At 34.2% G+C, this 59,311-nt stretch overlaps 4 protein-coding genes, 1 long non-coding RNA gene and 3 pseudogenes across 6 annotated transcripts; 4 read left to right on the top strand and 4 right to left on the bottom strand.

Moving 5' to 3' along the window:
• Positions 1 to 17,557: 17,557 nt before the first annotated feature.
• LOC120138184 (desiccation-related protein PCC13-62-like) lies at positions 17,558 to 18,924 on the top strand. The gene is made up of 4 exons (XM_039153756.1): positions 17,558 to 17,904; positions 18,017 to 18,104; positions 18,146 to 18,244; positions 18,403 to 18,924. The coding sequence occupies exons 1-4, from the start codon at positions 17,585 to 17,587 to the stop codon at positions 18,685 to 18,687; spliced, it is 792 nt and encodes a 263-aa protein (XP_039009687.1). The 5' UTR covers positions 17,558 to 17,584; the 3' UTR covers positions 18,688 to 18,924.
• Positions 18,925 to 21,727: 2,803 nt separating this feature from the next.
• LOC120138101 (heat shock factor-binding protein-like) lies at positions 21,728 to 23,411 on the bottom strand. The gene is made up of 5 exons (XM_039153694.1): positions 23,335 to 23,411; positions 22,758 to 22,811; positions 22,516 to 22,539; positions 22,407 to 22,449; positions 21,728 to 22,046 (listed from the first exon to the last, which is right to left on the bottom strand). The coding sequence occupies exons 1-5, from the start codon at positions 23,335 to 23,337 to the stop codon at positions 21,901 to 21,903; spliced, it is 270 nt and encodes an 89-aa protein (XP_039009625.1). The 5' UTR covers positions 23,338 to 23,411; the 3' UTR covers positions 21,728 to 21,900.
• A 217-nt stretch (positions 23,412 to 23,628) lies between these two features.
• LOC120138185 lies at positions 23,629 to 24,454 on the top strand (annotated as a pseudogene).
• A 1,082-nt stretch (positions 24,455 to 25,536) lies between these two features.
• LOC120138124 lies at positions 25,537 to 26,236 on the bottom strand. Its single transcript, XR_005517494.1, has 3 exons — positions 26,114 to 26,236; positions 25,915 to 26,039; positions 25,537 to 25,644 (listed from the first exon to the last, which is right to left on the bottom strand). It is a non-coding gene; the product is annotated as an uncharacterized LOC120138124 (long non-coding RNA).
• Positions 26,237 to 35,895: 9,659 nt separating this feature from the next.
• LOC120138186 lies at positions 35,896 to 39,626 on the bottom strand (annotated as a pseudogene).
• A 3,303-nt stretch (positions 39,627 to 42,929) lies between these two features.
• LOC120138062 (phosphopantetheine adenylyltransferase-like) lies at positions 42,930 to 44,421 on the top strand. Its single transcript, XM_039153670.1, has 6 exons — positions 42,930 to 43,132; positions 43,244 to 43,315; positions 43,455 to 43,514; positions 43,595 to 43,689; positions 43,981 to 44,050; positions 44,147 to 44,421. The coding sequence occupies exons 1-6, from the start codon at positions 42,998 to 43,000 to the stop codon at positions 44,276 to 44,278; spliced, it is 564 nt and encodes a 187-aa protein (XP_039009601.1). The 5' UTR covers positions 42,930 to 42,997; the 3' UTR covers positions 44,279 to 44,421.
• Positions 44,422 to 44,750: 329 nt separating this feature from the next.
• On the top strand, positions 44,751 to 46,602 carry LOC120138110 (annotated as a pseudogene).
• Positions 46,603 to 48,649: 2,047 nt separating this feature from the next.
• Positions 48,650 to 52,019, bottom strand: LOC120138053 (transcription factor HBI1-like). Of its 2 annotated transcripts, XM_039153662.1 has the most exons (7): positions 51,490 to 52,019; positions 51,148 to 51,345; positions 50,917 to 51,051; positions 50,751 to 50,822; positions 50,455 to 50,655; positions 50,246 to 50,356; positions 48,650 to 48,677 (listed from the first exon to the last, which is right to left on the bottom strand). In XM_039153662.1, the coding sequence occupies exons 1-6, from the start codon at positions 51,961 to 51,963 to the stop codon at positions 50,282 to 50,284; spliced, it is 1,155 nt and encodes a 384-aa protein (XP_039009593.1). In that variant the 5' UTR covers positions 51,964 to 52,019; the 3' UTR covers positions 48,650 to 48,677; positions 50,246 to 50,281. The 2 variants fall into 2 exon arrangements, with proteins under 2 accessions (XP_039009593.1, XP_039009594.1); XM_039153663.1 differs by lacking the exons at positions 48,650 to 48,677; positions 50,246 to 50,356 and having other exon boundaries at positions 50,495 to 50,627.
• Positions 52,020 to 59,311: the final 7,292 nt, after the last annotated feature.

Genomic DNA, 59,311 nt, shown 5'->3' on the forward strand with positions numbered 1-59,311 from the left:
TTGTTTGAACTTTATTTTTAATGGTGTATTTAAGTTTATTTTGGTTCTTTATTTGCTTTGCTTATGAATGCTTTACCATCTAGGCTTGTAAGAGGCATGGAAATGTCCATTTCTTAGATAAAGGTTAGGTATTCGGAAGAATCCTAGACTAAAAATACTTGTAAGTATTCGTAAGAAACGCAAGATAAGATCCTCATAAGCAATGGGTTATAGTATTTTCAAGGGGCTTTGAACTGGCCTAGGAATATTATAACTTAATCCCTTAGATCTAGGAAGAGACTAGGATAGGATTTCAACGACTAAAAAGGGTATCTTTATCAATAGGGTAGGCTGGCCAATATCGTTGAGTGAGAGCAGATGCCTTGGAATCCTATTCTGTTAGGTTCTTTTGAACACTTTAGGAAAGCTCTGTCGAGTAAGTAAAGATCAGGTAGCTTAAATATACTTGAGAAATAAGTTTAAAACCTTATATCAATCCCTACCATTCATTCTCTTGGAAGCTTGTCACTTGAGGATTATTTTCTTTACATTCTATTCTCTTTTTATTTACTGTTTTTACCATTTTTCATTGCCTTGACATTTCACCATACTCAACATTAAACATCCATCATTGCCATTGTATTTCCATTTACTACACCATCAGACCATCACTCCATATCTACCGGCATACACATTTACATTGTCGTGACATTTGTATATATCAAGACTAACTATACTTAGATAGAATAGTACATTGCTTTGGTTAGACTTTTGTAATTTCACCCAATCCCTGTGGAGACGATACTCACTCATCATTATATTACTTGAGCGATTGTGTATACTTGCACATTATTTGCGTATAATTTATAGTACTCACAACACGCGAACATTCATACCAAAGCACAACATAATTTCTCAATTAAATAATATCTAGTTTCACATTCAGTGAACTTCTTACTAAGATAATAAATAGCCTTTTCTTTCTTCTCAGTTTGATCATGTTGTCCTAATACACATCCCATTGAATTATCTCAGACCGATAAATACAGAATTAAAGGTTTATCTAGGATAGGTGGTACCAATATTGGAGTACTCGACAGATATTTCTTAACTGTCTCAAAGGCTTCTTGACATTCTTCATTACATGTCCTAGAATCATTCTTTCTAAGGAGGCGAAAAATAGGATCGTATTTCTCAGTTAGTTGCGAAGTAAATCGAGCTATATAATTAAGCATTCCTAAAAATCCTCAAACTTCTTTTTTTGTTTGTAGGGGTGGCAAATCTTGAATAGCTTTGACTTTATCTGGGTCTATTTCAATTCCTGTTTCGCTTACAACAAATCCCAAATTTTACCAGAAGTCACCCCAAATGTACATTTATTTAGGTTGAGCTTTAACTAACATTCCCTTAATCTTTGGAAAAAGCTTCTTCAAATTCCCAACATGCTCTTCTTCGGATTTGGCTTTGACAATCATATCATCGACATAAACTTCTATTTCTTTATGCATCATGTCGTGAAATAATGTTACCATATCCCTTTGATAAGTTACCCCTGCATTCTTAAGTCCAAATGGCATCACTTTATAACAAAATGTTCCCCATACAGTGAAAACATTATTTTTCCATATCATCAGGGTACATTCTGATTTGATTATAGCCAGAGAAAACATTCATAAATGAGAATAAAGAATTCTAAGCAGTATTGTCCACTAATGTGTCTATGTGTGGCAAAAGAAAATAATCCTTTGGACTGGCTCTATTAAGATCTCAGTAATCAACACACATACGAACTTTACCATCCTTCTTTGTTACAGGGACAATATTTGCTATCCATTTAGGGTACTTAGCTACTTTAAGAAATCCAGCATCAAATTGTTTTTTACTTCTTCCTTAATCTTGAGTAGAATTTCAGGTTTCATTCTTCTCAGCTTTTGTTGCACAGGTTTACATTATGATCTTATTGGTAACTTGTGTACTACCAATTATGTATCCAATCCTGGTAAGTCCTCGTATGACCAAGTAAATATATCCTTGTATTCTTGTAGTAATTCAAAAAAACATGTCGCCCTTTATCAGATAAAGTGGTACCAATTTTCACCTCTTTCTTTTCCATATTAGATCCTAAATTTAAGATCTCAATAGGTTCCTTATGAGGTAGAATTTTCTTATCCTCTTTTTTCACCATTTTTAATAGTTCAGAGGGTAAATCACATCCTTCACCATAACTTTCAACTTCCTTAGGACACATAGGCTACTCAAAATCAATTTTCGGGCCAGCATCATTAACATCTATGTCATGGATATTTGAGTTCCTGAAAGAAAAATAAATAAGAGTATATACATATAATCATGAAAATGTATTTTAAAAAATTGCCATTTAGAACTAATGCATCTTTTATTGAAAAAGAAAAACATATAGTTTAATCCTTTACACAAAATCAAACTATTGCCCCAAGGTATAAGCAATAATGAAAGTTTTGGTGTATTACTCTGAAAAAGATTTGAAAACTACATGTAATTCTTCCGTAGTCCAATTATTTAACTCAAAATCTGATGATGCGAGGTAAATGCCCACAGCTTCTTTTTCTGCAGGTTCATCATCTGATATGACATTGATACTCATTTCTTTCAAAGCATCTTCAACAACCAGCTTTTTACTTTGTTGATATTCTTGGAAAACATGCCCTCCCGATACAAAAGTATCATTTAATGGTGGAAAGGTCATTGGTTCCCATGCGAGATCTTCTCCAGCTAACTTCGCATTTCTCAATTCTTGATTCCTTCTAACGCCCCTCTGTTTCTCTTTTATTGTTGGCTGATATCCCAAACCAAATCGATCTTTCTTGGAAATAGGAAAAACTGGATTCATTGGTCCTTGCAAATAGCTTCCTAATTCTTTTCCTGTTTTTGCCCCTTTTCCTCGGGTCAATCTGAGTCTCATTTTCATGCAATTGAAAATTTTGGGTTTAGGCATCCTTTTACCCTCAGCCACAAATGTTGCGTTGAAAATTTTTCAAGGATCTGAAAGAGAATTCAATAGCTTCTTCATCCAATTCGATATATGGAGCAGTGGTAGAGACTGAAGCGATGATGTCTTCTTTAGCATTAAGACATATCAACCTACCATTTATTACAAATTTTATCTTTTGGTGTAGTGTAGATGGAACTGCCCCTGTCTGATGAATCCAGTGTCTTCCCAACAAACAATTGTAAGTGGGTATAATATCTATTACAAGGAACTCTATCTCATACATAGTCGGACAGATAGTTAAAGGAATATCGATTTTTCCTAATATCTCCTTCTGGGTTCCATCAAAAGCTCGAACAATACTCTAACTACTTCTCATGAGTGTTCTGTCAATTGGTAATTTCTTCAAAGTCACTAATGGCATTACATTCAAAGCCGAGCCATTATCTACTAACACTCGAGATAAAATATGTCATTTTCACTTAACTGTAATATGGAGAGCTTTAGGACTACCATTCATCAAAGAAGGAATTTTATCTTCGGAAAAAGAAAGGAAATTATCAACCTGTATATTTCCATCAACCTATCCAATTTATTTACAGGCAATTCATTTGGTACAAAAGTTTGTTTTAACACTTTTAACAAAACATTACGATGTGCTTCAGATCTTAATAAAAGTGCTAAAACTGATATACGAGCTAGCAATTTGTGTAACTGTTCAACAATATTATATTCGTTGTGCTTGAGAAACTTCAAGAATTCTATAGCTTCATTTTCAATTACAGGTTCATTGATGACAGATTCATTCTCTTTTAACTGTGGCTCTACCTTTTTCCCTTTATCTACTAGACCTTGTTTATCAGAATCCTTAGAATAACACCTTCCACTTCTGGTAAAATATACAACTTCATCTACTTCTTTATTTCCTCCCATTGTTTCCTTCATTTGGTATTCATAATTCCATGGAACCTGCTTATCATCCTTATAAGGAAACGGAGATGGTGAAGTGATAACCACCTTTGGAGCTTTCTTATCTGGCATCTGAGTCATTGGTGTGATAATTAGAGGATGATTAGATTTATAAAACTCTTTAGATGATCCCTCAGATGCACAAATGTCTATTTCTTCTTCTGATATTTCCTTGAAAAATTTCATCTCCTTTTCATCCATCATTTTTTGTACCAAAGCCCAAAAATCTGAGCATTTTTGTATAACATGTCCTTCATAGCCATGATAATGACATATATTTCCACAGCTTAATTGTTCTGTTGACAAATCAGATTTCAACAAACCCACTTTGATCATTTTAGTTCATACCCATAACCACTACTCGAAAAAACCCCTTTAATGACGCGCATTATGCGTCATCTATGGGTGCGGATGACACACAAATGCCTGTCATTGAAGCCACCAACATGAATCTCAGATGACACACAATTATACGTCATGAATTTATGACGCGCATTTATGACGCTCATTGCGCGTCATTGAAGCCCCCGTCATAAATGAAGATGACACACATTTGTGTGTGTCATAAATTTATGACATGCATTTATGACTTACATTGCGTGTCATTGAAGCACACGCCATTAGAAAAGATGACACACATTCGTGTGTCTTAATTGTATGTCGTAAATTATATATATATATATATATATATATATATTGTAGATTGACAAATAATCAAACTAAATCACATTTAATGCCTCATAGTACTAAATATATATATCATATTATATATATAAGCAATCCATTTGCATATAATATATTAACATTAAGTTATCAAAAATATTGTAATCATATGTCGATACAAAATATCACGGCATAATAAAGTTTTCCACATAAGATACTCATTCTTTGTGAATATCAAACATGTCGACGTTGCGGGAGATGCAACTCATCTAGCTTCTTCTGTAATTTTGAAGTTGAAACAGGCTGCGAATGAGCATTGGCTTCAACTGAACTAGTAGGAACATTAGATGCACTAGCTGTTCCCGAACCCTTCCCAAAATTAGAGCTGATCACCTTTGGTTTCCACTCCTTATTTGAACCAACTGCTGATTACATATAGGAATTAATACTTTGCATATATTAATCAAGCATCAACTATCTTCAGGTGAGAACATAAAGTAGTCCAAACATTTGTAAAGAGCAAACATTTTCATTTATGGTTATCAAGTCATCACTCATCACTAAGTAATATGAAAAGAATGAAAAATCAGGTAAATTTGTGGTAAAGGTATCTTAAGCTTTAAAAGCTATATGCATGAAAAATATAATACACAAATGATATCATAAAGGCAAAAACAAGAAATTCATAGATCAGTTAAAAGCATAGCAGCAGAGCCTCAAACAAAGGGAACTAATTAACAACACAGAAAATATTAGGAACAAAATGCATATTGACAATGAAACTTACATTTTATTAAAGAACGTTTCCAATAATACTGAGAATTAAGCTTATTGATTACAAATAATAATGCATTAATGCTTACCTTTGGGACAAGTTAAGACCTTATTAGTTTGAGCAGTCTGGACTTCAGTAATCACCCCTTACTCTTTATTGGCACAAGTTTTGTCTTCTCTTGAGGTCATTTTGCATGTGCCATCAACATTTACACAAGCTTCCAAGCAAGAGGCAACACAAGTAGAGTTTTGATTAGATAAACAAATTTCTTCATAACAAACCTTCTATGTTTCTGCAAATTGTTCTGGATGGCACTGTTCGGATATAATCATAACTGATGAAACATTATCCTTAGTTCCTTCATTTCTAGGAGAAACATTAGCAGATATAGAGCACCATCAAATCCAATATTATTGAGTACGATAATAATCCATTGCATTTTTAGCTAGTTGGTATCAATATTTCAAAACATTGTCTGACACCAACAGTAACTTGTAAGATTCGCTACTACTTAACATTTGAATCATATATTTCATAATCACTTTCAACTCGGAACTAAAAAACCAGGAAATATATAGGGAATGCATTTGTGACCTTGGCTTGACACATTTTAATCAAACATAATCGGGAAACAGGAGACCAAATCTAGGAAATACACATTTTCCAGCATTCCACTTTTAAATCACTCCCGAAAAAGCACATGAGTGTAAAAGCACAGTGATTTTCTATTTTAGCCATCTCCTTGCCTATCTTTACATTCTTCCAATATTCAACACTCTTGACCAAGAAAGTTTCTAAAGTTCAATACAAAATGCAAAGAATTTGGCACTTTTATTTGTTTGGACCAATAAATAGATGTCGTTCTTCCATCTTTCAATAGACATTAGACTACATTGATAACTGATAAGGAAGAAAAAATGCTAGTTAAGAAATGTGTTGTCAATGATGCAAGGCACTGACACTAGACCTTAACATGGAAATGCAAGGCCCAAAAATATATGTTCTCAAGCAGACACTTGTTTGCAACAAGTCCCTCTCAAAGCACATCAAACTGTATGAAATAAGCGCATTAAACAAAACCCAGTAAGTATAATCCATTGCACAAAAACTTCTATATTTTAGTAAGATGAAAACATCTAAAATAATACAACAGAAAAATCTCGCTTCTAAACTCCATACAGACCTAACATAGAGTAGCCATACAATGTAGCGCAACTAAACACAACAAGAAATAAACACAATAAATGTATTAGTAAACCCTTAGCTTCACTATTTGTGAAATCGTTTATGGATAAAAATAGTAAAGATCATCAAAACATATTGTCAACGTTCATCAAAACAGTCCAAGAAACGAAGAAAGATATCCTCAATCCTATAGAGCGCATGATAATTTTTTTATCACAAGATGCATTTAGAACTCGAAAACACAAGAATATGGAAAGAAGAACGTAAATAACATTATTATCTATTAGAGACTCTTTATCATCTTCCCTTGCTAGCAAAACTAGTAAATTGACCTATAGGAGAAAACATCATAAGTCCAACATTGGTATCACTTTACATAGATAAGTCAGCAGCCCTCCTGAGAATAATATCCCTGTGTTTTATATAAGTCATATGACGAGACCAAGAATTGCCATTTTTCTTCTTCTTGTGAACTATGATCAAAGGAAATTGGATACGAAAATGAAGAAAAAAGAAAATTGATGTAGACTACAAAGTGAAATGGAGTTTATATAAGAAGAGAAGAATATGAATTAAATTTTTGGGGCTATGCAAGAGGGTAAAATACGCATGGTAATATGACAACTGTAGAAAAAGTCCCTTTATCATAATCACTAAGGGATTTTCTTTGGCCAGATAAAGCTTCCAGAATAAATTGTATATATCCTTGAAGTTAATTATGCCGAATAAAAATTTTAAATGATGCAAACCTAAAATTAGAGTCTGATTAAAGAAAAAATAAAAGAATACCCTTAGAATGGTTTAAGGCATTGATGGGAGTTATCCAAGAAGGTCGCAACAATGTTTGCCAACCAAAACTGATGGATTAACATGCTCCGCGTGGCATTTCCATAACGAAGTCGTACAAATTTAAAAGAAGATTCGTTCTTAACAAAATAAGTACCATTTGGCCAACAGAGGGAATCCATGTTCGGTATGAAAGATTAGAGGCAAGACATAACTTTAGAAGGCCATAAAGTCATTTCCTTATACGAATTTTAAAGATTGCATGCAGGTAATATACAAGCGAGATAGGATAAGATTTGGAATATAAGAGATAATTATCAAAACATTAATATAACTGAGAGTAGTAGCTCTCTTGTTAAGGATTTAGATTCGGATATTTTATAATTCCTTTATTCCGCTTCAATCACTCATCTAAGTAAACCATAGAATTCAAAGAACCAGTATTCCATAAATAAATAGTATGCACTTAGAAAGAGAGAACAAGAAAATTAGAGCAGATTCAGTCTTCCAATGACTATGATATTCGAATACTTGACTCTACTATGACCGTCTACATTAAACACAATCATCCATCTTTTCCATAGAATTGGACAGTTCTTAAACCCCACAAGATCTCATTGCACATATAAATTACCATAAATCATGGAAATTAAAAGGAAATTATTGAAGCAAACAAACAATAAACGTAAATTATAATAAAAACAGTAAAAAGATACAGAAGATAAACATCAAGAATCAGAAAAGGAGATCTTTTCAAATTCCGAAAATGACCCAACCACCTAATTTAGTTAATTAAATAAACATTTTACTTGTCATTTTGTAAAGAGGGGATGCATGCAATCTCAACATGCCATGTAAAAAGGGTGAAGCGTTACTTTAAACTCACCATATGAAGAACCGAGCGGGAAAAGAATTGATGGGACCCAAAACTCAAGAAAACTCTGAAATAATTGAACATGGTTTTTTCTATTTCAAATTGAACAATTGCGAACAAAAAAAACCCAAACAAGAATCTAACACAACAACGGGATAATAACATGCTTTCTAAAGAAAATAATGAAAACCCAGGAAAGATTGGGGGAGGAGATGAGGCAAACCAAGCTTTATGAATTCGCCGGAAGCCAGAGCATCGGCGTAGTACTTTTCATTGTAACGAACGGGGAAGATAGCAGTGTTGAGCTTCTTTAACAGCATCACGCTCTTGTCCCTCACACCATCGAGTGATATTGCTACTTCTCGACCAACCGCCATTATTATTAACTCTCCAAGAAAAAATAAAAGATTTAGGAAGGGGATATAACAATGGCGTGGTGAGTGGATTGTGTGTGAAGACAAAGGAAAGGTAAGCTTTGAAATTTTGGGGGGAAACCATGCATACGTGATGAAAATAATGGGGGGAAATTAAAATACGACTTTTACAGATGACACACAATTAAAAATGTACTCCATTTTTTTGCAAATTTTTTGGATTATGACTATTAAATATGACACACATTATTGTAAGTCATAAATCGTTCAGATTTTAAGAAACATGACAATTTTTTTATGACACACATTTTTTGCAAGTCATAAATTAGCATGTGTCATCGTTCGTGTGTCATTAAAGGTATATTTTCTTGTAGTGAATATAGGTGATTTCACTTCACTGGTTTGCCTTATCTCCTGCTTTCTTTTTTCCTCAATAACTGCATTGATCCCTTTTCCTGTATGATTAGGCAATGGATTTTGAGCAACATTTGGTTGTTCTTTATCACCAAAATTTATGATGTTCTTTGTTCTCAGGCTTTGAACAATTCTTTTGAATGCGATGCAGTTTTCAATGGAATACCCACGAGCTCCTGCATGATATTCGCACTGCAAGTTATCATTGTACCACTTAGGATATGGAGGTTATATAGGTGATACATGATAAGGTGATATTATATGCTTGTCATATAATATATGGTATAACTCTTTGTAGGTCATCGGAATTGGGTCAAACTAAAATTTCTCTCTTTACACCATTGGTTCCTTTGTCCCTTGTTTGTCGAAGTTTTGTGTAGAATATCCAATATCCTGAGGTCGAGACACTGTGATATTATTGGAACCATAATTTCTTACATCATTTATCTCACTTTCTTTCTTTTTTATAAATGGCTTCTTACTAGATTCACCACTTTCAAGTTTCCCGCTTTTAACCAACATTTCAATCATCTCACCCGATGTAAATATATCAGTAAAGCTTTTGAAAATATTCCCTATGAGATGAGTAAAGAAATGAGCTTTCAAAGTATTCACAAAGAGCATATTTGTTTCTTCTTCTTCCATGGGTGGATGTACCTGTATAGCTATGTCCCTCCATCTCTGGGCATATTGCCTGAAACTTTCATTGAATTTCTTTTCCATGTTCTGCAGTACCATTCGATTAGGCCTTATATCCTTCACATGTTTATATTATTCCAAAAAGGATTTAGCCAAATATTTCCAAGATTTAATATGAGCTCTACTTAGTTGGTTATACCATTGGATGGACAAACCAACTAAGCTTTCTTGGACACAATGGATCAAGAGCTGATTATTCCCTATATAACCCGTCATTTTCCTGCAAAATATCGTGATATGGGTAGAAGGACATTTCATACCATCAAAATTTTCAAAATCTGGGATTTTGAACTTAGGTTGCAATACCAAATTAGTTACCAAACTTAATTCATTGGCTTCAATTCCATACACATTAGAGCCTTCTTTTATTTCCCTAACTTCTTCCATTAGTTGTTCCAGTTGTTTGTTTGACTTTTTCTTTGCTTCCTGATCAAAATCTGGAACATTCTCAACTTGTTGTTGGTTTATGGAAGTACTAGGTAAATTTATGTTTACCCTCCATGTTTGAGTAAATGCCCCGGACTGGGCTTTAACATGAGAAGTTGTATTATCCGAAGGGTATAAAGGTTCCTCAGTTACTTTAGTTTTTAGACGATCTGCCCTTGGTGTAAAGCCTAGAGGATATAAAGGCTCTTCCGTGAAACTACCAACAGCTGCGGCATTTATTTGATTCGTACTTCTCCTTTGTAACATACTCGCAAATTTTTCCATCATCTCATTCTGGGATTTCATTAACTGATCATGCATTTCTTCCTGAATTTTCTTGAAATTTTGTTGCATTTCAAGCTGATTCCTTTCAATTTGAGCGACCTTATCGTCCATTGCCCTTATCGTCCACTACTTTCTTTCGATCTCAAAATCTTGTTTCGCCAGCTCCAATGGAGATGGTATAATTCTCAAATGTTCTTTGATGGGTTGAACATTCTCGAAATTAACCACTGGAATGTTGTCATTGACGCAGTTGATTCTCCATTGTTCGTATTTGGGTGAGAGCTTTTGACTGAAAGTAAATAAATTTACTCGATAAATCTATTTCCAGACCTCAGTAACTTTTCTGATCTTTTTCTTGTACTGACCATTTCTAAATACAAATTTTGGTTCAAATAAACCAGATGTTGCAGGAATAAACTGCCTGGATTCGTATTGTCTGGAGACCATCAAAGGTACATATCCTACGAAACCCCATATGCCAGGCAAGAGAACCCAATCTTGCTCTCCACACTTATACATTATGTTTGAAGAAGTATTCCATGAAGCTCACCATAATACGTCTTTATCTTTGAGATTTCAAAAGATGTTCATCCATTTTTTTCATCATAACCTCCAGGTCATTTACGAGAAAGGAAATCTTGTAGAGGTGAGAAGCCTTCTAGAAATACTCGTCCAGAAGCTCTTTCTTCATATTTAAAATGATTTAGAATCCATACCAATAATAGGGGTGCACATCCTATAAAACGTCCCTCTCCCTCACATCTGCAGGAATTCAAGGAACAAAATGTTTCAGCTAATATGGCAGGAACTGGATCTGTATTCTTGTTCAATCTTTCAAACAGGTCTATAGTTGATATATCCACATGCCCCAGAATTTTCGAAAAAATGATTAATCCATAAATTCCTAAAGTCATCATATCAATCTGCTTTCTTTTGTCTTGATGGCGGTAGATTACTTCTTTCAAGGCAGTCAAAGTAATGCATTCACTATCACCCTTTTCCTTGATATTTCTTGTAGCCCATTCTTTACTCATCTCGGTCAATAAAAACACTTTCTTTTTGAAATGAGCAGTATTAGGTGACTTGATATATATCCTATCTTCATAGATTCTTTGACAGCGAATAAGAGCTCCATACTCTTCTATAGTGGGTGTCAAATATACCTTGCCAAAGGTGAAGCAATTGTAAGCAGTGTTCCAAAACTACGATAGGGCTCTGAACAGATGTCGGTCAATAGGGATGTCCAAAAGATAAACAATGTCACCATATAACTGATGAAATAACTGTTTGTATGATGCTTCCCACTTTTCCCAGATTTCTTTCAACTCACCCAGGTTATTTTGGTGAACGTTGATTTGTGTATATCTGACCAAATCTGACATGTATCCAGGTGATAAACTATTTCCCTTGATAAATTGAGACTGCTGAGACCATCTTAAGATAACTGAATTGTCTTCTACTTTATATTGAACTCTTAGTTCCATATTTCCAGCTCTATATATGAAATAAGTCGTGAATCAACACCATGATATGAAAATGCAGAATGTAGAAATAAAAATGAAGTATAAAATTAATCAAAATAATTAAACCCTAATTCATGCAATCTAGTTTCATGCTTTATTTAAAACAAACCTAACCGCATGATTTCTAGTTTGCATGCATTTATTTAGAAAATAAATAAAAATAAAAGACTCAACATGCTTTTCCTTGTGTGATCATCTTAAAAGACTTAATTGGGCTAGGCTCCACCTAAACTCCAGTTCTAGGTTTTACTATATATTGGGTTTTGGATCTAGAGTAAAAGGGTCAATGAATTGTCCTTTATTGGTGTCCCCTTGGACTGCCAATACCTCAACCTGGTCCATTATAAACTTTTGGATTAAGTTCAATTCGAAGGAACACACTTCCTTAAGTCCATACGGAGGTGAAAACAACACGAGGAACATAAGGTGTGAGCTCAAAGAATGGTCCCCTATCCCATACGGAGGTGAAAACCACACGAGGGAATAGTTTCTCATTCACTTAAACAGGAAAAGAGCGGGGTTTTAACTCATATCATGAATGCAGTGCTCAGTGGGTGAGGAAAAGCATAAAAAGAAATAAAGTAATATATACATCATATTATTCTATTATAATGACTCAAATTAAATATGTACACAAAAAACAAAAATTAGTAAACTAATAAAAATAATTATAACAAAATTATTACAAATTTATAATTTATTGCAAAGACAAATAATTAATAAATTGGTATAAATTGGTGGTTGGACTCTCATTTTTTTAAAAATATCCCCAACAGAGTCGCCAAGCTGCGAGACATTTCTCTGCCCTGGCGACGGAGAGTGCAAATAGTACACCCCAAACGGTGTAACTAGTCTTGAAAAAGTAAGTGTTTATCCTCCGTGAATCAGATAAAACACCAAATTGTAGAGTCACCACCAATCTTTTAATTCGGTGAGATTGGTCACCAAAATGTCGTATTATTTTAATAAAAATTTCTAAGAATAATATTAACATAATACAACTCGGGTTTGCTTACCAGAAAAATGAGTTCGAGAATCAGTTACGTATGGGAAAGAAATAACATTCCCACAACGCCCAAAATTGGTATCGGTATTTATTAATTAAATGTCTTTGCAATAAATTACAAATTTACTCTTTAATCTTAATATAAATAATTACTAAATATTTAACATAAATATTATTAATCCTATTTTAATATTAAAAATATATTATAAAGTTATAAAACATACTAATATTATAACTAGCATTATTAAAATATAAAATGGAAAATATTAAAATTAAGTAACATGATCTAAATTATTATTAAAGTTATATACTACCAAATTAATTTACCCTAAATTATTAGAAAGGTCGAAATGTAAATTATTAAAATATTAAGGACTATACCTGATATTTATCCTAAAATATATATATGCAGTAGTGATCGAAACATAAATAAATAAAATTAAAAGACAAAATAAAAATATATGAAACATGCTTTTGATGACTAAATTGCAAGGTTACAAAATTATAGGGACATCATACTCAATTTCCTTATACCCCAAATTACACGCAGGTCCCTTCCCAAAACGGTGGTCGAAAAACACCAAACTACCTAAAATACAGATCATGACCCCCTCTACTCGAATCTAGGTTTACTTTTTCATAAAAACCTTCGAATAACCTAGATCTAAATTTTTACCTTCGGCGTTTCGAATCTCAACACTTGCGTGGAAGCTCTGGTGACTGAGTAAGTTTCTTCTTCTCTATTTTCATTTGCTGGTTTGGATGGTTGCCTTCCTGCTTGCCCTCATAAATAAATAAAATTAAAAGACAAAATTAAAATATATGAAACATGCTTTTGATGACTAAATTGCAAGGTTACAAAATTACAAGGACATCAGACTCAATTTCCCATACCCCAAATTACACGCAGGTCTCTTAACAAAACGGTGGCCGAAAAACACCAAACTACCTAAAATACAGATCACGACCCCCTCTACTCGAATCTAGGTTTACTTTTTCATAAAATCCTTCACATCAACCTAGATCTAAATTTTTACCTTCGGCGTTTCGAATCTCAGCACTTGCGTGGAAGCTCTGGTGACTGGGTAAGTTTCTTCTTCTCTATTTTCATTTGCTAGTTTGGATGGTTGCCTTCTTGCTTGCTCGATGTTTGGTGAATGAATGGATGTTTGCTCTGTGTTGTTCTCTTACTCTCGTTGTTTGGTTCTCTTGTAGGTTTGCCCTATTTATAGGGTTCTTTGGTGCACCCTTTTGTCTTGTTAAACAAACGAACCCTAGTGAGTCACCGGAGCTACGGTGGTGACTCATCCTAGGGCCAGTGAGATGTACGGTGAAGAGACTGGGTGCATTAAATGCACCCAAATCTTGCGAATCCGGCGATGATATGGCACCGTTGTGGCATGCACTGGTTGGAGAGTTCATCGGCGGAGGCATCATTATCTCTACAGCGGCACCGGAATAGCCCTAGGGTTACAATGAGTACCCTAGGGTTTGGCTGGTTCACTTCTGGCCATCGATTTACTTCTTATATCGGATGGCTAGGATCCGTACGGCACTAGAACCTTGTGTGAAAACCCTAGCAGCGTTTGAGGTTTACTCTTTGGGTCTGCCAAGATTGTTGGGCCTTGACGGTTCTGGGCTTTTCGGGTCCATATCTATTGGGACTTGGTTGTAACTGGGCTTAGGGGTTTTGCTTGTAATTGGCCTTCGAGTTGTAGTTATTTTTCATGTGGGCCTATAATAAAATTATTATAATTTAATAGAAATAAAACTAATAATATGATAATGTTATAATAATAATATATAAATAAATAAATAAATAAAGACTCGGACGAAAATGACTGTCAACAAACTTCAATAATCTTCGTAACATATTCAACTTGCCCTCTATTCGAACATAAATGAGCTAACATAAATGAACGAACATAAACGAACATATAATCGAACGTTCACGAACGAGCCCTTTGTTCGTGTTCGTTCATTTAATTAAACAAACGCAAAATCTTGTTCATGTTCGTTCATTTAATAAATAAACTAACATAAACTAACTTCCCGCTGCACGGTTCATGAATAATTCACTGAACGTTCAGTTCATTTACATGCCTACTCTAAACACTAATTTAGGGTTTATAATTTAGGGTTTTAAGTTAGGAGAATAATATAGAATGATGTAATTAAACTACTTTAAGGGCTAAATTGATGCGGAAATACGATAGGTGACCCTTAATTTTATCTACTACAGGAGCAAATGTGACCCTTTAGTCATAATTAAAATATATAAATTTGGACAAAGTTTACATATAATTAGACTTAAAATTTGAACAACTCATATTAGACTTGATCATATGACTTTTTATATCACGTCTAATGTGTTTAAATTTCTTTTAAAACTCTTCGATCGAAAGATAATATATTTTTGGGTAAATTATGCATAAAATATCAATTTTGACATGTTTTAGTGTTTAAACTTTTAATTTTTAAAAAAATTGTACCTAAAATTTAAATTTTATTTCATTTTAGTACCTGTGTTCAAAATTTAACGTGAAGTTTTGAAAAAATCGAAAGTTTAGGTATTAAAATGGACCAAAACTGATATAATAGGTACTAAAAGCGTTGAGTTTTTAACAGTGGGATACTAAAATGAAATAAAAACTAAACATTAGTTATGATTTTAAAAAAATTGAAAGTTCATGTACTAAAACGGCCAAACCAAATAATTTAGATACCAAATGTGTATTTTATCTATAAACATATTTCAATTTACGTTCTTCTAAATATTAAAACAAAAATTATAATAATTTAAACTTAAATTTATACATATTGTGCTATAGCCTAAAATCCCGAAGACTTAACAAGTATAAATTTAAATGCTCATTTCAAGTGCGACACCAAAAAAAGTACCAAAAGATTAAGAAATTTATATTTACGGGTAGGAATAAACATAAAATTTTTTGTTATATGAGATGAAATTTTAAAATTATAGAAGAGGATAAAAATAAATTATTAATAAAAATAAAAAAAATAAAATATATGATAATTTAAATTTTTTAAGAGAATGAATCTACCCAATTTTTTGATCTATCCGTAAATTTTGTTTTCCATTATAGTATGCCTTTAGCTTATGATTTGGTTACATCGAACTTCATGGACCTAATTCTCTTCAAGTTTAATAATGGAGTTGACAAATCAACTTTTTATCAAAACAATTTCAAATAAAAATATAAAAATTTATTTCAAATAATAATATAAAATTATTTTAGATAGATTATCAAGTGACTTGTAACATTTTATAGTAAATTGACTATTTTGTAACATTTTATAGTAAATTGACTATTTTGTAACTTTTTATAGTCAAAGGATTATTTTGTAATTTTTTATAGTAGAGGGACTTAATAAAGTAGTATCTTATAGTCAGGAGACCATTCGTGTACTTTACCAATAATTTTATATGATTTTTATATATTAAACAACATTATAAATCTTACTAATCTTACTTCTACATGTGAAAAATAATATCAATAACATTACAAATCTTACTTAAACATGTACAAAAATAACATTATGAATAAAAATGTATGATAAACTTTATTTGATTAATAAAACCTTGGGAAATGAATATTAACGTATATTTATAAGGATTTTTATATGATACACTGCAACTGAAATAAAAATAATTTCATAGATAGTGTTCAAATCAGAGACAGATGCAATTTTTAATGTTAGGGAGATGAATTTCTAAAATTTTAAGGAGTAAAAATATATAATCAATAAAAAAATCTAAAAGATATAGAAATTTGAAAATTTTAGGGGACGATTGCGAGAGCCACTCTCCCTCGGTCTATCCTTAGTCCATATGATGTTAAGTGTCTTCTTTTCTTTCTTTCTTTTGATAAATCTGAGGTGAATACAAAGTAACATTTGTTCAAAGACTTTCAACCATTTAACAATGAACGTTTATACCCCTGCATATGCGTCGCTTAAACTCAATACATCTTATTTAGTTTAAAATTACTTAAAAAGATATTTGACATGATCCAACTACTATTTATAAAATTATTTTTTCTACTAATATTATATTAAATGATAATCTTATTTATATATATTAAGAAAAAGAGATAGATAGTCATTAAAGATTAGTGATAGATATGAGTCACATTTTTTACTCTGATCCCGACTCAACCCGAAATAATATAAAATTATTAATTTTATTAAATAAAACATGAATTTAATTGGAAAAATAAAATAAATAGGGATATTATTGTAATTATCCCTAAATATAAAAAGTATAATTATATTATTTTCAGGTCGAATCGGATTTTTCATCCTAAAGCTGAATCCGACCTAGGCCGAATTTATATTCTAATAAACTTGACTTGACTCGACCCAAATCTAATTTTTTTTAAAAATATGACCCAATCAGATCAGATCGAGTAGGAATTTAGGTATGGTGCCTAATGCATATCCCTACTAAAGATTAAAGATGTAGTATACATGGGATTCGTTAAGCAACTAATGTTGGCCCAACTTGCGATATTACGTAGCATGCAATGCAGGAAGGGCCTGATGCCCAAGATTTTGCGTCTATAAAAGGAGACTCTGTCATGGTGCATCAAATTAAAACCCATCCTAAATCCCGTAAGTGATTGATTCAAACAAAAATGGCTACTCGGTCATGCCTGTGTGCTTTTCTACTCCTTTTCGCATTTCAATCCCCCATTGTTAGGGCCAACACTGTTCCGCTTCCTCCACCTCAGTGCCGGCCATTGGTGGCTTCCAACCTTGCCCGCATTGAGTTCTTTGTTCAGTTGCTCAAAGTCAAAACTGAATTCTTCCTGCGCTCAATCGGTCTTCAGATCAAAAATATATCACCGGGGCTGGTCCAAGGCCCTGACCCCATCGGAGCCACCAACGCCACGGTCAATATCCTCACAAGAAGGATTATCGAGCAGTTTGATTTGAGTAACGTCCGACGTATCAGGTTTATATAATAGAATGCAATTATTTAACTGTTGTTTTGATCCGACTTTGTTCCATAAAATGTAATTAAATTACAGGTCAGAAAAAAGTTTGATTTTTTTTTTTTTTTGCAGGGCTATCGTTAACAGGACACTTCTAAATGCTCCGCTACAAAGGCCACTGATTACTGTGACCCCAGCAGCTTTTGCCATGGCTTTGAATGTCTCTAACTTGACTCCCCCATTAAATATCTACAGCAACAGGCTCGCATATTTCTGCTCGCCGTCCGATTTATTCTGTCTGTGATTACTCAATACGAGGGTACAATGACTCCTCTGATTGTCGGCACCAACAAGCGACAGGTAAGTACTTCTCTTTCCGATCCGATTCTCGAATAACCAACTTCGTCTTCTTCATTTAGCTGCTGGATGGAATCAAACGCACCAACGCGGCGGAAGACGAAGCCATCGACGCCCTACTCTTCCAAAGCGTCAATGCAACGGTACCGCCTACTACATGAACGGTGGGGAATCTCACCAACATTACCGCCGAAGGGGTTAACGTTCGCGGGAGGTGCGGTGCAAAAGACGAAGGTATGATCGTCCCACTGCAACTCGGAGCCGAGAATCGAACGACAGTCAACGTCGTGCCGGGGGATGTCAATTCCCTCGCGGTTGCTCGCACCACGAGGGAGGTCCTGAGGATCCTTTATGGAACTGGCAACGCCACCATGCCCGGTGCACTTATACCGGCTGGCTTCACATGTTCGTTAATTTCTCGAATTCTACTCCAAAATTTGGGCTAACGGCTTCAAAGCATTGGCGAACGCAGCATCCCATGAAAGCTAGCTTTTATCATATATAATCGTATTAGTAGACTAAAAGTAATCAAATGAATAAAGACTTACTGGTAAGTCGCTTTCTAGTTTGGAAATGATGAAGACTATACATGTTAGAAAGAAACACATATGTTTATTTATATGGATAGTTATATGTAAGTTCGAATTTCGAACAGTCAATAATAGAGCTTTGGGATTATGCGATTCAGCAATATTACATGCTACTTTTATTTTTTTTTAACTCTCCCACTTTAGAAGTTAATAATACAAAAAAATAAATTGAAAACCTTTGCATACAATTTTACATCAAACGATTTTTAAAATATAGTGACTTAGATCGGAACTAAATATTACTTCATTTGTTCCACTAAATATATCCATTATTAATTTTTTTAAAAGTAAAAAATTTTAAACTTTAACTATGATTATTCTAAATATTTTAAACAATTAAATTTTATAAATATATATTCAAAAACTACTTGACTTTAAAATATATTTTTTTCATATTTTTACTAATAATAAACTTTAAATAATAGTAATTCGAAATTTGAAAAAAAAAATTGACCTAAATAAGATAAACAATAGACAGACTACACAGAGAGAGTAGTAAAAAATGAGTAAACTACTCCAATGGTCACTAATGTTTGGGTAAATTTCCATTTTCATCATTGATGTTTCAAAAGTTATAAATTGGTCACTAATATTATCGTTTGTTATAAATTGGTCACTCGCCATTAACAGGCGTGACGGAAAACACACGTGGACTGTTAACAGTCGTTAACAGGCTTACCTGAATGGTATAATTACACAAATAGTCCATGTTATTTACATGTTCTTTAAATTTGATCCTAGTTTTAGTAAATTAAATAAATTTACCTACGAATCAGGAGGTGACATGTGTCATTGGTTACACACCTGTCATGACACATGTTATCATTTGATTAAAATACTAAATTTATTTTAATTTATTTTTAATTTAATATATTTATTTATACCAATCAGAAGGTGACACGTGTCACCCTCTAATTGGAATAAAATAAAGTAACAAATAAAGCGTATGGAGATTCGAACATAGGACACTTTAGTAAAATAATGTAAGCAAAACCATTAAACCAAGAAAATCATTTAACATATTTTGGACAACAAATGATATATATCTTGTATCTTAGTATGTAAATGTTTTACTCAAAATTAATAATATGTTATATATCTTAAATTTTAAAGTTATCTCTTTATTTTTGTTTTAACTTATTAAATATTTTTTATTTTTTTAATTTATTAAATATATTTTTTATCTTAATGTAAAAATATATATTTTATCTTTATCATCACTTAAAAATATATTTTTTATATATCTTAACTTAAAATATATAAAAATATTTAACTATTAATTTAATATAAAAATATATATTTACTCTTATTTTTATTTAAAAATATATAATATTTTAATATATTTTTAAAAGTTAAGATAATAATAAAATATATTTTTAATTTAAAATAAGTATAAAATATATTTTTAAGTAAAGATAAGAATAAAATATTATATATATTTTAATTTAAAATAAGAGTAAAATATATATTTTTTATTAAATTAATAATAAAATATTTATATATATTTCAAGTTAAGATATTTAAAAAATATATATTTTTAACTGATGATAAAGATAAAATATATATTTTTACATTAAATAAAAAAACAAAATATATTTAATAAATTAAGACAAAAATAAAAATATTTAATAAGTTAAAACAAAAATAAAGAGATAATTTTAAAATTTAAGATATATAACATATTATTAATATTGAGTAAATCATTTACATACTACGACACAAGATACATATCATTTGTTGTCCAAAACATATCAAATGGTTCCCTTTGTTCAATGGTTTGGTTTGCATTATTTTCACTCAAGTGTCCTATGTTTGAATCCCCCACTTGTTTCTTTTTTGCTTTATTTTATTCCAACTAGAGGGTGACACGTGTCACCCTCTGATTGGTAGAAATAAATATATTAAACTAAAAATAAATTAAAATAAAACTAATCTTCCAATCAAATGATAACATGTGTCATGAAAGGTGTGTAACCAATGACACATGGCACCTCCTGATTCATAGGTAAATTTATTTTAATTTATTAAAACTAGGATCAAATTGAAATAATATAAAAAAATTAACATGGACTATTTGTGTAATTATACCATCCAGGTAAGCTTATTAACGGTAGTTAATAGTCCACGTATGTTTTCCGTTACGTCTGTTAACGGCGAGTAACCAATTTGTAACAAACGATAACGTTAGTGACCGATTTGTGACCTTTGAAACATCAGTGATAAAAACAAAAACTTACTCAAACATTAGTGACCATTGGAGTAGTTTACCCTAAAAAATTCTACTCCTATTCATGCCCATTATAATATTATGCTACGGTAACATATCATGACGTGGTAGTTAGGGGAAATCTAATTAAAATTTTAATTTTAATTTTTTTTAGATTTAATAAAAATTTAAAAATCTTGACGGATTTGATGAGTATTTTTTTAAATAATATCAGGATCTAATTAAATTTCAAAAAATTTGAAAGATTTAATGCAATTCTGAAGGGGGTTAATTAAACATTAGAAAAACAAAACTTCACGAAAATTTTTTGTGAATTTAAAGAGGCCTAATTAAAATATTTTAAAGTTCTGAGAAGTGTAATTCAAATTTCCCTAAACATTAAGAGAGCCAAGACTCTCTAGCTCTTGTTACCATCAACCTGCCTTCGACTACGTGTCATCCGAATTCAGATTTAATTCAAATATTTATATATAAATATAATTTACTAGAGAACACATGCACGAAGGGATGACATCGTACTTTCAACTTCCTTTCCCTATATAAAAGGAAACTAATAATAATAATAACGGGAATCAAAGTTCATAATAAACCTAAATAGAATTTTGGCATTGCACGGAGGTAAAGCATGAATGTTAACCACCACACCATATTTTCATCTACTGGTGTTTAAGGCAGATAATTTGTGCTCAAAGTTCATAGAATAAAAATACTTAATACAAGTAAAAAAGGGAGATGGGAACTCCTAGTATTGTCCCTCTCTTGACAAAAGTTGTCTCAAACAAAACCAAATGTTGCCGACTTACCATCACAATCAACTGCAAGTTATAGTCTTTGGCCAAGTTTCATGCCGAGCCTTCATCTTGTTTCGCTTCATCCGACTTTTGCTTTGCCGGGTCTAACGGGGTTAAGGAGCCCTCCACTCCCATCTCTGCTTTTAGGTCATTGATGCTTTGCTCCAACTCATTTATACGGTTTCCCATATCATCGAGTGCTTAGGAGTTAAGTCAGCAATAGTTGTCCCACACTCAACAGTGATAAATAGCAACTCTTTCCATTTAGAGAAATGCTAAACAATGGAAACATGACAAGTTTCAACCTTGCTCAAATCTGGCCAACATAGCAATTATTAGATACAGGTTCACAATCACTAACTCAGAAAGAATCTTGGTCTTATAGTCCAGGATTTCCTCATAAGTTGGTGAATGTATAACTAAACTTAAGACTATTTGACACCATTCAACCTGGTTATTTAAGTTAATAGCTCAACAAGAAAAAGAGAATTTTTTTTTGGGTAAGCAACAGTTGAGACAAAAGTTGCTATCGTATGAAAGAACATTTGAAAGGATATTCTTGGTGATAATGGAATCAGACATCATTTGAAACCTCGATTGCTGCAAACGAACTCTTCGTCAATACAAAAATAAAATCCAACAAAAGAGGGTCCAATAATAACTCACCATTTGTTGAAGAAGGTTTTGCACCTGAAACCAAAGAACTTGTTAACCAAAGACGTACGAGAAAGGCAATAAAGAAACCAAAGGAAAAGGTTGTTGATTTACACCCATTAGATAGCATTACCTAACTAGGCAATCTAAACAGTTCAACATTAATCAAATTAGGCAGTGGTTATGCCGTGCTAGCAAATTAGCATACATTTTAAGCAGTTCTTTCATGTTGTAAAGAAAGGTTAGGAACTCACAAAAACTGTCATATCAGCGGTGTTTTGCTTTGACTCGTCCGAATTATGCCCATCCTGCAGAAAGCATAACAGTCAATCCCCTACTTCAGATCGTTTTAACGCCAAGGCTATAGTTGATCAGATCCTCAAATTACTACTCTGAAACTGTACTCCTCTAAAGAACTTCACACAAATAAATTTTCTTTAGGAACTTCAGCGGAAAATTCATAGGAATTATTTAAAATCTCAAGGAGAACAATGAATCGCATGCCACTAATTAAGGTTTCGTTGCAGAATACACTACGACTGATAATACAGCCCATAAATCAAAACCCGAACGCCAGCATTTCAAGCACAAGCAATTCTAATCCAAAAAAATTACAAAATCAATAACAAAATGATAAGATCCACGAGTTTAAGAGAACGGATCTAAAACAAGTTGCTTTTTATTTCAATTTCTTTATGAAAAAACGATATGATTTTGGATCATAGCTTTCTGAGCAATCAAAAAGGATCCGAGTAAAGTGATATCGAGGAAGATTATCAATTCGAACGATGCTAAAATGGAGAAAGAAAAACGAAAGGAAATAACGTTAACCATTGTTTCGCAGTGGATCTTTGGATGTGCTCCTCGGTTGCCAACCCAACCCGCAAGCTTCAATTTCAAAATCTTGGAAACCTTCAACAAAATTGAAATTGATTGCTTCGCTGCTACTTTTATAGGCGGATGATTCTGTTCCTTTTTCATCCCAGTTTACACCTTTTATTTACCAATTTGCTACCCTCTTCAAATTTTTTAAGGGTAAATCATGCATTTAGTACCTAAGTTATCATTTTTAGTCTGTTTTAGTATCTAAATTTTTATTGTTTTTAAAATCATATTTAATATTTGTATCTGGATTTCGTTCAAGTAGCGTCGATTTATGAAGTTGTTTTTGTATCAAGCGTCTACGAGTACGCCAAACAGAACTCCGGTCCACTTAAACCGGGCGTACAAACTGTCGAAGAAACCGTCAAGACCGTCGCCGGCCCCGTTTTCGACAAATTCCACTATGTACCGTTCAAGCTCCTCGAGTTCGTCGATCGCAAGGTAAGCATTCAAATCAACGCCTCGAAACGCCATTTTTGTTACGGAACCGTTATTTTTTAAACACGTAGCAGTCTGCAGGTGGACCAGTCCTTGAACGAGTTGAAACGTCACGTGCCGTCTCTGGTAAAGCAGGCTTCATGCCAAGCTCGAACCGTGGCTTCGGAGGTCCAACGAGTCGATGTTCTACACGCGGCTAAGATGATCACGAGGGACGTTACACGAAGTGTGAACCGACGGCTAAGGAAATGTACGACAAGTACGAACCGGTAGCGGAACGGTACGCCGCGGTCGCTTAACCGTCTCCCGCTTTTCCCTCTGGTGGCTCATGTAGTAGTCCCCACGGCTGCTTACTGGTCGGAGAAGTACAATCAGGTGGTACGTTACTCCGCAGAGAGAGGGTACGCCGTGGCGTAGTATCTGCAGTTGGTCCCGACTGATAGAATCGCAATGGCTTTCGGAGAGGGTGACGTGGTTTTGCGTAACAGGGAAACGGTTCGCTGGCAATGAAATAGGTAGGGTTTATAGTAGGGTTTTGGGGATTAGGTGGTTAGCTTCCTTAACTGGAAAATGGAGTCACTGACTCCATTGTTGGCCTTCTTTGTTTTTAGCTTAATATTTTGGGTGCTCAAGATTAGTGCTGAATGGTTTTTCTTTTTCTTTTTAATATGATAAATATTTTTTATAAGTGGTTTTTCAATAAAAACTAAGAATATAAATAATATGAGTTAACATTTAACAGTGCAATAAGAACATACAAAATTAAAACGAATAAAAACACAATATAAAACGTTATTTTAAAATTATTACGTTGAACTATATAAATTATGGTACATCATAAAGAAAGATATGAACATTGTACTCAGATGAACGAGTTATATTGTATAGAATAAATTGTTAACACCTAAAATTTTAGAAAATTATGAGAATATAAATTAATGTGAATATAAATATTTAAAAAAAAATGTAAATTCAATACAAAAATAGAAACGCAATGAAATCGATATAAATAAGATAGAAACGCAATGAAATCGATATAAATAAGTTATTAACTTATAAAACCTAATGAAAGGTGTACAGTAAAAATGTTCAATAGTGGCATTTTTTAGTCCTATAGCAACGTTTATAAGTATAAAAAAAAGCTTTTTGGCAAAAAATAAAAAAGCCCGAAAAAATACCAGTAAAACGCTAGTCGCAAACAGTAACATCATTTGTAAATAAAAAATACCGCTTTATAGACGTTTTAAAGAAAATGACGTTAGATACTATGATATTTAGTGATGTTTTTTTTATATAAATGCCATAAAATGTTAGATCATTTAGAGGCGTTTTAAGAACAAACACTAAAAATGTCACAAAAGGTAGGTAATTTAGTGGCATTTTTAACTGACATTTTTAATTGAAAACACAACAGTTGCGTGGTCCAATAGTGGTTTTTTAGTCTTAAAACGCCGCAAAATCAACCTGATTTGTAAATATTATTTTTTGTTATTTATTACTCAAATTTAATATCATGTAGTAATATCTAATAATAACAACTTTAAAATTTAATTACGACTCGAATTAAGAAAAAACAGTTAACATTAATAAATCAAAATTTACAAACATTCAAGTGAAATATAATGGACTTCAACCTCATTAACTAAAATAAATAATAGCAATAACACTTTGAGAAATTCAAATTCTAGCCACTGTCTTAATGAAAGTATATTCTCTCACATGTTCAACTTATACACTTTTGAGCAGCTGGGTCCTTTGGGATGCAAGCTTGCACACTATACACATGAACTGTGCAATTGCAATCATATTCTTGCTTGGCTTCTGCAATAAATAAAGGAAGAAAGAATTGTCATTAATCACTTTTATCTAATTTTTATAGCCAAACTGCATAAAAATTATTATGGAGATCCATAATTGAATGAAATGCTATCTACTATGCCTATGATTTCCTTATTATACTCATAGGTCATCTACTCCAAGAACGGTCATGTAGCTTGTACAAGCAAATTAAAGATATAAACCCATAAGCACCCTTAACTGCATACATACTATAATAAGTGGAACAAGATGGAATTGTCATGAAAGTCTAACCTGGAAGTTTAGGCCCTGTCACAAGCTGAATATGATAGTTTGATGGAGAGTTCTTCAACCAGCCAGACAAACTATATACAACTTCTAACCCACTTCCATGTTTCTCAACAAACTCTGCAAGCAACCTAAGTATGAGCATAACTATTTATTAGTCAGCAAACATAATCATTATAACTGCATTCTTTGTGGGGGAAATTACCTCTTTGCGACATTAGATGAGACCAGAAAGTTACGACTTAACCACTTGTAGGACACCTGAAAGGATATTTCATTTTGAACCAAATGAGAAAAGGGAAATTATATAAACTCCCAGAATATAATGAAATTTCTAGCCTACTAGCAAAAGGAAAGTAATTTCACAGGCCCAAATTAAGAAAGAGAAAATAACTTCAGTGACCGAAAATGCCTTATAATATACGATTTTAACCAAATTTTTTTTGGATTTGCGAAAATGACCAATAAATTCGCAACGCGAACTCCTATTTCGCAACCCAGTTTCCAAATTCGCAACGCGAATTTATAAATCGCAACACAGAAGTCAAATTTGCAACACAAAAGTCAAATTTGCAACACAGAAGTCAAATTCGCAAAGCACATTTATTTTCGCAACGCGAATTTTATTTTCAAATTCGAAACACAATATTAATTGAGAAACACAAATGTAAACAGTATTATCGCAAATCATAACATAAAACCCTAAATCACAACTCAGTCTCATCTCCATCTCTCACTCTCTACGGCGACATCCGTCCCCATCTCCGAACGAAATCCATCCCCATCTCCGGCGAAATCCGTCTATCTCCATCTCTCAGAGCAACCCTCACAACCATTCATGGTCATAAATGGAAAATCAACCACCGAGGGTTAGTTTAATCTCTTATTTTTATTTTGAAATTGTTATATTATTATTAGATTTTTCTGATATTGATGATAAATTTACTGGTAATTTCAATATATAATCTATAACCATTTCACTTAGATTGCTTAGTAAATTCATTCAGTTGCTGCCAATACTGCCATGTGAAGTTAGTATTTGTCTTTGTTTTGTCTTTTTGTTGAAGAGATGCAATTCATTTAAGTTTCAATTTGCAGAAGAATAGTTTTTGAAACTTAAATTCACAACACGAAAATGAAAATCGCAACGCGATTTTAGTTTCGCGTTGCGATTTTCATGTTCACGTTACGATTTTCATGTTCGTGTTGCGATATTTGCGTTGAGATTTTCATGTTCGCGTTGCGATATTTACGTTGTGATTTTAATTTTCGCGTTGCGATTTTAATTTTCACGTTGCGATTTTCATGTTTGCGTTGCGATTTTCATTTTCACGTTGCGAATTTAAGTTTCAGAAACTACTCTTATTCTGCAAATTGAATCTTGAATGAATTGCATTACTTCAACCAAAAAACAAAGACAAATACTAACTTCACAGTGTTGCGAATTTAAGTTTCAAGAATAAACTAAGAATAAACTACTACTCTTTATGTTGTCCTTGAACATGCATTAAACATATATGTTGTCTTTTTAAATGTTTATATAAGTGCTTACTTCTGGATATGATGTTTTGTGAACTATGATGGAATAATGACTTTGGTGAATAAACTTCACAGTGTTGCGAATTTAAGTTTCAAGAATAAACTAAGAATAAACTACTACTCTTTATGTTGTCCTTGAACCTGCATTAAACATATATGTTGTCCTTTTAAATGTTTATATAAGTGCTTACTTCTGGATATGATGTTTTGTGAACTATGATGGAATAATAACTTGGGTGAATACCGTGCTAGTTTGAAACATATTTGGCTTTATTTTCACTGTTTAATATCATGTCTGTTTATAGTGTATAATTTGTAGTTTTTGGTATATCTAACTTTGTATGTTTATTATTTTTGTAGAAATTTTTTTCGACTGCATTGACCTTAAGGAATAAATTAAGCATAGCCACTAAAATTGCATCAACTCTTAATCCTCTACAAAGAAAATTGTTTGAGGATACTTGCTTCGGGCCATGGCTGAAAGTACAATATCCAGGTGGAGATGCTATGTTGACACATTTGTTTCTTCAGACCATGACTAACGATCTACCCAAGAGGATACAACGTGGTGATGAAGAGATATGGTTTCATTTTCCTCCGGCGTATATTTATTTTGGGCAGGAGGAGTTTTGCTTAATCACTGGTCTACGCTTCGGACACGATGATGTAACCCGGTACACTAGTCATATCTCCCGCCCATCATGGTTATCTCGGGTTTTTCCTGAGCTGGCAAAGTCGAAGCCGAGTTTACACGTCGACGACTTGAAGAGATTATTTGTTAAAGATGGTTTTACTCGGATTGATGACCTTGATTTTGTCCGAGTATGCCATTTATTACTTTTGCATGCCAGCTTTTTAGGCAAAGAGGGCAGACAACCTATCTCTGAGGACCTAATATTATTAGTAGAGGACCTAAATGCATGGAACATGTTTCTGTGGGGTTCATATCTATGGAAAACTACCTGGAAGAAGTTGTCATCTGCCTTTGAGGACCGAAAAAGATTACGAGGCGATGGTTCTAAATACATTTTGACAGGCTTTACTTGGGCTTTTAAGGTAATAATTTCTATATAATGTTTCCAAAATCATAATTAATTATTTAACAATTACTAATGTTTGTGTATTATATTGTTTGTAGATTTGGATATTTGAGGCTTTCCCCAACATGCGGACATATGCGATAAAAAAATCAAATGATATTCCTAGGGCTATTACCTGGAAGAGGATCCGCATGTTGGATTGGGAAGAGTTACTCCTATATACGACGATGAATGATGTAAGCTAACACACAAATAATACCATATATAAACAAGTTATTACTAGTACACGTTTAATTTTATTTGAGCTTTTATATTGTTAGGAGGCCAACTATCCATTACAAAGGATGACACCCACAGAGGCTGAGCTTGCCACTGATTGGTGGCAAGCTAGTAAGCGATTTTTTTATGGGACGGATGATGAGCACCCCCCACTTCGAGAGTCATCACCTGATTGGGCCGATTCTACAGCTCGACACCTGAAGCCATCACCTGATCGAGCCTCTTCTCCACCTCTACCATCACCTATTCCATCACATCATCGAGCCTCTTCTCTACCATCACCTCATGATAGGCGACCGGCAAAGAGGCCACGACATTTATCTCCTTGTTCTCCACCTCCACGGGATGAGTTAGGGGAGTTACGTGATGAGGTCGGTGCTTTGCGTCATGAGGTCGGTACTTTACGTAAAGACAATGGTACATGGCGTGATGAGGTTCAGTCTTTACTTGGTGAAGTATCTACTTTATGTGACGAGGTTGTCGCTCTACGCGAGATTATTTCATCGTTGCAGAATGAGGTTCATACTCTACGCAATGAGGTAAATTTGTTTAATACTATACTAAAAATGCAAATAACTTTTTTTCGGCATTATTTATTTATTTATTTACTGATTTATGTATTAATTTATTTTCAGCGGCCCGATAAGGTATATGCTTTACGTCGGGTTTTTCTTACACGACGGGGTTCACGCATCAAACGTCGTGCACGTGCCATTACGTCTCCGTTCACCCCACTAATGCCAAGACTCCGTAAGAAGAAGCCTGATGCACCTATCATCGTTCAAGAGGTGCCTCCTATCGTTCAAGAAGCCTCTCTCATCATCGAAGAGGCCCCTCCCACCGTTCAAGAGGCCCCTGTCATCGTTCAAGAGGTCTCACCCGCCGTTCAAGAGCCCGATTCACATGGCATCATATGTCTACATATTGATAAACCCCCTCTCCTGCCCGATATGATGGATGCGAGTTGGCTTTCGTATGTGTTACCGGCCAGTACCATTCCTCAGTAGGAGAGGTGAACACTACCGGACACAATTACGGATAATACCCTTTGGGCTAAGACCACAGTTGATTTTTATCTACATGAGCGGAGCAAGAGGTGTTATTCTGACCAATACAAACTCGACGATGTTATACATTTGTTTCTTAATCGGTCTTGGTGAGGTATTTTATTAGAGGTTGAAGATAATGGCTGTATATTCTTCTTATATTGCATTTTGATTAATTTTTTTAAAAATTATTAATAAATTCACTAATATATGTATTTTTTTATAAAACATCATATTGATGCATATGTGTCACGTCTTCTAATAATAAGGAAATTGAGGAAAATAAGAAATACTCGATGGACTATTATGTCGACGTCATTTCATGTAGCTCACTTGAAGGATCCGAGAGATGTTTCATATACGTTGGGTAATGGAAAAGCTAAACTTTATCCTGCGTGGTGGGAGGTCGATAAGGTTAGTATTTATTTTTTGAATATTTTAAAAGTTTTCATAAATTTTATTTGATGTGCGCAATTATTTATGATTGCAGGTGTTTATCCCTATTTTGGAACGTCGTCATTGGCTTCTCGTCGAGCTTAAGCTCCCATCCCTGAAGATAATAGTATATGACAGCATGTTGAATTACATACCATTGTCTGATTTGAGAGATATTATTTGTAAGGGATGGAGCGCTCATTTGGAGAAATACTTGGACGCGATTGATTATTGGACTAATTCTGGAAACAAAAAGCCAAAAAAGTTCAAAGTTACAATGATCAGAGACGATACCGCGTCACAACAAACGGAGGGAGCCATAGGGGATTGTGGTCCTCTTGTATGCATGTGCTTGGAGTGTTTGACGACAGGAAGTAAACACATTCTACCTCCCACAGATAGAGATAGAGGTGCAGTAGGCTTATAGTTTCGGCATTTTATGACTCGAGCGATATATGCGAGACGTTGCCTACTTGCACCCGCGTGCTAAAAGTTTGCATAAACAATTGATAAGTTTGAGCAAGTGTTGTTAACATATATACTCTTTGTTGGTTTGAAAATGTTTTGTTAAGTACCTAGAATTCAATAATTTGTTGTTTGTTGGTTTTAGATGTGTAGAAAGTGTTGTTTTAGCAAATGTTTGGTTTCTGCATGTTATTTCGTACGTGAGCTGCATGAAATTGATGTATTTGTGCATAAATAACTGTCTGTGGTACACTTTTTTTCCTTGTTTAATTGAATTTTGCATTGATTTGTTCTCTTTGTAAAAGTTGATTTGTTGAGGAAATAAGAATTATTTTTTGCTTGTTGATTTGTAAAAGTTGATTTGTTTAATTGATTTGTAAATAAGAATTATTTTTACTTGTTGAATTGATTTGTAAAATTTGATTTGTTTAAATTCAATCTGCATTATGTTGAAGGCAAAAAAGACTGTTGAATGTACAAATTCGCAACGCCAAAGTCAAATTCGCGTTGCGATTTTCTTGTTGCGATAGTCAAATTCGCAACGTTAAAGTTAAATTCGCAATGCAAAAGTCAAATTCACGTTGCGATTTTCGATTTGCGATTTTGATTTTCGCGTTGCGAAATTGACTATCGCGTTGCGAATTTAACTTTCGCAACAATCGCAACGTGAATTTGACTTTCGCGTTGCGAATTCAAAGAAAACACATTCAAAAAGATAACAGACAACAATCTGATAAGTGATAACAAATGAACATATCATAACAATGTTCAAACTCAAGTTAGTAATGAATGTCTAACTGAAAATGTATGCATTCACACATAAAATACACATAATACAAAATTTGCATTTAAAAATCACCTAAGTTAATAAGTCCCAAAAGGTGAAGCCGGTTGTGATTGAGATTTTGATTTTGATTGCGATTTTGATTTTGATTTCCTTTTGCTTGGCACCATATGAGCTTTGAATTTTGATGATAATCCATATTTTGGTAGAGGAAAAGATAATTGTGATGACACTAGTGATCCACAGGTCAACCTTGTATGATCACTTTCCTTGCACCGACTATATGTCGATATCCTCTTCTCTTCACCCTTAGACGGTATGCGATCGTGATTTTTTGATTGATCAGGTAGCCTGCTGTCCATGACTGGTAGCAAAACTGTTTGTAAGTCATCCGGTATATCCCACTCAGAAAGATGTGGAATAGGGTAGACAATCTCGACATAAGTCTGTCGATATACTTCTGTAGTGTAGCAATCTATAGTGTATGCGCTTGAATCATCTTGATTTAGATGAAGAGCAACTTTTATAACATGGCCACACGGATAACCAGATGTTTGTCATTTCATACAACTACACGTTTTTGTATTTAGATCGACAAGTCCATTTAAGTTATTATCTAATACTTCAAACAAAGTGTTTGAACATGGTTCAACTCTCCATGACGTTGACTTCATAACATGTATGTTTATTAATAAAAGTCGTAACTTGAAACATTTCGCAATCTTTTATCCTCTTTGCAATCATACGTCACGTACAGTTTTTGTCAATCATGCACTTTGTTTCGAAACGATCTTTGCTTGATTTGTTAACTTTTAGTTGATAGTCATCTTCCACACATTTCGTATACAAATCTATATTCAAGTCTTCCTTTGTATCAAAACAATCATCTTTCTTGATACGAATAACTTTTGTGTAACAATCAACTACTATCTTTATCAACTCTTCTTCCGGTATCTGAAGTAATTCTAGCATATTTCAGTTATACTCCCGTGACATTTTCTTCTTTTTCTTTTCTTCGGGAACTTTTTCTTCTTCAGTGTTATATGAATTACAGAATGGATGTTCAACATGTTCATTCACAGTCTTAACTTCCTCCTTATTATCATCAACAACATCTTCCTCGGCATCGACTGTTTCATCATCAAAATTCGGGTATTGGCCAATATCAAAATCATTACACGCAGGGTATGTTTCTTCTTCTGAAACATCATCAAAATCTGAGTATTGACCAATATCAAAGTTCGGCTATTGACCAAGATCAAATTTCGAATACTGACTAGTACTCACAATTTTTTCTGTTGGCTCATAATCGTCTAGCTGGTCAATACAAAAACCGGAATTTGGTGCTGAAAGTTAATTGGGATTTGGATTAGAAAAATGTTGTGGGTTTTAAGATTGGGTTTGGTATTGGAAATGTGGTGAAACAAAATTTTCTTGGTGGTGAAATTATGGTGGAACCATTAAATTTTAAGGTTGATAACAACGTTGTACATTGTGAGCACTATAAAATGGGGTTGAAGAACTGAGTTGATTACTACCTGCTACTGACCCAACTTCACTACTTTTAGGTTCAACAACATACAATGTAACATCATCTTGCGAAACACTAATGTAAGCAATGAATCGTTCAACATCTTCATTGTCGGTTAACAAATAAACTTTACCTTTTTTCTGATAAGATAACATAAATCTACTTAGAGGCTCTAAATTCAATTTCTTTACAACACGTAACATTAGAGTTTCATAAATTAATTTTTTTAATGATAGTTTTAGTTGAAGATTCATGGGTAAAGGCATATATTGTAAAACACCATGAACATTCTCTCATGACCATCCAAAACACAAATCTATCCAAACATGATCAACATTAGATGATTTCATTCTACAAATTGTAAATTAATTTACTAAACAAACGAGCTATAAACTAGATATCAACACTAACTTAGAAAAAAACATACCTTTATTAAGTTGATAGTTGATAATTTGGGAGAGAAATCATTGAAAAAATATATAGAAATAAAATTATGTAAAAAAAATTAGAGATGGGGAAGGATGTCGTTGGATATAGGAACGGATGTCGCCGGAGAGAGTAATAGATTGAGATGGAATGAGTTGCGATTTAGAGATTTAGTTTATGAATTGCTGCTACTGCGTAGTTATATACCCAAAACATTTGTGTTGCGAAACTAAACATGTTGCGAAATTAAATTCGTGTTGCAAATTCGAAAATCGGGTTGCGAATTTGAAATTCAATTGCGAATTTGAAATTTAGTGTTGCGAATTTTACTTTTGTGTTGCGAATTTGACTTATGTGTTGTGAATTTGACTTCTGTGTTGCGGTTTACAAATTCGTGTTGCGATTTACATATTCACATTGCGAATTTGAAAAATCGCAATGCGATTTACATAATCGCATTGCGAATTTGGAAGCTGGGTTGCGAAATAGGAGTTCGTGTTGCGAATTTATTGGTCATTTTCGCAAATCCAATAAAAGTTGGTTAAAATCGTATATTATAAGACATTTTCAGTCACTGAGGTTATTTTCTAATTAAGAAATTCCTGTAAGACAATTTTCTTTTAAGTGTGAAAATCAACAAGACAAGGTGATTCCACTTGTTGCCTTAATCCTAAATATTACAGTTGTTGCCTTAATCCTAAATATTATTGTAGACAATTATTTTTATTTGAGGTTACTTTAGGATTCTTATAATATAATATGTAGTTTAAAAATATATAATATATAATTTTTTAAAATATATAGTTTTAAAAAATATATGTAGTATATATAATTTTTGAAAATATATAATATAATGTTGGAAAACGTATAATATATAATCTAATTTTGAAAACATATAACATACAAGGTTTTTGCCTTGCAACTTTTGTCAGCTCAAAAAATTGACTTTTGGTGTGCACAGTGTAAATTCCAATCCATTCGGACCATAGATAGACTCCTGAGTTTTTCATCTCTTGTGTTATAACCCCTTTGTTTATTAATGCAAATTATTCATGTTTAACAAACACGTTTTTGGTAGATCAACACCTCTTTTGAATGATGCAAATGATGAAAATAAAAAAAATAAAAAAAATAAAAAGAGTTAGTGAGGTAAAAATAATCAAAAACAGTCATGAAAATAAAAGTCTTACCACACATCCTTATTATTCCTACCCGGACATGATCTCTATCATGCATGCTAATTTCAAACAAATTCTAACCGTATATTTGTCTAGTTCGCATGCTTTGAACAAAAAGTAAAACATGAAATAATTCAAGCATCCTAAGTTTTGAAATGGAGTTTTAGGGTGGGTTCTAACTCCTGTAGTCTCCTGGTTTATGTTTTAAAAAGGTACTCAAGTTATCATTGCTGGTACCCCGTTAGGCTTGCCAGACCCTTAGTTTTAAGCCCATTACAAACTTATGTGAACTAAGTTAAACTCGAGAGGAAACATTCCTTTATGTCCATACGGAGAATAAATTCACACGAAAGCATAAGGTATATGAATCCCGAAGGTTACTTGTTAGGCCCATACGGAGAATAAATTCTCACGAATGCGTCGCTTTCACCCCACTTTAAAAAATGGGTTCAGAGCTCGGGTATAAAACCAGAGATAGAAACTTTAATTATAAATATGAAATCATTGAAAAAATGTAAGTACAACTATTTACTTGAAAAATAATCAAAGGTAAATAATTATAATCGAATAAATAAATTAAAATTTACTATTTTCGCATAAAAAGACAACCGAAAATTAATTCTGGTCTGACTCACTTACCTCTCCCCAGCGGAGTCGCCAAACTATCGCGGTCGCCATTCGAGTGGGCCCGGAGTTGGGCTTCGACTTGAATTGATTGGGTTGGAGTTGTCATCGACCATTTTAAAACGAATTTAGGTGGGTCGAACGCCATCTTACCTGATCTGCATTGTACAAGAAACGTGTCGGGTTCGGGTGTCGATTACGGGCAAGGAAGGATTAGCACCCTTGAACCGCTTTTTCAATACCAATTAATTTATCAGTTGTTTTTAATTGCGAAGATTAAAATTTAAATTGGAATTTAAAAACCCGATTCAAATGACTTACCTTTTATTGGTTGGATTTTCTCTAAAAAGATAAAAAAAATGTTAGATAACAAATAATAAATAAATGTTAAATAAATCAAAGGGAAAATAATAATAATAATAATAATAATAAGTTAAAAAATAAAATAAAATAAATCAAAAGAAAAAAGGGAAAAATAAATCAAAAGAAAAATATATCAAAGAGAAAAAAAAATTAAATAAATAGAAAAATAAATAGAAAAATATTAACATAACAATAATAAAAAATAAAGATAAGGTGGTGGTTGCGTGAGTGGGTTGAGGATTCCCATTGAAACACGACTTTGATGGTGCAGTGAAAACCGGCCGGTTGTGCGATTCGTGTGACGGAAAATTAGTGTCTACAATAGTACTCGAGAAAATAGCCTACCATTATAAATAGAGGAATATGGGTATCTTAAACCATCAAAAGAACCACTGCTCTGAATGTTCTGATCCTTTATATCCTGCCGATTAAGAATCCATTAATATGCTGCCAGGTAGCATAGGTTTCATAAAAATAAAACACAAAGGACACACTCACAGAGGATGAAGAGCTTGTTCTCATTCCAACGTTTCTAGAAGTTGAAAACTTATCAGACATAGACCGTACTACTCGTTCCCTTACCTCAAAAGCAGCCCTTTCAGCCATTGCCTTTTCCACAGCACGCTCTCGAGCCTCTGCAGTTGCTCTCTCCACAGCAGCACGCTCTGCTCTGAGCCTGGTCTCCATAGAAGACTTCTCCCTAGCTTCTGCGCATGCCTTCTCTAGTCTGTCATGTACCTTCGTTGACGAGCTTCAGCAGTTGCTCTTTCTACAGCAGCCCTTTCGGCCCTCTCTCGAGCTTCAACATAAGCCCTTTCGTAAGCTTCAAGAGCTGCTCTGTCAACTGTCATCCTATCTTTTTTCCCTTTCCCTTTCCCTCTCCCTATCTCTTTCTTCTTCTATCTTTCTAAGACGTTCCTTCTCCAGTTCTCTTTCTCTTTTCAGCCTCTCAGCCTCCTCCTCTTCAGGTCTGAGGCTCTCATTAACTTTCCCATCTTTCCTTTCTGTGCTCTGAGCTGTTTTTTGAATGCTCTCTTCCCCTTCCAATGCAGATGTCTTAGCTGTGTCATGTTTCCTTCCAGTTTCAACACTCTTTTGCCGCTTGAGCTGATACAAAATTATACCGTCTACATCAAGCTGTGAGGAAACCTGGGCCTCTTTGACATTCCTAAATCTTTCCTTGCATTCATAACCAAATTCCAACCCTTGATTGTCATTATCAGAGTCAAATACAGGTGCACTGTTAATCTTCTCGACATTTCTTTGTTCAATGGCATTTCCAGCTTTGCCAGCTTTCTTCACACCGTCATCTTGCCAAGACAAGTCTGAAATGTCATCCTTTCTGAACTGACTGACTTTAGCTTCAAAGCCAGCCATCCCAGAAACATTCAACTTTCCACGTATGGATCTGATTTCTTTTCACTGTCACTGAATTCAACCTCCACCTTTCCATTTTCTTCAATAATGAACTCTCCATATTCTTCCATTTCTTCAATGATTTGATCATTTTTTACTGCATCAGATACCACAGAATCCTCTCCCTCTACACGCTGACGAGTTCCTTCAGCAAATTTCGATTTCTTCCCTTTTTCAAACCTTTGGTATGCTGGTAGACACCATTTAATCCATGTAGTTCTTCGGTTTCTTTAAGCTCAACTACTCTTTTTTTCACTTCCTCTTCTGTATCTTGGACCGCTTTCTCTGGTATGCTGTAATCTTCTTTGAATCTCTCCACGGTCTCTTCTTTTTCATAGGCTTCTTTGATCCCATTGTCTTCCTCTTCACAAACCTTTCTTAGTCTGTTCTCAGATTCCTTTCTTTCAAAAACCTCCTTTTGTTGCCTCTCATCTTTTTCTTCCTCGGTAACCTGCATTGGTCTTCGCATGCTTGCATCTACCTCGTGAACCTCTTTGTTTGGCCTCCATCTCTTCTTGTTCAAAACCCTTTCTCTGTCTCCTCTCATTTTCTTCCTGCACTTGTGATTGTTTTAGTCTTTTCTATAGCAGTCAAGAGCCATTCTCCATATCTTCTCTTCTAGGTCAAGTTCCTCCTCTTTATTCGCACTTTCTTTTCGTTCACGAGTTCCTTCAATCTCCTCTTTCTCTTCCAGCTCAAGAACATCTCTCTGCTTCTTGTCATTCTCTCCTTGTACTTCAAGATTTATTCCATGCTTTTCTTGCTCAAAAACCTCCCTCCAGCTTTTCTCCTCATCTTTCTGCTTTTGTAGCTTTTACTATCTTCAGCTTGTCAAAACTGTTAATAGTTTGCTTTTCCTGCTTCCCGTTCTCTTTCTGTTCTGCAATCTGCCCAGCTTCAACCATATTTCCTTTTCGTTGAACATTTATCTGCTGCTCGCATATTCCTAATTCATTAGTTCCAGCTAGTTTCTTACCGTTTTCAAAAGGTTTCCCTGCTGTTAGAGCTTTCTCCTCTAGTTCACTAACCTCTTGAGCTGCTTTAACCTTCTTTTCATGCCCTTTATGCTTACGGACCTCTTTAACAGGTTTCGATATTCTGGTGGGTTCCCCCCTTTCAAAACTTTCTTTCGCCGTTTTCATGTCCCTCTCAACTTTCTCGAGCTCGTGGTCTTCCCTAACAGCTTCTACTTTCTCATCACTGTCTGGTTGTTGCTCCAAAGCCCCGATGTTTGCTTTTTTGCCTTTATGTTGGAGCTCATGAGATTTAATGCTCTGGACCAAAACTTTCTCATTATTCATCTGCTCCAATATTATTCTTGACTTGTCTGTCCTAACCAATTCAAAAAATTGAGCTGCTTCCTGCCATTCATCAGCTTCATCAATTTCAACAGACTCGTGAATCGGTTGGGATTCATTCCCAAGCTTCTCAACTACAAATCTTTTGGGTGCATTAAAAAGTTTCTCGCCTTCTAGAAAATCAGCTGCCTGGCTTTTCGCAGCTCTTTGCCTCTCCTCTCCAACATGCATTTTCATTCCACTATCTTCTTTTCCATCCATACATAGCACTCTCTCGACTTCTATATCACCGGAAGGTCCGGAACCCTCAACAGTCTTATTGGCCCTTTCCTTCTTACTTTCCCCATCAGACTTTGAACCCGGTTAGGTCGAGCATTTTGCGCCTTCCCTTTTCCTTTCCAGTTGTTCTTTTGCACTCTTCAGTTTTGCTTGAGCTTTACAAAGAACCATCATAGCATTAACATGCCACGGATATTCAAAACAATGCCTAATTCAAACACTGAAAGAACATATTTCCGAAGAGGTTCTTCTACGCATTTTACACTTCATTGAAGAAGAAAAAGCCCGGAATCCAAGAAAAAAATCGATTGGATAATGAGTACAACTAAGAATCACCCCTCTTAGATTCCTCAAAGAACATTTAAATTTTCCAGTAGGAAACTCAGTATTCCTTTTACCATAAAACACAAATACTTGATTCTAGCCATTATACTAATAGGAGTTAAATTTAAAAGGAAAAACAAAGTTCAAATTCAAATGCATCATGATTGAGTACCCAAAGAACGAAGGGGGGGAGAAATCAAAACTTTGCAGTAGTGTAACTAGCATACTATCTTATCAAAGATCCAACTATTTACTCGTTTTTGTTGCAAAAATTAGCATAAAGCACAGAGGAGAAAAAACTTCAAAAAAATAAGTAAGATATGAGTATACCAAGCTTCATCAGATGAATCGCCATCGTGATCGTGATCATGATCATCAACAGCATTGGCTCGTTTCATCAGGTCCTCGTACGAAGCAGGGAAATCCGAGTCATCAGATCCGCCGAAAACATCCGCGTAGTTGAACCTCGTATTTCATACCTCAAACATAACCTCGTTGATGTCGTTCATCAAGGGAAGATCCAACACCGGAATCGACGAACCTCGAGACGCGTGAAATCCGCCGAAAATCTCGGTGTAATCCTGCGGTCTCGGCCACAAAATGGGGCCACGACCACCACCGTTAAAGAACCTTGGTGTACCGCCGAAAGCGTTGTCGTACATGGTTCTTCTGGACAAGTTGGCTGCGCCATTACAACTTCAACTTGTTGTTCGCTTGGTGGAGAGTGTAGCATTAGAAGTAGGGATGGCAAAAAAAAAATCAAATCCGTCGGGGGAAAATGGAATTAAACGGGTTAGGTTTGGGATGATAAACGAGGATGGGGAAAGGAGACGGGAAAAAATTGAATTTTTTAAATGGGAATGAGACGGATTTGGTAATTTTTGTCTCGATTATCTGAATACCCTATTTGATCCCGGCTTTATATCTCACTCGGTAAATATTAAAAATAATTATTAATAAATTTAATTTAAATTAATATATATATATAATATTAATAAATTTAAATTAAATTAAAGTATATATATATAAAGGAGATTATGATTTAGGATAACACAATCTACTCGTCATTTTTCCTGCGGCTGTTCTCAAATCTTGCTTCGTTGATCTTCACCTTCCCTGCTCCGCTGTTAATGTGTGCCCAAAGTTGGTTAATAAACGAAATAAGAGGTAATTAATTATTTCTTTTACTTATAAGATTATTGTTTTCAATTGTATTATTGATATGATATGTTGTATAAATTAATAAATACAACAATTTGCTCACAAGAGTCCGAAGCATATTGTAAAAGCATCGAATATGATCGTGATGATGGTGACGAGGTATTAAATTGATATACAAGTTATGCGTGATATCATTAATTTTTTTATATAAATTTTGGTGGCTTATAATTATTTTTGTGTAATTAGAGCAATCGGGGATCACAACTGTTTGATGACGGTGGTGGTGGTGTTGACGTGACTTGAAAGTTGAAACTTGGAAGAATGATTTTGTTTATGAAAGTTGAAACATTATATTATTAGTCTATTTGAATTGTTTTGTTTTTATATTTTGGATGCATTTGGTGGTTTTTGGCGTTTTAAGTAAGTTTAGATCCGATAATGACATTATTTTATAAATAACTCGTATCATCGTGTGAAATTTAAACGGTAACGGGGATCCCCGCGGTGAAAAATAACCATATAAGGTAAACGGTTATTTAAACGGATAATTTTCACCGCTGTTATCCCCACGGTGAAAATTACCCATTTAAATAACTGTTTATGCTAAACGGGGATACCCGTTTCCCCGTGATTTTCCCCGATTACCCGATGGGGATCCCCGTTTAAATCCCCGCGATTTTTTAAGCGGGGACGTGTACGAGTTTTTTAAACGGGGACGGGGGACCAATCTCTGGCCCGAAACCTCACCGTTGCCATCCCTAATTAGAAGAACCCTTGTTTGGTTTCTGAGAAGGTTAAGAAAACGTGTGATCAGAAATTTAATATTTTTTTAATATTTATGGTAGAGTGTTAATTAAAATGTTAATTTCGTTATTTAATATGTTAATCTTTTAACGTTTTCGGTTGCAACCGGAAATGTTACTTTCTCCATAACATTTCCGGTTATAACCGAAAACGTTAAAATGTCACGAAATTAACATTTTAGGTAACGTTCCAATCATGTCATAATATTTTGGATTTCAGACAAAACTTAATGTTTCTTTTATGTTGTAGCAAGTGGCATGAAGGGTCTGAAAAACATTAGTACTACTATAAGACGTATTCCAATTTCCAGCAATCTGAACTAAAATTCCAGTAGCAATTTTGTTACTAAAACTCCAAACGCGTTGGCTTCAGATGCAAGGAAAAACTACTGGATAAAACAGCTTGTCATCCGTTAATTAAAAAAAACCAAGAACCTAAACTGTCAAACGCAGCTAGTGGACAATAACTGATAGGCTGGAAAATTGCACCTTAGCTGAAACATGGAAAAACACCATAGCTCTATAAGCTCCAATCATGTCATTGATCTGTAAGTTACATCAGCATGTTCAAGCCATTCCCTCGTAATCGAAGTACAATTTTAAGCACAAGAAAATCAGGTGTCATCGAAAAGAACAAAGCTTGTGTACATATTTACCTTTGGAATTTCCATCTCCAAGTAAGACTACCTTATCCCGAGGAGGAACAGTGGCATTTTCCTTTCAGCCTCGGTTGCTCTTCGAATTTTAGCCTTGATCCTGGTGGATACGCTCGCAGCTGGCTCGATCGCGTGGACATGGTATGCATCTGCAGGGATTATATCGAAGAGAAGAACAAAACTTGTGCACATATTCAGGGATTATATTGGAAAAAAAAAATAAAAAGACATAACATTAATAGCTAAAAAACCAACTAACCAAAACCTCTCATCCAATTTTGTCACTTTCAATATCGGGGCAATCGAAGACAAATTGGAGCAGGATTCAACCATATATCATCATACCCTAGACTAATCAAGGAATTAAGGATCATACTGCAAACTAATCAAAATTCATGTCCAAAAATGCTAAACCATATAAACAATAAGGTCACACAACAAATTTGACCATGTTAAAGTTAGATATTGAAGGAGGATATTATTTTCGGATTTCAACTTTCTAAAATTTAAGTTTATTTTAAAGTGTCGATATCTCTATTTAAATTTCGATATTTTTAACATTAAATTGCAGATGACGTGTGTTTTTCTCAACTTTACATGTTTTAAAACCACACCAAACTTTTGTCAAAATACACGTCAAAGTAATTAAGCAAGTTTTAAGCATATAAAGAGAGACAACCCATTTTACAAGTTAAGACATTCACTAGATTAATATAAAACATACTAGACCACACCTTTTTTTTATCTTCTAGTTATACACTCACATACACTAAATTTATATTTATATACACTATCATAAACATAACATGATTCATTTTATTTAGCCAATCACTAAGAAATGAAACATATATCATCTAATGACAAATTATTTTAATATAATGTATTGATAAATTTGTGCAATTTATCCAAAATTTAAAAATAATAAAAAATCATTTAGCAACTAGAGTTGATTCAAGTAGTAAGTAGATTGATGTCGTTTAAGCAAAATTTTGAGTTCGAGTATTTGTGTATGTAAAATATTCTTGCTGAAAGGTTTACCCATCAAAACTAAGAATGCGACGTGAGTCGGTTCAGATTAATAAATATAAAATCTTAGAACCGAGAGAGAAAAAACATTTGTGAAAATAAACAAAAAGACATATATCTTAAGTAGTTACATTACATATGCAAACAAGAAAGGAAGTTAGCGAAGTCGTTCCATAAGAATCATGAAACATTAAAAAAAACGGCGGGAACTGAATAGCCGGAATTAGGTACCTGAAAGGTAAAACTCTCCTACTAAACTAGACTGACCCTGACTCCCGAACAAAAAGATTGAAGTAGTCTAGGTTCGACGTACCTAGTCCAAGTCAATATATTCCCATTTGTTCTTCTAAATTGAACGGTCACGGAAGGAGAGTCTCATTTTCCTTTGATTGTTGTGTTCCGGCTGTCTCATACAGATGACGCTGTTGGAAGAGCAAACGGGTCAATCAACTTTGGAGAATACGAAACTATTGCCTCCAAATTCGTATGGCGCCGTCGTTCTCGGTGGCACATTCGACCGTTTGCACGACGGTCACCGCCTCTTCCTCAAGGTAAAGCTAACAAAATTACCTCTTTCTCTTTCTGTTTTCTTAGTGCTTGTGTTCTACTTTTATTTCTTTATCCAAATTCATATGAAAGAAACGAAATTTTGTGGGAAATAGTCAGCAGCGGAGCTTGCCAGGGATCGAATCGTGGTGGGTGTTTGTGATGGCTCCATGTTGACCAAAAAACAAGTAATTTCTTTGCTTATTTTATATGAAGTTCTTGGCTTTTACTCTGAAATAATCGAAATACTAAACTTGATTGCCTGGTTGAATTAGGTTAAGAGAAAAGACCTTTTATTAACTCTAGTAATCATTCTCTCATTTATAGTTAGCCGAATTGATTCAACCCATTGACGAAAGGATGCGCAAGGTTGAGATTTACATTAAGGTATGAAATCAAACTATGGGGTATTTTTATCAGAAAACCATGATTTTTTTTTATAAATAATTTTGCTTACACTTTTGCAGTCTATCAAATCAGTGCTGTTAGTGCAAGTTGAACCTATTACAGATCCCTATGGACCTTCAATCATTGATGAAAACTTGGAGGCCATTGTTGTCAGGTTCATCATTGATTAATTTGCTATTCATTGATCATATTAAGACAAGTGTATAATATAAGATAGTTGATTCTTAATTTAGATCACATGAATGCTTACTTTGCTTTCTGGATCTTGTGCTTTGAACTGCAAAATTTTGGCTTGCCTTTTAAAATCCATTGATGGATTGGTCCTTTCAGTTTCGGTTTAATTTTTCTTTTCTGGTTTTGTCCCCTTTTGGCAATGTATTTACTATAATTCAACCTTAGATAATGCTAGTGGATCCTTTGGCTAACTGCAGTAGTTTCTTGACAGCAAGGAGACATTACCAGGTGGAGTATCAGTTAATAAGAAAAGAGCTGAAAGAGGTCTGTCACAGTTAAAGGTTTGTTTGTCTGGTTAATTTCTATGATGTATGTAGTATTTGATTGTCAGACAAATCTTCTTTACAATTTTCACAAAATGGTGCCCATTTTTGCAGATTGAAGTTGTAGATCTAGTGTCTGAAGAATGTAGTGGAGGCAAGTTGAGTTCAACAACATTAAGGAAGCTTGAAGCTGAGAAGGCCCAAAAAAACCAACAGTCTGTCTCAAATTTGATGGTAATAAACTGATATGCTATCAATGGCTACAACAAAGGTTGTCATAGTTTTATAGTTCATTCTTCTCTCTTTTGTGAAACTCCAACAGCAAAAATGTACAAGGGAACCTGAATTTAATACAATAAAGCTTGCAAGTTTCTCCTTCTCTAAAGTATCAATCTTTGACACAAAATTAGTTCTTTTGTCCTGCACTTATAGGACGGCTATTTACATGTACCTGAATGGTAAATTCCTTGTTTTACTTCGGCTGTGATGAAGAATATATATGTATCTTGATGCTTTTAACTTGTGGTTCAAACTTCTTTTTCGAAAGGCGATAGCTTGACGAGATAACAAATAAGGACCACACAGAGCAACTGTAAGCATATCCATATATATATATATGAAGTTACCAAAAACCTTATCTGCATTTGTAAATTAGATTGAAGAAAGAAACTTTTATTCATCAGCTTTGTTTTAATATCATTGCCTTATTAACCAATAAATGACACCCATCACTTCATCTCCGACAAAGCAGTTGTCCCTGGAATTAAACGCCACCCAAACCCTATCTGTGCTTGATCGATGTTTGAAAATGAACTCAAGCAGATTCATGTACATATGTTCAAAACTGGTCTTGTTGCAGATACAATCTTAGTAAGCAAAGTACTAACGTTTTGTGTGTCCTCGAAATATGGTAATCTAGAACACGCCCAGAAGGTTTTTAATACAGTGAATACGCCTACTATGTTCATGTACAACACCAGGATTAAAGGATACACAGAGAACAACAAATCAGAAAAGGCCCTTCATTTATTTCAGCAAATGCTGCATCTTTCAGTTCCACACAATTCTTACACTTTTACTTTCCTGCTTGAAACGTGTTCCAATTTGTCAGCTATGGAAGAAACCAAGCAACTTATTGCCCATGTCATAAAGTTCGGTTTTGGCTTGGAGGTTTATGCTGTGAATTCCTTGCTCCATGTCTATGCATCCTCTGGCAGCATCAAAGCTGCACGTCTGCTCTTCAACCAGGTCTCGGAACGAGACATTGTTTCTTGGAACTCAATGGTTGATGGCTATGCAAAGTGTGGGAAGATGGAAATCGCATATGAAGTTTTCAAAAACATGCCAACAAAGAATGTTATCTCTTGGACTAGTATGATTTCTGGATATGTTGGGGCAGGCATGTACAAGGAAGCGTTGAATTTATTTCAAGAAATGCAGCTTGAAGGCGCCGAACCTGATAAAGTTTCCCTCACAAGCACTCTCTCTGCTTGCTCGTATGTCGGAGCTTTGGATCAAGGGAGATGGATTCATGCATATATTGACAAAACCGGAATCGTGATCAACCCAATCTTAGGCTGTGCTCTTATAGACATGTTTGCAAAGTGTGGTGACATGGAGGAAGCTTTAAAGGTTTTTAAGAAAGTGAAGAAAAAAGAAGTCTCTTTATGGACCGCATTGATTTATGGATTTGCAATTCACGGACATGGAAGAGAAGCGCTGGACTGGTTTGAGAATATGCTGAAGGTAGGAATCAAGCCGAATCATGTCACTTTTACTGCAATTTTAACAGCGTGTAGTTACTCTGGATTGGTCGATGAAGGAGAATAATTGTTCGAGAGCATGGAAAGAGTTCATAAATTAAGGCCAAGAATAGAGCACTATGGGTGCATGGTTGATCTACTAGGCCGAGCAGGGGCCCTGGAAGAAGCAAAGGGATTGATTGAGAAAATGCCAGTAAAACCAAATGCCGTTGGCCGGTATATTCACTTGGCAAGCATTCATGCAGCAGCAGGGGATTGGGACCGTGCAGTTGAAACAAGGAGGCACATGAAAGAACGAGGCGTCTCGAAACTTCCCGGTTGCAGTGCAATAAGTCTGAATGGGGTTGTACATGAATTCTTAGCCGGAACCAAGTCCCACCCACAGGCAAAACAGATTTACCGCACGTGGGACAGTATTGCTGTAAGACTTGAAAAGGAAGTATATAAACCTGCATTGCAGAACCTACTGCTTGATCTCAAAGACGATGCCAAAGAAATGGCAATCAATCAGCACAGCGAGAAGCTGGCTATTGCATTCAGATTACATAGAACGAAACCTGGTGCGACGATTAGGATTGTCAAGAATCTCCGGATATGCGAGGACTGCCACACAGTTACGAAGCTTATCTCCAAGATATATGATAGGGAGATTGTCACGAGGGATAGAACTAGGTTCCACCATTTTAAGGATGGCAAATGTACTTGTGGAGATAAATGGTGAGGAAGGAGAGACCATAACATTATCAACTCATTGATCAGTACACAAACTTGGAATAGTTCATATAAAAGAGCTTTGACATATTGACAGAACACGATATAACTTGCAATAACTTGTCTTCAAATGCAATCCCAAAACATGTTTTTCTTTTTTGCTTACATTCCTCATCTCTCGACTGCTACTTCATTTTTAGCCGAGTATTTGTTTGTTTAATATTCTTTCTGTCTCCTACTTCATCAAGTAGTATTTACTTGTCGGATTCGAACCAGCGACCTAAGGATGACAATGATGGAACACACTACGGTCGTCCGCTTTACCAACTAAGCTAAGGTCGAATATTCTTCAATCTCTAATAATAAAATTTTAGTACGTTAAATATATTATAGGTTAAATATTGGAGGTTCTCCTAAAAGAATATGTACATGCTTTGGATGATTATAAATATTAACTCGGGTTAAAGTTTACTAGAAGTTCATATATTAAACCAAAAAATGTATTCGCCATGGATTATCGATACCCTCTATCACCTGAAGAGCAAGAGAAGGTGATCTTACAGTTTGGAAAAATCGGCAAAGACATATTCACCATGGATTATCTATACCCTTACCTTCTGTTCAAGCTTTTGCAATCAGTCTAAGCTGCTTTGACACCAAACCAGCTTGTGAATAATCACCACAGATCGGGATCTACATTTTGATATCGCCATGGATTATTACTACCCTTCCTTTAATGCCTTTGCGAGCTACCAAACAGTGATGATCCAGAAATTTAAAAATGGGAAAAAAATCATTTTATGTTCATGGGAAACAGTAATTTGTTGCAGAGTGACAAATCCAAATATCTACCGCCTTTTGGACAAGGGAGTGAGCACTGTCACTGTCAACATCAACTCATTTTCTTCCTATTCATCATATTACAGGTGTATACAAATCTTATCTATTAATTCTTAGTTCTGAAAAAATCATATGGTTGCTTTCTGCAACAAGTTTTTGTTCTCTTCAATCTCAGACAAGCTTCTGCATTTCATATTCAATGTCCTTTTGTTCTACAAGCCAGCTGTTAGGCATCATTTATTAATATTTCAACAACAGTGGACAGCATGAATTCCCCTCAACTAGATTGGAATGGTTCGTATTCTCATGGAAACTTGAGAAGCAAGCATACGAAATTCTGGTACACCCTTGATTCTTTTGGTCCTACTATTAATTCGATACCACTCAACACATGCCAAACACAAACACGCATCGGTATTTGACACTTAATCCAGAATCCGGATTCGTGAGGGACAACATAGATTTTAAGCATACCGGGCATAGAACTGATTGGAAGTGGCAAAAACACATAATTAGCTTCAAGACAAACAAAAGCAAAATGCCAGACCAATTTTGATTCCACTATAAACTGATATCAGAATGGAGACAGATCAACCAGATTTCTTGGAAAGAGTCGGAGAAATGATGAGAAAACCATTAACGGAATCCGTAATGATCGAGAATGTTAGGTGTAATCCTAATTTTAATACCGTATAACAGATCTAACGTCTTTTTCTTTTAGTATTGCCAAAGAGAGCTTGAAGATCTGCAGGCAAGTTGGGCGGCTGGCTGGGCCATTCGGTCACTAGCTCCGACCCCTTTTCACTCATCTCTATCACCTTTGTTGCCCCCCAACAATGACTTAAAGTTTCCAACACAATGCCTCCTCCGTCATTTTCTATTCTCACCAGCTTTATCTTTATGGTAGTCTTAGTGTGGTCCTTTATGCTCTCTCCTTTCACAGCCTAGAAAGACATATCAATATTCATTTCATTGGGCAAACATAGTGACAAGAAACATATCTTTAGTCATTATACAGTGGAAATATGGGAAAAAATAGGATTATTAATCATATAGATGGTATTTTATTAGAATAATGGGGCTATACATGAAGAACAAGAGCTTGTTCATTGAGTAATTTGTTCAAATTTTCTTAGTGATGAAGTCTTGTAAGAATTAAGCTGGTGAATAATCGATAATGTCATAAAAAGTAATATCTTCATCGTGATACTTCAAGGATTTCAGGAATGGTAACTATCCGAGTCATTAAAATAAGTCCCGTAGGAAGGTGACTAGAGGCATTTGAAGTTGTATTCCCTCTTGAAGTTTTGATATAATTCCAGGAACAGTACCTGCAGAAAAAACCAGAAAACAACATATCTTAGCTGGTAATTAAGGAATAAAAGGAACGGAAATGGCAGATGTTTATGTACAACAATGTTGCTCTGACTCTTCATCTTGAAGTGACCGTGTTCGGACGTAAATTCAAACATGGTGTTAAGCGTATAAAAGTACTATATTTTCTACCCTTTTACCCATAGTTATTGCTAAATTTAAGTTTGATCTATTTGCATTATTAGTTATTCATGCATGATTTTCATAGTTTTCTTCACATTTAAGTTTGATATTACGTTTTGGTTGGTTTCTTGTGGAAAAGATGCTGTTAGTTGTGTTATTTTGTGCATGATAAAACTAATTGGATAAATTCACCTCATAAGCACCACAAAACAAGAGCTAAAGCCTAAAAGTTTGGACTCCCACGTAGAGTTTAAAAAAGAAAAGAAATCTTGATTGCAAGGAAGCTTAAAGATAAAGATTAAAGAGAATTAATAGTTCTTTTATTCCAATTAGAATTCTCCTTCAACAAGAATCAATTAGACCGACCCATCTCCTATAAATAGGAATCCAAGACGCATTGAGAAGGAAGATTCGGTTTTGGGAGCAATTCACGCATTCTTTTCCTTTCTACCCAATTTATGTTTAGATTTTTCTTCATTATGTTATTTTTAAACCTAGCCATGAACTAAATCTATTTGGCTAGGGTTGTTGCGATTTTGTGGTTGTGAAAATCTTTTGATTTAGTTTGAATTATTGTTTGTCTTTTTAATTCAAAGTTTGTTCATTCTTGGTTCTTTAATTGACTTCGAGAGAATTGGGAGAGGATCTCGAGAGTTTATTCATTTATCTAATATCGGGAGAGTTAGATTCATGAAACGAATGAAAATGACCTTCATTTGAATGTACGTTGGTGAAGGTTAATTCATCTTAGGTATAAGATTTGGATTTCAATGGCTAAAAGGAGCACAACGCAAGATCGGTTGTTGTTCACCTATGGTTAACACAGGGATGTATCACCAAGGCATGCACAATTGACCAGTACTTTGAAGTTAGGAATAACAAGAAGGCATTGAAGAACGCTTTGTCGAGCTTTGAAGAGGAAACCCAGTTGCTTCAACAATTGAATTATTTTTCAGTTGCCACGACAATCAAGTTACCTCGGCAATCAACTACTCAGACTTTCCATAAAGTTGTCACACCATAATCAAGATAACTCGACCTGCTCTCTCACTTGATATTACTCTACTTTTATTTACTTGTTCATTTATTTTATTTATTCACATACACTCCTACTATTACCAATTTATTTATTTTATAGTGCAAGAAGTTAGAATACAGAGTTACACCATTCCTTGTTGAGACGATATCTTTTTTATATTATAACTTGCGACGTGTATAATTGCACCAATTGCGAAGCACTTAAATCACGCAACACATGGTTACGAGGATATGATCCTCCAAAAACTCTCGAAACATAATAAACTTTTGGGGAAACATGATAATACATGTGGGGAATATGACCAAGAAACATAGATGAAAATGGAATTGGCGTGGTAAATAAGAGTAAGATTGCTAGAGCTACCTGTTGACGTAAAAGACAAAATTTAGTTCAACAATCTTAATGAAATCCCATATTGTACATGTTGTAAAGGCCTTGAGGATCCATGTTCCAAGTTGAGAATGGTTGCAGTTGCTGCAATATGAGTTTGAGAGATGCAAGGCATTTGAGAACATCATACATGACGTCAGGGAAGAAGAGCAGTTAAAAATCATAGAAGTAGGAAAAATTACAGTCATGCTGGATGAGCTAAGAGATTGTTCTGTGATACAAACAGAAGCCCTTGCAACTCCTTCAGTTTGGGGAGGATGCAATGATTCGTTTAACATGAATCTTACAGATTCTTTTTGCAATGGATTCAACTGAAAGCAGGGCAAACCGGCCATTTCTGGTAACTTAGCAGCTGCTGGAAAATTGGCGACATAAGCAGGAAACTTCATTGCATGATTATTTAAAGCACAAGTCAGTCATAAAAGAAATCACTTTAATGCACAGTGAGAAAGGACAATTCAAAAGCTTGTTTTCTTACCTCTTTCATTGGTAAGTTTTGAACACTGAGTTCAACACTTGAATTTAGAGCAGCAATTTTCATAGACAAGAACTGCAAGTACATTAAATTACAACCCTGACAAATTTAACAGAAAGATGTACAAAATATTCAAGGTTAACAATATCGACATGCATATCTATCGTACCTCGACTTGTCTTTGGAGAGATTGAACATAGTTTATTATTTCATCAAGCATTCCAGCTTTGCCTGTGATTTTATTGCAACCAGGGACTAAATCTTGCAAGCATTTCATCTTGTTACTAATTTTTCCCCTTCTGGCCTGTAAATTACAAACACAGATAAAAGGCCACACCAGTTAAACTAGTAGTAATTTTCCTCAGCAATTACAACTCGAATTTCGAAGAAGTTTTCTTACCCTTTCTGCCAAGCTGTGACTGTCTGTAGCCTGGCCACGACGCGCCCTTACATGAATGTAATCCGGCTTCTGAACCTCAGATGCCTTGGAGTTTTCCTTTGAAGAGTTCCTGGAAATTTCAGTACTGCATTTTGTTTTCACCTCAGATTCCCCTTCACCTCTAATCCTCTTATCTTTGCTTTTATGGTCTGCAACAGCCTGTACATCGAGAGTCAAATGCATTAATGACACTATGTATTGAACTGATTTGATCTAGTAATTCATAGCACTTACTAAAAGTAAATCTCTACCACAATTCATACATTAATCAAAAGAAAACCTTAGCATCACAAAGAAACAAACCTCAGCTTTTCTCTTGTTAAAGCTAACTCTGCCACTGCCAGTGGTGGATTCTATTTTCTCCAAAATCACATCCTCTCTTTCCTCTTTCATAACAGCAATATTGGGCGTTGTCATCTGACAGTTAAAAGTCCGAGAAATACAGTAATCTGCAGCAGCCTCAGGCGGCACCAAATCCAGCTTTTCACTCTCACCAAAATCTGGTCCAGATACTGGCAAGTTCACAAAATCCTGAAGATCATCGGTACCCAGAAAAACTTCTGGCCTTTTCAGCTCAACCATCTGTCCACTACCCAAATTGCTTCCAATCAGACCCTGAGACTGAGGCACTGAACTTGCACTTAGTGGAACAGGATTGTTGTTTTGGACCACATAGTATTGTTGTTGCCATTTCAACCTTGCCGCTTGTCTCTCGAGCACTGTCATGTCCATCCCGTCATAATTACAGCTTTCCAGGGACTCCAACGTATGTAACATCTCTGGTCAATCGCCAAAGAGGAGATATGGGATTCTTTTTGCTTACTTTCGAAACAAGAAGCTACTATGGTAAAGATGAATTTGCAAGGATATATATAATTATATTTATAAAGAGAAGGATTTGGATAGAAGGGAGGCAAAGAATCGCAAAAGAATGTAAGCCATTAACGAGAGCTTGTGGCTAATGGGACCCAGTGACATAAACTCCATGTGTGAATGTCAGTTTATAACAGGGAACGAGAGGCTTCAAAATATGGTCGGAATTTCGGGTTCGGGTTCGGGTTATGGTTGAGGTTAACATTTTCATGGCTGGTGAAGGTGATTCAAATGAATTTGTTATTTTTGGAGGCTTCCACTTGCAGATTAAAAGTTTAAATTTGGTGAGTTTTGATCGTCGAAAAGACTTTAGTTCTAAACAAACAATCAAATCAAGTTGTTTAATGAAACTTGGAGTTTGCAACTTTTTTTTTTGAAAAACAATTATGAATAATCAGAAGAAAATTATTTAATTATACCAATTTTATAAAATATGTTTAATTTTTAATTTCCTTAATTGGTATTTTGGCTGTGAAAGTTTCATTATCTTTTGATATCTAGATAAATTTAATTTTGTTTAACTTAATTGTAAATTTTACAATAGCAATATACAGAAAACAATGGAGAGAACTTCTCTCTCTTTGTTTTTCACTTAAGGCATCAGAGCTCTTCGTTGGCACGAATTACAGGTAAATCTAGGTGGCCCCAAATTGTGTTTCTAAAGATAGATTCCAAGAGGAAAGCATTTGTTCCCCCAAGTGCCACCAGTCCTGGATATGAAATCAGTATCAGTGCTTGTGGAAGAGGACAACCCAGAACAATGCTAAGGTTTTAATATTAATGTAATTTAAAACGTTTAGTAGTTTAATGATCAATTTAAAATTTAACTCATAAGTTTACTAGTTTATAGTTTGGCTCATGGTGGATTGGAGACTTAGAGCAATTAACCCTGAACAAACAAAAACACACACACACAACAGAATCACTAGAAGAAGGGCTCAATGAACGTTTGAAGGAAGTTGGGACCAATTCCGAAGTTAACCCATTTAACAAAGAGTAGACGAGAGCAAAAACACATGTTGGAGGGGTTAGTAATTTTTTAATTATTTATAAAAATATAAAAAAAATGCTCTGAGTTTATATAGTTGGAACGAAATATAAATATGGAGAATGAATGCATTGGCACACCACAGCCCACATACTAACATAATAAGAAAAGGAAAGTGAACTCAACTTTCAAGCATCTCTTTCTTTCCTTTACTGCTCTAAAGAATGGGGGGAATGGTAAAAGTCAAATCTCCACCCCCAACCAGCCTCTTCTTCTCATCTAAGAAAGAAACTCACATCACCGATACATGACAGCAAGCAGCTTCATGTTCTATGCTTCAATTAAAGATTTTAATAAGAGTTTCAACTTTTTAATATATACCATGCATTTAGGTAGGGTTGACAGATTCTTAAAGTAAGTTTTAGTTATAGGCATTATATCGCTTATACTATTAAACTTTCAATATCTTCAATTGTAATATTGAACTTGATATATCGTTTTAGTGTGATTATTGATACTTAAAATAACGTCGTTTTAAGCATCGAAGTTTATGATTGTATTGATTTTGTCACTAAATTTATTTTATCACTAAAATTCATTGATATCCGATACAGTTTTACCCATTTTATTCTGTCCCATAACTGATGGTAGGGCAGGGCTCAAGAGACCAAGGGTTAGGGTATGTTGGGAGGACCTTCACCATCTTCATGTGGGTATGTCTCCACAAAATTTGACCATGAAGGCTCCTCACTAACTAATGCAGAACAGATATTAATCACTCAAAACCCCACCACTGTTTTGTCATTGTCCCTTGCCAACTCATTGAAGTAACCTACCAATGATCGAAAACTTGCCCCTCAAGTTCTTTTTAGTTCTGTTTTATGTTCAATATTCAGGTCTATGATTGCAAGTACTGAACTTAGCTCTTAGTGGACCCAAATTCAAAAGGTCCATCAATTATATTAAACTTTAAAGAGAGGAAAGCATGCACTCTGGATATATATGAACTATTCATCTAATCAATCGAAAGTTTTAATGTATAGCTACCCATTAGCTATGCTTCAGTTTCATCCACTAAACATTGAGAAATTAAAGGTACTTTCAGGGTTGAGAATTTTTTGTTCCTGGAACAAAGGCTTAAAATTAAGATTTTGTGAGCAAAATTTGCAAGAGAACAATATGGAAAACAATTTGCAAGATAATTATTCCATGATTTCCTCTTCGATGTCACAACGCAGAGGAGTAACCGAACAAAGATTAATTCTATGTCGACAGCAGTACCCTTGCCCTAATAACACGTGGCAAGACGATAACATTCCTTGTTACATAAACAGCGCATATTCAGGCACGTTATCCATTGCAATGACACGTTTCAACACCAAAGTTTTTCCTTCGTTGACCCTTTCTTTCTCCTATAAAAGAAAACCAAAGAACTGAGAGAAATAGATAAAACAATAGATAACATAGGATCTTCAAGTTTCCTGCTCTCTGATACTGTTTACATCGACACTTTTTTTCCCAGAAAAAGAAAATATTCTTAAGAGAGGCAAGGAATATGGAGAAGAAGATAGTGGTGGGGATGATGGTAATAGTATCAATGGTAGTCGTATGCTGGGGATGGCAAGAGATGGCGGAGGACCACTCCTCCGAGTAATGATCTCTTTATGTTATGAACAAATTGTGTTAAATGTGGTTTGTTTTTATGTCGTCTCACAATGGTAATATGATTCTGCTAGGCTTAAAGGAACGAAACTTGAGGCTGCAAGAGTGACTGCTGAAGATATGGTAGATAAAGCTGGAAACGCTGCTCCAAGGACCGAGGAATCAACCAACTCAGCGGTGGATGCGACGGAGCATCGAGGGGATGAAGCTCGTCATGCCAAAGATAGTATTGTGGATCACTACAACAAATTTGTTTATTTTTGACGAAAAAAATATCATCATTGTGTACACCCGTTTTTGTCCGGGTATACAAAACATTTATTTATTATTTTTAGTAATTGCCAACGCCCACATTACTTGGCCATCAATTTCGAGCTCTCTTTCCTTTAAATGGACAGAGGAAATCAAGATAAAAGGGGGAGACAAAATGAGCAGCAGCCGCTACAGCCGCATAAAGGCTTGAAGCCTCTTCCGTTTGTGCCGTGATTTCCTTATTCCGCTTGGAATTTGCTCTGTCTGTGTCTGTTTCTGCTCATAAAATAAGAAAAAGGAGAAGTCGAGAAGGGCAAACATGGCGGCGCATGGCGGAAAGATGAAGTCCGTTTCCATTAATGGTGTGAAGATGTACACAATTTCTTCCCACCAGCGCTCCGTTGCTGCTTGGCTTGGTCCCAAAAAGCAACGCTCCCTCCGCAAAGACAAGAATTATACGGAGAGATGTTGGCTGATGACTATTCAAAACTTGCATTCCTATGTGCTAATCGTTCTGTTAATCTACATGCAAAATATGGGAAGCACTACAGTCTGCGGGTTCCAAGGAGGGAAAGAATACACGAACCAGAAAGTTGATGGGCATGGGAGATCAATTCAAAACATCTATTCTATGCTGGGCCAAATCTGCTTCACTTCTTAACAGACCTTTGCCACCCCTTCCTAACTTGGAAATTTCTGAGAGGAGCGCTGTGAAGATTTCCAAGGAGTTACAAGTATGGGTCAATTATGCATTGTCGATTGTGCATGACATTACACTTGACAGGAATTTTAAACTCTTTTTGAAGATTGTTGTTGTTTTGTGGTTTGTTTCTTACATCGGTAGTTTCTTGATCAACTTCCTCACTTTTGTTTATATTGGAATTGTTCTTAGCCTATCAGTTCCCATGCTATATGATAAGTATCAGCACAATATTGATGAGAAGCTTTCTGTAACACACAAAACCATGCAAGCAAAGTACAGGAAAGTTGACGAAACAATATTGAGGAAATGTGCAGACATTTATGGTCATGCATTTTAGTATTTATTTAAGTGTTCCATATCTTACACCTTTTTTTAACATTTCTTTTTTCTCTCTTAATTTTTTCCCTCTTTTATTTATTTAGTATTTGTATTTTTTTAATCTAACATTTTTTACTTTCTTTTTTAGGGACAATTTTAACCAATCAAAGATAAATGATTTGAATCTAGTATTTAAATTTAAATTTAAATTTTTGCAATTAAGACAACCGATATAAATTAATTTGTACCGAAAGGGCGTGCAAGGGTGTCCTTGACCGTAACCGACTCTCGAACCCGACATGTTTCTGGTACAACGCAGATCAGATAAGATGGTGTCTGACCCACCTAAATTCGTTTTAAAATGGTCGGTGGTGACTCTAACCCAATTCATTCAAGTCGAAGCCCAATTTCGGGGTCCACCCGAAAGACGGCCGCGGCACATTGAAAATTACATTTATGTCACTATTTATATTTTATGACATAAAATTCGACGTCGTGATGATCGTCACCCTAGATGTGTCACTAAATGTCTTGTGTGACGTTGTATCTTTTTATCGTCATGTATCATTATATACATAATGACATTTATGTACATATATGTATAACGTCACCTTATTATTTATGTTCAATGACATTTATTTGTGTCACTAAATAAAATAAAATTTTATCATTAATTATTTATATCGTCACTAATAATATTAAAATTTATTGTATAAATGACAGAAAAATATCGTCACGATTTTTATTTAAAATACTAAAAAATATTAAAATAAAATTCTAAGTATTTATATAAATTATTTACAAAAGTCTATTTTTTAAAATATTATAATAAAGGCCAATTTTTTTTATAAATTACAATAAATATCCAAACTTTCTAAAAATTAAAATAAATAGCATAACTTTTTATATATTACAATAAATACCATGACTTTTTATAAATTACAATAAATACCATAACTTTTTATAAATTACAATAAATACCAAAACTATTTATAAATTACAATCAAAGAAAAACTTACCATAAAATACAATAATGACATGTATTCTTAATAAATTACATGAAAAGGTCTACTTTTTGCAAATTACAATAATAACCCATATTTTTTACAGATTAAAATAAAAAGTATCTAAAATTGTCTATGTATGGCTTCGCAACTTGCATGAGTTAAATCTTCTCCCACACCTTAGCCGCCTTGAACCTATCTGCACTCTCAATATTGTCTTCATTATTTAGTTGAAAACTTTTAAAGAACGTGAGAAATAAATAGGAAACTGTCCAGCGCTAACACAAAGGAAAAGCTCAATATGTGAACCTCCACCTCATTCGTTATTCATTAAAGCCATCATTCCAATTCCTCATATTTTCATTTCAATGTGTTTATCAAAATATAATACATAGTGTAGCAATTAATAGTATCTTGTAAACTATAGAAACTAAATATTCTATTGATAGAATATATAAATTTCTAGTTCCAGATATCAGAGATTAAGCTTCAATATGCATTCTTGTACCATTAAATTATTTAGAATCATATCCCTTGAATGCCCATTCTTCAACCTGATGCTATGTCATTGTCATTAGTATGCGAATATGAAAGAAAGACACAGAGAAATGAACATTTGAAACTATAACAGAATCATATACCTGTAAAAGAATGAGCAAGCGAAATATTCAAGCATATTTTAGTGTTTTGGTTCAAGGCAGACATGATTCCAACAGTAATTGGTTAAAAATAGGGCTTGATAGTGTTGATCTTTACAAAATACTAATAAAAAAAAAAAGATTTACAATCTCAAACATAATCCTTGTGTTTGTACTATAAATTTGTTGTAAAATGTAATCTTACAAACCAAATCTGATAATGTTGAACCATTGGTTTTGGTGAAGGGCATATTATGAGATTATATTATTAGAACTCTCATCTTTTTAAAAAATATTTGTATCAAACAATGAAAAAAATTAGTCCAAAGATTTTTAAAATATTTTATGAAACTAAAACTAATTATATACAAATACATATCTATATTCGGAACTTACACCGAAATGCAAGTTATAGTTAAAAACAGATCTGAAACACCCAAATGAAATTCAATTCACATCCAGGAGAAGGTGACAGACAAGAGGGGAAAGAGAGAATCTTGGGGACCAAGACATCAGACTCACCATTCCATGCTCGGCTTATTGTTAGTAGACACTGGTACCACATTGTTGTTCTTCGTTCTGGTTGTGTAGTCTAACTAGGACGATGTAAACTCGTGAAGATAAATATTTCATCGATAGTGCGTGAGCAAGGCAAATGGAGCTTCATCAGGAAATGTGGGAGAGGAAACGGCCGAAGAAAATCTAAATAAAACAAAGGCTCAAAAATATAACATATACCTAATGTAATGAGTATATTGCAAAGCGTGACCCTATAATGATCTAGGGTTTATGAAATGGAACCTAAATGTCAGCCAACATTCAAAACAATCCTTATATTCCCAATTCAGACACTAAGTTGCAAAATCATTTAATTTTTCAATATAACATATACCTAAATGTTAGCCCACATTCATAACAGTCCTTATATTATATCTTAGAAAATTAAATAGTTATTAAATTTTTTAAAATAAATGTTGACATTTTTTAGAAAAATAAGTAATTTATTTGTTATAATTTTAAAATATTATTTAAAATCTTTTCATAATTTTTTATTTTAAAGATTTTTAAAGATTTTTAAAATTAAATTTTAAAAAATCTAGAAACACCACATGACATCATCAAAGAGTGGCATATGATTCACTTTGATGTTGTCACATAGAAAATAACTTTAAAATATTAATACTTAGAGGTCAAAATTGTTCAAAAAGATTTATTTAATATACTTTTACAATATAATGGCTTATTTAATTTAATTTCTTAGTGTAAAGGCGTACTTGGGTGCAACAAAATTTAACTATTGGATTAATTTTATTTCATATGGTTTGAGATTTTTGAATTCTTAAGTTATATATATAAATCTTAAATCTATATATATAAATCTTAAATCTATATACATATATAAAATATTTATTGAGCACACAATTTTTAAAAAAATTAATAGGAGCGATTGAAATTACGAGTTTAAAATCTAAAAATATATTAAATTTTGTCACTAATAATTTTTTGAATTACTGACAAATCCAACATGTCACTAAAAATTTTTGACAAAATTTTTATGTTAATTATTGGCACTAAAAATTAATTGACAATCATATTATGTATTTTCAAATCGTCATATAAAAACAAGACATATAACAATGAATAAAAAAATTGCATTAATCATGTATTTTCAAAAAAAAATTGGAGG

The sequence above is a fragment of the Hibiscus syriacus genome, unplaced genomic scaffold (assembly GCF_006381635.1).
Source record: "Hibiscus syriacus cultivar Baekdansim isolate YM2019G1 unplaced genomic scaffold, ASM638163v2 tig00110678_pilon, whole genome shotgun sequence".
NCBI classification, from domain to species: domain Eukaryota; kingdom Viridiplantae; phylum Streptophyta; class Magnoliopsida; order Malvales; family Malvaceae; genus Hibiscus; species Hibiscus syriacus.

Excerpts from the sequence above, each read along its gene's own strand:
- LOC120138184 (XM_039153756.1), top strand. The coding sequence starts at position 17,585 with ATGGCTACTCGGTCATGCCTGTGTGCTTTTCTACTCCTTTTCGCATTT. Across the intron at positions 18,105-18,145 it reads CTTTTGCCATGGCTTTGAAT|GCTCGCATATTTCTGCTCGC; the intron begins GTCTCTAACTTG and ends CTACAGCAACAG. Across the intron at positions 18,245-18,402 it reads TCGGCACCAACAAGCGACAG|ACGGTGGGGAATCTCACCAA; the intron begins GTAAGTACTTCT and ends CCTACTACATGA.
- LOC120138062 (XM_039153670.1), top strand. The coding sequence starts at position 42,998 with ATGACGCTGTTGGAAGAGCAAACGGGTCAATCAACTTTGGAGAATACG. Across the intron at positions 43,690-43,980 it reads TTGGAGGCCATTGTTGTCAG|CAAGGAGACATTACCAGGTG; the intron begins GTTCATCATTGA and ends GTTTCTTGACAG. Across the intron at positions 44,051-44,146 it reads GAGGTCTGTCACAGTTAAAG|ATTGAAGTTGTAGATCTAGT; the intron begins GTTTGTTTGTCT and ends CCATTTTTGCAG.
- LOC120138101 (XM_039153694.1), bottom strand. Across the intron at positions 22,540-22,757 it reads CCGCTGATATGACAGTTTTT|GTGCAAAACCTTCTTCAACA; the intron begins GTGAGTTCCTAA and ends CTTTGGTTTCAG. Across the intron at positions 22,450-22,515 it reads AAAACCTTCTTCAACAAATG|CAATCGAGGTTTCAAATGAT; the intron begins GTGAGTTATTAT and ends GTTCGTTTGCAG.
- LOC120138053 (XM_039153662.1), bottom strand. The coding sequence starts at position 51,963 with ATGTTACATACGTTGGAGTCCCTGGAAAGCTGTAATTATGACGGGATG. Across the intron at positions 51,052-51,147 it reads GTCACAGCTTGGCAGAAAGG|GCCAGAAGGGGAAAAATTAG; the intron begins GTAAGAAAACTT and ends TGTAATTTACAG. Across the intron at positions 50,656-50,750 it reads AAAACTTACCAATGAAAGAG|TTTCCTGCTTATGTCGCCAA; the intron begins GTAAGAAAACAA and ends CATGCAATGAAG.